The sequence below is a fragment of the Marmota monax genome, unplaced genomic scaffold (assembly GCF_021218885.2).
Source record: "Marmota monax isolate L192 unplaced genomic scaffold, Marmota_monax_Labrador192_F-V1.1 WCK01_AAM20220418_F8-fsc00055, whole genome shotgun sequence".
NCBI classification, from domain to species: domain Eukaryota; kingdom Metazoa; phylum Chordata; class Mammalia; order Rodentia; family Sciuridae; genus Marmota; species Marmota monax.
Window position 1 is genome coordinate 10,655,325 of NW_026695205.1, and position 70,466 is coordinate 10,725,790.

At 47.5% G+C, this 70,466-nt stretch overlaps 3 protein-coding genes and 1 long non-coding RNA gene across 4 annotated transcripts in view; 1 reads left to right on the top strand and 3 right to left on the bottom strand.

Moving 5' to 3' along the window:
* Positions 1–3,538: 3,538 nt before the first annotated feature.
* LOC124083481 (flavin-containing monooxygenase 5-like) lies at positions 3,539–19,211 on the bottom strand. Its single transcript, XM_046430182.1, has 8 exons — positions 19,077–19,211; positions 17,793–17,981; positions 17,174–17,336; positions 15,484–15,626; positions 15,208–15,407; positions 8,293–8,642; positions 5,336–5,408; positions 3,539–3,902 (listed from the first exon to the last, which is right to left on the bottom strand). The coding sequence occupies exons 1-8, from the start codon at positions 19,209–19,211 to the stop codon at positions 3,539–3,541; spliced, it is 1,617 nt and encodes a 538-aa protein (XP_046286138.1).
* A 2,767-nt stretch (positions 19,212–21,978) lies between these two features.
* On the top strand, positions 21,979–36,516 carry LOC131423643 (uncharacterized). The gene is made up of 2 exons (XR_009225472.1): positions 21,979–22,256; positions 36,346–36,516. It is a non-coding gene; the product is annotated as an uncharacterized LOC131423643 (long non-coding RNA).
* A 2,536-nt stretch (positions 36,517–39,052) lies between these two features.
* On the bottom strand, positions 39,053–44,830 carry LOC124083383 (flavin-containing monooxygenase 5-like). The gene is made up of 7 exons (XM_046429973.1): positions 44,696–44,830; positions 43,410–43,598; positions 42,791–42,953; positions 41,910–42,052; positions 41,634–41,833; positions 39,928–40,277; positions 39,053–39,129 (listed from the first exon to the last, which is right to left on the bottom strand). The coding sequence occupies exons 1-7, from the start codon at positions 44,828–44,830 to the stop codon at positions 39,053–39,055; spliced, it is 1,257 nt and encodes a 418-aa protein (XP_046285929.1).
* Positions 44,831–60,529: 15,699 nt separating this feature from the next.
* LOC124083547 (flavin-containing monooxygenase 5-like) overlaps positions 60,530–70,466 on the bottom strand; it is a 12,382-nt gene continuing 2,445 nt past the window's right edge. Inside the window, exons 3-8 of the mRNA XM_046430278.2 lie at positions 70,058–70,220; positions 68,419–68,561; positions 66,832–67,031; positions 63,780–64,132; positions 63,594–63,666; positions 60,530–61,253 (exon numbers count right to left, since the gene is read on the bottom strand). Of these exons, the coding sequence (XP_046286234.2) occupies positions 60,881–61,253; positions 63,594–63,666; positions 63,780–64,132; positions 66,832–67,031; positions 68,419–68,561; positions 70,058–70,220 (1,305 nt within the window). The 3' untranslated portion in view covers positions 60,530–60,880. The remainder of the gene's footprint in view (positions 61,254–63,593; positions 63,667–63,779; positions 64,133–66,831; positions 67,032–68,418; positions 68,562–70,057; positions 70,221–70,466) is intronic.

The window sequence follows — 70,466 nt, forward strand, 5'->3', positions numbered from 1 at the left end:
AGTACTGTCACCTGAAGGTGCAGGTGTGGGGAAACGCCCTCGGGCGGACGCTCGGGGCCGTGTGCCGGGCAGCCTGCCCATCTTCCTCTTTTAGAAAAGTTATACCAATGTTATGAGCTCCAGTTGCCTGAGGCCCAAGAGAATGAATTTTGATAGGTAATTTTCTCCAAAATAATGAGAGTTTTTAATATCATCAGAGAAAGAAAGAAGTCAGGGGCCAGCATTTTAATTTTGAAGTTCCAGGACATTTGCTCGTTTATGTGTTTTTCTGAAGAAATCAGGAAAGGTCTTGAAGAACATTTCTGAACTGTCAGAGAAAGTTGTAGAAAGGTGGCTGCTGAGAAATGGGCCCTGGGAGCTCGCGCGCACCCAGAGAGCTGCGCAGACACCGTGCGGGCGCAGGACGAGCCTGGGGCCGGGGCTGCGAAGGCTCTGCTCCACTTTCTTTTATGCTGTTACCATGGCAAGGTCACCAAGGTCACCAAGGGAAGGCACCGCTATTCTGAAGTGATTTCCGGGCTGTGTTTTCAGTCCTCGGTGAGGGAACCTGCCGCCTGGGTGGAGAAGAGCTCAGGGGAGAGCCCCTGGGGACTTTGTGTAAACCCGGGGAAGCGAATGGGAGGAGAGGGGGTGCTCCCCGCAGAAGCCAAACAGAAAGCTGAAGGGCTGGCCCTGGGGTGAAGCCTGAGCTCGACCTTCAGAGGAAGGAGCCAGGCCGCAGCCAGCAGGCAGTCCTGGAGGGAGCACGGGCAGCAGCCTTCTGGTACCTTCAGCAGTCCACACGGGGTCGGGGCCTGGCTTCCTGTGGGCAGCTGCCTTGCGTCTAGGGGAACTGCTGACCAGATTCTGTTGCTTCCTCATGCACCGGTGGTTTTGGGAACAGTGGACACTGCTGCTTCAGTGGGGCGAGAAAGGGTGACTCAGAGCTTGTGGTCTGGTCGCCCACTTGTAGACTTCTAGGGGAAACCTTGTACATGCATAGACTCTTGGCATTGATTTTTGGAGTGCACAGGAAGAATTAGTGGAATCCCACTTTTTGTCACCGGAATCCTAAGGACAGTGGAGTATTATGGAGGATCTTGCCTAGTAAACTTTACCGCTACCCTCCAGGGCAGGGTGCTGGCAGACTTCCTAGAAAAGTAAAATTAGGATTTGATGCTTCACATCAAGACAAACTAATGCCCATTTGGTAGTGAAGCGTCCCCTTTCTTCTCCTCCAAGGTTTGACGAAGGTGCTGTGGATGGTGTGAGGCTGGAGGGTCTCCTCTGGCATCATGGTTCCTCCTTTGGGACCTGACAGAGTTATCATCTCCCACCTGCTTTGTGTCGCAGTGCTGGCCCAATTCCACTCCTGTTCCTCCTGTTTCTTGGCCTCCATATTCCTCATGATAGCACGTTTTTGTGAAGTTTGAGTCATACTTGCCCACATCACATCCTTAGTTCCCTTCTGAAGTCAGAAACAATTCAGGGGTGGGATACTGGAGACAAGTATACGGCCCAGACAGGTCAGCTGAATAGTGATGAAGTGGAGGAGACTGGCTTTGACAGGCAGCTGCCCTGGGCCCCTTTGTAGGAAGGGAGAGCTTCGATTTCCACAGCGGGTGCTCCTACCCGCAGTGGCTGCCTCAGACCTGTGATCCCAAGGGGCGGAGAAAGTGAGAGGTTTCACATCTGACAGGTGAGCAAAGGATGGGCCCAGGGAAAGGGATGAAAAGATTGTTCACAAGACATTAGATCAGCTGTTCTAAACGTATGGTAGTAATAAAATTTGGTTAAAGATGGGGAAACAGAGCTGGAAACATGTACCAGGCAAGTGTTCCACCACTGGGCTGTGGCTCAGTGGTGGAACACTTGCCTGGTACATGTGAGGCCCTGAGTTCCATCCTCAGCACCCATAAAAATAAATAAATAAAATAAAGGCATTGTGTCCATCTACAACTACAAAATCATTAAAAAAAAAAAAAAGGATGGGGTAAAAATCGCAATGAAAGTTCTCATGCATATTGAGAGCCGTGCAGTCAGTCTTGGCCGGCCGGCTGGCCTGCCTGCTTGCCTTCCAGATCAGGGCTTGAACCCAGGGCACTTTGCCACTGATCTACACCCACAGCCCTTTTTCTTTTTGAGATAGGGTTTCACTAAAATGCCCAGACTTGCCATCCTCCTGCCTCAGCCTCCTGAGTGGCTGGGATTACAGGTACGTAACACCACTCCGGGTTAGGCTGTGTCTCTAGAAGTCATTTTGGTTAAACAATAGTCTCCTCATCTATAAGAATCCCAGTAGAGAACCCGTCTCATTTTAACACCTAATGTGGCTGTTCTTCTTCTTAGCAGTTGGTCTGCTTTTATTGCCTAAGCCCTATCATTGCTGACCTAAGCTTTCCTCCTTGGTTTGGTTACTAAAAGTTAAAGTGAAATTTGTGAGCTGCCTTTGGCACAGACTTAAATCATTACAGAGGAGAAATTCTTTCCTAAAATGTTTTATTTTCAACCTCTCAAATTTGCAAAAGAGCAGAAGTAATACAACAATGAACGTGCCTTGCCTTTTACCTGCCATCGCCAGCTGTTAGAACCTTGTCCCTTTTGTGGTCCGTCCTGTATGCCCCAGGCGAACCCCCACACACTTCTTTCTGTACCTTTTGCAGACGAGCTGTAGATCTCACAGTGCTTTATTCTGCCTAGTTCTATATACACCCTCTAGTGCAAGTTCGTTTCACTATATATGCATAAACCCTTGCTGTGCCAGATAATGCTATCAGTAACTCAGTCAGACCATCTACCCATGGTGTTAGATTAAACCACCAGTTTTCCAGAACATACGTTTGGCTATCAAGTCTCTTTAGTCTCCATTGAGGCAGGGAATTTTCCTAGTCTCTTTAGTTGACTTCTCAAGGACATTGACTTTCCTTGAGCACATGTAAGATGTCTTGTGCATGGAGCTCTTTCTTCATTTCTATCAGTGCTCCTCGTGATCTAGCTGAAGTTAAACATTTTTAGCAAAAACACCAGATAGGTGATGTTCTCACTGCATCCCATCTGCACTTGCAAAATTTCAGGTTGGTGTCCCATTGCTAGTGCTGTTCCATTAGCTGGTGACAGCGTTAGCCGTCACGTTTCCCACTGAAGAGATAGTCTCTGTGGAACTCTGGGGTATGTGTGAGGAGACGCTCTGAGACTAGGGTGCCATTTTGAACCCACACCTGGTTCGCTGTTTTCTGTACCCTTGTTTGTTCACTGACCCCACAGTTTATCACGCACTGCTGCCACATTGTGTGTAAGCTTGTCAGGCAAGTCAGATAGTTTCTGGAAAAGCAGAAATAAGCTATGCATTTTACAAATACCTCCTCTCAAGAGCACCTCGGGAAATCATTATTGGAATTATTTGGTTATGATTTAAATGTGCATATGTGATAAAACTCTTTCCCCATGTAACCAATTGGCCCAGTGTGTACATATAATCAATCTATTTTCTTTTGCTACAATTCAAATCTATATGACTTTGTTCTTCTCTGGTTCCAGGCCCATCTGTGTCCACGTGAGCTTAATGACCGATCATCTGCAAGATGATGACCATGGAAGCAGAGAGAAAGATGACAGCACAGACACTTCGGACCCAAAGCCACCCAGAGGGACGGGAGCCAGAGTGCTGGAGCACACGTGTTCTCAGGGGCTTGAGGATCCGGGCTCTCTGGGTGAGGATGGCTGCCCGGGCTCCGGTCCACTTGCCGGGCCCCTGTAGGCGGTACTGGTATGGGGTGCAGGGCCCATAGAAAACCTCCCTGGCTAGCTTGGCATCCCAGAGGAAGAGGGAGAGCAGGTTGGGTTTGACGCCTAGCTCAGAAGCAATCTCATCCATGTAGTCGATGTAGTACACTCGAGATGCATCTCTGGGGCTGTCCACAAACCTGGAATAAGAAGGACAATGTTGGAAGCCCTATGTCATATTTGAGTCCATATTGTCCCCCGAGTTTCCAGGGAACTTCTTTTCTACTTATTTCTTAAAACACTTTTCTTAAATTTCTTAATGCATGTTTCCATGTATTGATTCTGTACAGAAACTATATCCTTGAGCACTGAACAATTGCAAACTGTTTCAGACTTTGGACATTAAAAACTATGCTGGTAGCCAGGTGTGGTGGTGCATGCCTGTAATCCCAGCAGCTCAGGAGGCTGAGGCTGGAGGTCATGAGTTCAAAGCCAGCCCCAGCAATTTAGTGAGGCCCTAAGCAACTCAGTGAGACCCTGACTTCAAATAAAATCCAAAAAAAAAAAAAAAAAAAGGCTGGGGATAGGGCTCAGTGGTTAGGTGCCCCTGGGATCAATTCCTAGTAGCAAAAACCAAAAAACTATGCTGGTAAGGTATTCTTGGGGATATGTGATAAAAACTATTAAAGCCTATTTTAAAAGTACCAAAACTTTTCAAATTTTGGAGGATATTAATTTCTATTGAAGAAACAAATCATAAAAATGTGAATTAATTATCTAGTCAAATTTTTTTAGTCTATATATCAAATCTAAAAATACACAAATATCTATTATAACTGACAAAATAGTAAAAAATCAAGTTCTGATTACAAATGAATATACAGGAAGCTATAACCAAAATCCAGAAAGCAAATTCGTTTTTTCCAGCAATGAAAATATAAACAACCAACAATAGACTCAAGTAGACAAAAATGGCATTTACATGTCCTGTTTAGTTGTATGGCCTGTACTGTGGGTCTAGTTAGGTAATGGTAAGAAGGGCACCTGATCATCTCCAAAGTTCCCCGAGTGAGCATAGGTTTATTGCAAAGCACTCAGAGTAGGTCTTTACCACACTGAAGTAAGTACGCATGTTCCTGAGCTACTCTCTCTCTCTCTCTCTTTTAATATATTTAGTTGTCAATGAACCTTAATTTAATTCATTTATTTATATGTGGTGCTGAAAATCGAACCCAGTGCCTCATATGTGTCAGGCAAACGCCCTACCACTGAGCCACAACCCCAGCCCCGCTGAACTGCTCTTGATTGTGTCTTGAGGAGTGTGTTGTGTTTTCTGTATTCTGAACAGATTATTTCTCCTTTGATTTTCTGACTTGCTTCTGGCAGTGAGCACAGGCTGGTCTGCGTGTTCTGGTCTTCACCGTAGAGGCCTCTCACTGCAGGGACTGGACATCCTATGAGACTGGTGTTCTAGCCAGGCTTTCCACACCTGTCCCCATGTGCGTTGTCACCATAATGTCACAGAGCTAGAATCGTCTTAGGGGTCTTGTTAAGGTGCCTTGTTCAAAAACAAAGGTCAAATAGGACCTGCTGCACCTGTTTGGTATCCTTTAGCGGGGGATCGTGTGCTTACTCTTTGGCCATTCTCGTTTTCCTTCTGTTGATCTCAGCCAGCATGTCAGTCTCTGAGGGCAATTTTTTCAGTCCTAAGAAAAAGCAAGAGAGAAATGTAAGGAGGGCTTCGAGACGAGTAAACAAAGAGAGGTTTTCCAAGAGGAGAGTTGTCATAATCGGGTCATAGGGAACCCCTGTGAACTTCCCTCCTGGCATTCTCAGGAGCGGGATGGATGGAGTCAGCTTTCCCCAGGAGACGCAGGCTGTTGAGTGGTTCTCAGCTGCAATACACAGTGAAAGTTCTTGAATGCTAAGAATTCCCCCAAACATCTGGCTTGTGGTTGACACATGATGTTTGCACAGATTTATGAGCTAAAGTGTGAGGTTTGCACCCATGCGGGGTCCTCAATGCAGGGAAGTTAGGGTAAGCATCACCGTCATCTTTGTCATTTCTTTAAGGTGGGTACGTTGAAGATCCTCTCCACTACTTTGAGATTGACAGAGCATCTTGTCAACTGCAGTTGCCTGGCGTGCCACAGAACACCAGAGCTCCTTTCCTATCCCGGTGCAGCCCTTCACGGGCTCTCTGGTCTCCACCACTACTCATCTCCCAGCCTCTATGGGATCACCTCTGAGGTGCCTCTCATGAGAGAGCATTCCATGGGTGTCTTTCTGGGTCTGATTTATTTTGCTCAAGACTACTTCCTTATCCTGGTATTGTAAACAGAGCTGTGATAAACACAGGAGTGCAGGGGGTCTTTTTGACATGTTGATTTCATTTCCTTGAAGGATATATACCCAGTATGAGATTGCTGGGTCACTTTTATCTTCCAGAGATCCTCAAATTCTACTGTGACCAGCTTCTGAGGCAGGTCTGTCTGAAAAGATCCTTACCTTGGGCTCATGTCTTAAAAAAAAGTTTTCTGAGTCCCCAGAGGCATTGGAAAAATGTCACCTCTTATGTGTATTCACAAACATACACTGATGCAAAATCTCCCAGGACAAACAGTAGCTACTGCATTTTATAAGGAAACAAGTGGCTAAAGTGAAAGGTGGTGTGTGTGCGTGTATACGTGGGGGAGAGGAGGCGTGAGAAAGTGCAGGTCAGGTCAGGTCAGGAGGAGACAGGGAATCGGGACAGCACAGGAGAAGCAGGTGCGCTGACTTCTAAACTACATGCTTTGCGCCTTGTCAGGGTCACAGGGACAGCAGGTGAGGTTGCTGCTCAGGCACTGAAGGGAGCCACTAAAGCAAGCAGCTCAACCCAGGGCAGGCAGACCCAGGGACCTGTAGCCTCCTCCCACTCGCAGTCTGGGCTCTGTGCTCCCCCATCTCCTCTAAGGGAACCCTGCAGGCATTGGCCTGCAGTCACCCCATTCCTTCATATTCACTGCTGGGTCCCACCAACTCTAAAGACTGAGTCCTACTGTGCATCCGGTCTGCGGTGACCTGCACACAAAATACAGGCTTCCCTCCTCCGCCCTCTGCCAGGAAGTGTACGTGGTAAGTCTTTGAACATCTCTCAGAGGAACGAGGGGCCACCCAGGCCTGGTTGTCCTAGGTTCCAGACAGGTAACAACACTGGGTTCCCAGCACCAGAGCAGCATCAGGTGGTATAAACTGGATGCCAGTCGGGTTAGAGCCATGGGGTGTCTGCCATCATGTATGGGTGTCTTGTGTGTGCCTCCCTGCTCCCTGGGTGGACAGCTGGAGACCCAGGTCAAGAAGCATCCTGTGAAAGGCAGGTGGTAGGTACCACGGCCAGCTCCCATGCATGTCCAGGAAGAGCAAGGCTGCTAGCCACATGGTTCTGGAACCGCGTTTACCTGGGCTCTCTCCAAACACTCGGGTGCCATAGACGTAGCACAGAAGTGTGATCTCCTCATGAGTACCACGAAATGTCCTACAACACAGACTTTAGAGGATGCAGTGTATGCGCAGGAGCAGACTTGGGAAATGGACGGGCATCTCTCATTACATGTGCACAACTTGTGGAGCATCAGTTTTCCTCCTAGGTATGTCCCCAAGAGATGCACATGCTCAACTAATCACAGGTGTTAGGCTGTTGATGGCATCATTGTTTCTAGTCATCCTCAGTGGCCATCAGCATGGCATGGACAAGTTGTGAGTATATGTGTCCAGATCACACATCCGTGACTTCAGGAAATGAGGTTAGACAGAGAAGGATCACAGGCCACCTGGATGCACATTCCTGCCTCATGCAGTGAAAAGCAGGCACTAGATAGCTTCCTGACTCACCTAACTGGCAAGTGTATGGCTCAGAAGGCAGAGGATTCAGTGAGGGCAGCCACTCTGTATGCCCATGGTGACCCTTCAGGGAAGACATGTCCTGAGAAGATGGAACCCTGACTTCTCATTCTTTGGAGCATGGGGAAGATATCAGAGTTATTTGGGGATGTGAGGGAAGGGGACACATGTGATTCAGCCAGCTTCTCTGGCTCTCAGCAGCTGTCATGCCACTCTGCCCGTGGAACCTGGTTTCTGTCTGGCCCCAGGGTTGCTGGGTTCAGAGGCATCAACCTGGGTAAGGACTTGGGAAGTGAGCCAGAATATGAGCCACGTATTTGGAGTTTACCTGAAACGTAAAGTGACTTCCCTAACTTTCTGCATTCTGTTCACAGGTAGCTTCTCCCTTGCTGGCCTTCTGCCCTGGCCAATTTCTGCTTCCATAATGCTCTCCCTTAAATTAACTTTCTACTGAAAAGAACTAAGTGAATGGATACCCAGTACTCAATTGTAGCCTGATGACAGTTTTACATGTTTTCTATTGTTATTATTTGGTTACTTTCCTTTTAACAGAATTCTCTTAGAAAATCAAACTGAAACTTCCAGAGAGTCCAAAAGCCATGAATCTCTAATGGTGAAATCTTAGGTGCTTTGGTAAAAGGTAAATTGGACAGAAGAGCTCTGGGTGCCTTGCCATTCATGCATAATCACGTAGAAGAGCGGGCCTACCTTGGAACACGCGCACAGCCCATCGGCTCTGGAGTTCTGCTGTGGGGATGAGGGCCCCCACGGGCTGCAGGAGGCCGATGAAAGCCAGTGTTGGCTTCTCCAGCTGAGGAGGGAAGACAAACTTATACATGGAATGCTGGCTGTCCAGGATTGCTAAGTCATCCTCCAAGAAAGGGAAAGAGAAGGTGTATCCTGTGGCAAAGAGGACAGTGTCAACCTTCTCTTCAGTGCCATCCTCAAAGATGGCGGACGTCTCGGTGAACTCCTTCACGTTTGGTTTCATCCGCACTTTTCCAGTGATTATGCGATTTGGCAGGTCGTCACTGAAGGTAGACTGATGGCTGAGAAATCTGCATTATAGGGAATGTAATATGAAGAAGTGTGCATGAATTTTGTTTATAAAGAAGTTGTGGTAAATGATCTCAAATGCACCATAGTATCTGTTTTTTTTTTAAATTGATATCTCTAGAAAGGTAAGGAAATGTAGTTTCTTGGTTAAGAACTTGGTTTTAGACACAGAATTTTGCCTCTGCATTGATCGTGCCACTTACCAGCTGTGAAATCTTGGAAAAGGCAGGAAACATTTTATCTTTGGTTTCCTAATCTATAATTAGAATGATGGCTCAACAACCAGATGAGATTGTGCTAAGTATGTGATAATAAACATGAACTCTATTTATATGTTTATCAGGAATAAAATCCTTCAATTTTAACTTACTTGATACCAAGTAAGGATTTGCATGAATTCATCATTAATCTTTATCAGTGATCTACAAAGAGCTACTGAAGGACTTGAACAGGAATCTTTGAAAACAGAAAGATGGTGGAAGAGAGAGCCAACACTAGTTTGCTCCTCCATAGGATGGAAATAAAACCACAGCTGTTACTCTCCTGGAGGTGAGGGACTGTGTCTGAGCACTGAAGTTGATACCAGAGATTAAAAAACAAAACAAAACAAAAAACTTGGTGGATTCAGAGACTAGAGAGAGTAACGAAGCATCAGAAATAGAATGTGTTCGCTTGGGGCTCTGGCAGCTTGGTTTGGGGAAGAAGGTTCTTCTGAGGGGATGAAGGTGAAAGAGAAGGAGTCACAGCCTGGTGTAGAAGGTAGTAGAAGGCTGGTGTAGAAGGCTGTCCCGGGCAGACTAAAGACTTAAAGAAGCAGGTCTCCTGGAGTCTGAGAAACTGCAGCTTCAGGGCAGGACTCCTTGCATCTCTCAGCAAACCCTCAGAGGTTATAGCTGGGAACCACTGTGAGGTCCTATTGTTTGGGACTAAACTATTGTGGGAACCAGGAATCTTGGCATAATCACCTCTTCAGGTCCCGGGGGACACTTGGGTATGCTGACTCCGCAGGCTGCTGAGAGCCATAGCGGAGTCGGGATGACACATGACATTTTTGCCAGAACGAGTGGTTGAGAGGTGACGCCAGCAAGCCATTGAGATGATGATGGTTATGTTAAGCTGTGTATTCAATTGTATATTAGACCCCTGCTGTCTGCCTCGCCCTGCTACTTTGGAGTTCTCCCAGGGATTCCCGGAGAGTTCCCATTGGTTGGGGAAGTGCGGGAGGAGGGATTTCCGGAGGAGGGATTTCCGGTTGGTGTGTGGTGTGTCCTGGAAGAAGTCTGCGTGCGTGGCGTTCCTGGGAGTGCGGAGAAAAAAGGAGTTCCTGTTTTAAACCTACAAGGCTGTGTGGCGGCTCGGTTATTTTGTGCCCAGCCAGACTGCGGCAGCAGGCAGTGGCCCTAGAGACAGCCAGGGCTTGGGAAGTGCCTCTGACACAAGTTTGCTGAGGAGTTTATGCTGGGTGGGGAAGTGGCTTACAGTGGGAAGGGAGTGGAGGGGACAGAGGTTCAGTGATCCTGCCCTGTGACACAAAGTGACCTGTCACTTATTTTGTGTGGGAGGCAGGGTTCAAAGGTGCTGCGATGAAGGTTAGCAATCCCAGCACAAAACTAGGCGGTCCAGTTGCTCCTCCCCCCTCAGAGGTATTCTGGGATGTGCTGCACCTTGGACATTTGTCACACCCCTGGACATTCAGTCTACATTCTCTTGGGAGTGACTGTATCTCCTAGTGCTAGCCACGCTCCACCAAACCGCTCAGTGAGAGGGGCTTGCTGTGGCTCTGACTTGTGCCATGCCCCTAGTTACACAGTCTAAAGTCACTGGAGAGAACCTACTCTTGGCATGGTCAACATGCCCTTAATGTTTTCAGTGAGAAATGTACAATGCAGTCTGCTCTTTGTCCAACTTGTTTTGTGAGACCTGAGAGGAATTCTAGCAAGCAGCAGCTGTGACCCCCACTCCCTGTCCCTCCCTCACCTGTTGAATTCCAACCTTTGCCATCTGGAGACCATGTTTCCAACACCTCAGCTAGGAGGAACTGTTTACTTATTTTTTCCTCCATAAATGTCAGCAGATTTCTCAGTAGAAATTATAAAGGTAAGGAGGACGTCAAAGGGTGTTTCAAGAAAATAATTGCCAACTTAGATTACTACACTCAGCTAAGACATCCTCCAGAATAGAGGAAGTAATGAAGTCCTTAGAGAAGCTTGAGGTAAGGCAACTTGTGACCAGTCAACCAGCTTTACAGAAGGTACTTAAGGAAATCATACACCCTGAAGAGGAAGAACAGTAAACAATGATGAAGGCAGAGAAGAAAAGTAAAGTTCACTGAAAGAACAGATTAGCAAAGGAGAATTAGTAAAGAATCAAACAGTACTAATGCACAAAAACTTCAAGCTCCAAGAAGAATAAGAGATGAAGAAATGAACATAGGATATTTAAAACACCCAGAAGAAAAATAATCACACGATAGGAACAAATATATACCTTTCAAAAATAACCCTGGATGGGCTTGGGGTGTGGCTCAGTGTTAGAGCACTTGCCTAGCAGGTCTGAGGCTCTGGGCTCAATCCTCAGCACTACATAAAAATAAAGTCTATCTATAACTGAAAAAAAAAGACCTTCCTGAATATAAATGGTCTTAATTCTCCAATTAAAATATGCAGACTGTGTGATTAGATTAAAAAAGAAAAGCCTGTGTCTTCTTTCTGCAAGAAACTCACCTCATCAGCAAAAAAGTCACACCTTGAAAATAATGATGGAGAATGGTATTCCAAGAAAATGTACTCTAAAAGGAACCACCCTACTCATATCTGACAAAACAGGCTTTAAGCTACTACATATTGATAAGGGGAGCAGTTCATCAAGAAGATATAACAGTTATAAACATATGTTGGGGCTCCCAATCTTATCAAACAAAGACTATTAACAATAAAGGGAGAGAGACAGGGCCCAAGACAATAAGAACAGGGTGAATCCAACACCCCTGTCTCACCCACAGATCATCAAGACCAAATCAAACCAAAACAAAACCTCAACACCCCCCCCCAAAAAAAAAACAATACTGCAAATGAACATCTAAGTTATACTATAAATCAAATGGACTTAACAGACATCTACAGAAAATTCCATCGAACATCAGCAGAATATACATTTTTTTGTCAACACATGAAACTTTTTTCAAAACAGATTATATATTAGGCCATCGGAAAGTCTTATCCAAGCAAAGAATTGAAACAAATTTGCATACCTTATCAAATCATAATGTAATGAAACTAGAAATCAATGGCAAGAGAAACTGCAGAAATTATATAAACACACGGAGATGGAATAATATATTTTTGAACGAATAATGGATCACTAAAAAAATCATTTAAAATTCTTAGAACTGAATGAAAACACAACCCATAGCAGAAACTGTGGGAAACAGCGGAGCAGCACAAAGAGGAGGTTTGAGCCATGAGTGCCTGCATTAAAAAATACCTCCAATAGAAACCTAATGATGCATCTCAAGGTCTTAGAAAAAGTGCATACTAAATTCACAATCAGTAGAAGGAAACAAATCATAAAGATCATGGAAGAAATAAATAGAATAGGGACTAAAAGAACAACACAAAGGATCAATGAAACAAATAATTCTTTGAAAAGGTCAACAAAATTGACAAACCCTTAACTAGCCAGAGAGAAGAACTTCCAAAACAGAATTAGAGGTGAAAAGAGGACATTGCAACAGATAACTACTGAAATTCAAATGATACCAGGGAAAATATGAGTAATGATATGTCAATAAATTAGAAAATCTCAAAAAATGCACACATTTCTGGGCACATATGACCTTCCAAAATTGAACAAAGAGGATATAAAAACTCAAATGATCAATAAGAAGCATTGAGATTGAAGCAGTAATAAAAAGTCTTCTAACAAGCAAGCTGAGGACTGGAGGGACTCACTGTGAATTTCACCAAATTTTTAAAGAAGAACTAATGCAGTGCTCCTCAAAGTGTTCCTAAGACACAGAGGGAAGGACCTCTTCCAATTCTGCAAAGCAGGATCATCCTAGTGTGAAAAGCTGATAAAGATACAACAACAAAAAGAAAAAGAGAGCAAAGTATAAACCAGCATCCTTGTTGAGCTTAGATGAAAATATCCTCAATGAAACCCTGCAAAGTGAAGTCAGTGGCACGTCTAAAAGGTCTCCATCACAGTCAAGTTGGTTTCGTTCCAGGGATGCAAGGCTTGCTCTATATATACAAACTGAAAATGTAATAGGGAATCAAAGCAGAGTCAAAATAAAACTGAAGAATCTTCAGAATCAGGAAAAGCCTTGGATAAACTTGATATTCCTTTAGGATAAAGTCCTGAACAAATTAGGTATGGAGGATCCCACTGCAAAGTGACAGACCTTACATGACAAATGGGAAAAGTGGAAGCCTCTCATCTGAAGCCAGGAGCTACCCAAGGGTGTGCCTTCTCACCACTCTTATTCATCAGTACTTGAAATTCTAGCCTCTGAAACTAGGTAAGAGAAAGAGACTAAAGGTAAGCATGGGGAAGGGGGAAGCCACACTGTCCTGGTTGCAGATGATAGGATTACGCCCCCAGGAACCCCCGAGCCTCCTCCTCTAAGTGTCTTAGAACCAGAGCAGCAGGACACAGAAGCCACCTGTGAAATCCAGGAGCTTTTCTATATGTCAATAATGAGATCTCTAATGCCATTCACAACAGCCTCAAAAAAAAAAAATTCTAGAACCCAACCCAACAAAACGTAAAGACCTCTACAAAATGAATCAAACTGAAGAAAGAGGCTGAAGGAGATGGTAGAATGTGAAAAGGCCTCCCGTGTTCATGGAGTGAGACAATCTTGTTAAAGTGTCCCACCCCAAAATGATCTACAGATTCAGTGCAGTTCCCATCAAAATACCAGAGACGTTATTCACAGAACTAGAAAGAACATCCTAAATTCAAACCTAAGCACAAAAGACCCTGAACAGCCAAAATAGTCCTGAGTCAAAACATCCAAGCTGGACGCGTCACAACATCTTAGTTGAAAGTCCACTACAAGCTGAATACCAATGTCAACTGGCACTATTCAAACTAACCAAGTCATGGAATCAGCTTGGGAGCCTGGAGGTAGATAAATGGACCAAGAATATGCGGTCCATTTATATAATGGAGTATTACTCAGTCATGAGGAAGAATGAAATCATGTCATTGTCAGAAAATGGATGGCACAGAAGGACATCATGTTAAGCAAAAATATGCCAACAACAACAAAAAAACAACCCAAGAACTTTTTAATTTCATACACGTAAACTGGAAAAAAAAGGTGAGGGAAGGGAAAGGGAACCATGGGAAGGGGAGAGATGTAGGGTAAGATAGGGTGGGAGGGAGGGGAGCCGCAGTCAACGACAAGACGTGCCTGTGTGCAGATCACACAGAGAGATGCACGTCTGCAGGATTCCTGTGGGTTAAGGACAAGAAAGAAATGAGAATACAGATAAAAGAGTAAGCATATTTGTACATACTCTTTTATGTATATCCTTTCCTAAGACTTGCTGCCAAATGAACAAAAAAGAAAAAAAAAACAGAAAAACTGTGCGGCCCAAACCAAAAAACAGAGCTACTCAAACAGTGTGACCCTCGTGGGGAGAGTGGGGCTTAGAGACAGCCAACGCTTGGAGACTGCAACAGGAGGTTTGAGCTGCGAGTCCCTCTATTCCCAGGCGTCCTTTGCTGTCACTACCCGTCTTCTACATCCTGAAAAACCTGTGCTTTGCAAGAAGCTGGAGTCGCACACCCACCTCATGAGTCTAGTCCTGAGCTACATGATTTCTTCCTGCACATACTTGTGAGAACTGATTCTCTGCTGTCGCTGCCTGCTTGGCCTAGTTGAAGTCTTTACAATCTTTTATTTGACTATTTTTTTAAATTCAGGAACCTCTAGGGAAGGAGGGGAGAGGAGCAGGAATGGAGACAGGGACAACACCAAGCTCCTGGGTCAGGTGGGGGAGGGACCAAAGGCCCCAGAGGGGGAAGAGCCAGGCGAGTGTGGCCAGGAGGGAGGGCCGGTCCTGGTCAGAACTGCTGGGGTGAGAGGCCCCAAGCAAGAGGGGTCCTGGGACATCCAGGGGCACTGCCCGCCTGGGTGGTGAGTTCTAGGGTGGCCATGGTCATGGGTCCTAGAGGAGCAGGACAGAGGTCACAGCAGTGAGGAGGGCCAGGGGTGGCTGCGCCTGAGTGTGGGGCCTGTCCGTGTGGATGTTGGACCTGTCCTGATGGACGTCAGCCTGAGGGTCGCTGTGGATCTTGTTTAGAATTCAGAGAGTGAAGGGGCACGTGCTATGAAGGGTGGCATGGCAGGTGGCACAGGTCTCATGAGACCAGCGCTGAGTTCCCTGCGCCCCCCCCCCCCTTGGCTTTGCTGTGGCACCCCACAGGAAGGAGCAGGAATGACTAAAGGAGTAAAAAGTCCTGCCAGGTGTTAGCATGGGGCATGCCCTGCTCCTGTGCCTCTGGGGCCACCGACTCTGCTGAGCTGCCTGGCCGTCCCAGCCCAGGTGCACGTACCTGTGTGCAGCCTGCAGCCCGTAGTTGGCGTGGTTGAACCTTGCGTTCAGTTTCTTCTCTGCCCACCTGTTGATGAGGAACGAGGGCAGTAGTTTTTGGAGTGCCCTATTGTACCGGGTGAAGAGGGCGGTGTCCATGGGGTTGCCGTCATCCCACACCCGGTTCCAAATCCACGCGCCTCGTCTCGTGCTGAGGAAAACCTGCGAGAGAGGAGAAGCCGCCCAGTAACAACTCTGTCTTCTCACCTTGATGTCAGAATGAGTGTAAAATGCCAACCTGCTCAGCAACACGACTGATCTCGCCAGCCACATCTGCTCCAGAGTTCCCGATGCCAATCACAACCACTCTCTTCCCGGCAAAAGAGTCTGGCTGCTTGTACTCCCAGCTGTGCAGGTACCTGCCCCGGAACTTCTGGATGCCTGGGAGGAGAGGAGCAACCCACGTCAGCAGCACAGACGGGAACGGGGTCTGGCACAGTGTGCCTCCAAGCTGAGGCTGTGTCTCTTCCACCCGCTTTGCTGCTGTGGGTCAGGCACTGCCGGAATGACAGAACCAGGCTGTGCAAGGAACAAAAGGTTCAGAGGCAGTGTGGATACGGCTGAGACCAAAATCCAGCAGACGAATGTCCCTTAAAACCCAACCTGAAGTTTTTTCACTGTGCTCACTAGTGCTACCTTGGGATGTTCTTGTCTTTTTCTGATTCTCCACTGATATACGAGAAACTGCTCTTCACTTCTTGTAACACTGAGAAGGAATTATGCACAAAGGTCCTTAGCCAGGTGAGCGTGCAGAGTGCTGTCCAAGGAAGCTGACCGCGGCTTTAGAGGTTAGAGTGGTCAGCAGGATACTGTGTGGAAGTTTTAATGATATATTTATTTAACTAGCTTAATCTAACAGGCTAGTGTATAATCAGCCCACAGAGGTACTCTGAGGCTTTTACCCACGTTGCCATGTGTTTACAATGCATATATTGTAAACGAGCGTGTGTGTCACATTTCAGTAGCTCCAGAGACAGGCGCCCGTCAGCAGCTCTGTTGATTAGGACAAATGCGAATGAGTAGTCTCAGAGGTTCTTGACAATTTTGATTGTATTCCACAAATATCACAGACGTTGCTACAGGTGTATGTTTTACCCGTCTTCACTCAGCCCTCCCTCACTTCTCTTTGGGGACTGTCAAGATCTCCTCGTTATTCATGTGTCTGCTTTGGTCTTTCTCCCTGTCAAACCATCTTCCCACCACTTCAAGACAGACCTGTGTAAGTACAAATGCATCAGGTAGCAGTCCCTTCAAGGGCACACACAGGCACACAAACACATATGCACATACACATGCACAGACACACATATGCACACACATGCATACACACACATGCACACAGACACGAACACACACCCTTGCAGAATACACTCGCACACTAACAGACATTCACAAACATGCACACACACACATGCACACACACACTGACACACATGCACACATACTCACACATGTGTGCACACACTCATACACACAAGTGCACACTCACACTGACACACATGCACACACACACACACTTGCACACACTCACACACAAGTGCACACTCACACGCACACACATGCACACTCACACATCGCACACTCATACACACACATGCACATACACACTCTCACAGACTGCACTGGTTGCTCACTGACTCCCGCCTACCTCTCCTGCCCACACACCTGCTCCTCCCACAGCAAGGGTGTGTTCTCCTGGCCAGGCCACACTCCATTGCTCACTTGCTTCTTCTTCCTGGAAGGCCAGACCCCTGCCTTGGCTGCCTGGGGAAGGCTGGGCTTCCAGTTCCAGGGGTACCTCTATCATCTGAGTGCTCCTCTCTGCACCCCACTGTGCCAGGAAAACGCTTCTGTCGGTGCCCATGCTAGCGTGGGCACGGAGATTCTTGGATTCAAAGATCTGTCCCTCACACTCATCAGTTAAATACCTGCAAACTCCTGTAAGGGCAAATGCTTCTCAGTGTAATGGCCGCTGCAGATCATGACCCCGTCGAAGATGTAGGATTGCTGCTTCCCATCAGCTTCTACCACAACATCCCACTGGCCAGAGGATGAAAAATCGGGGCGCTTCCTCACACTGCACACCTTCGCCTGGGAAGCAAGGGCCAAGGCAGCCTTAGTGCTAGAGCACTGCTCATCTCCATTCCCCAGAGAACTCTGGGTTCACAATAAGGTGGGTGGTGGCTTCTCTCTCCATAGCTCCTGGGATTTTATAATTGTATGCACAACAACCTCCTAGAATTGTTTCTTCCCTAGGATTGAGGTACGTTGGGCAACATAATACATGAAATTCCATTCCTAAACCTGTATTCTACATCTAATATGATTAACTGAAGCCTCAGCTTTGGGACCAATGCAGAGACAGTGCACCTTGGAGGGGACCTAAGTTGGAAATGTCTTCACTAATGTAGAGAATGTGCCGAGACACCAGGTCTCTCTAGAACTGTGGTGGACATGCACACTGGACGGGCGCCTCTGCCTGCTCTGGCTTGTGAAGACTTTGCGAGGACCCACGTAGAGGTGCTGAGCAGGGTTTGCCTTCCTTACCAGGAACTCGATGTGTTGCATGAGACCAAAGTGCCTGGCGTACATCCTGAGGTACTCCATCATTTTGGAATTGTGCATGTAGTTGGGAAAATGGTCAGGGACGGGGTAGTCGCTGAAGGCTGTCATCTCCTTGGAGGTGTTGCAGGTCAAGGATTTGTATATCCCAGCTCGTCCAGTGTCGGGGGTCTCCTGTGGGAAGCAAACCGGCCGTGGCCTCCAGTGTTCAGGCACACAGTGGGGAACGAGAGGGGGCCATCAGCCTGTGGGTTTGGGACTAGTGGTCCTTGTGGGTCTCTGCAATGGAGCTGAGCAGTAAGGAGGTGCTGGAGTCAGCCCATGTGGAGATGAGATGAGTAGGATCCTCTTCATGATGATGGACCCTAAGTGTGCCCTGGTCGTCTCCCAACAGGAAAATGTCCAGACAGATCAGAAAACCCAGGAAGGACGGGGGGAGGAGGAGAAGAGGGAAAGGGATATACCAGGAATGAACTGGAGCAAATTATGAACTTTATACCTGTGGCTATGTCTCTATGAACCCACTATTATTTGTAAATATAACACCCTAATAAAAACATTAAAAGTAATCAAAACACAACACAAGAAACAAATTCTAAACCAACCCAAAAGGAAGAAACATAAAACCGAGTGGTGAAGAGAAGTTTCCCCAGGAGAAATTCAGCCTCGCAGCTGGAGGAACATGGATTAGGAGGAGGCCCTGGAAATAGGCACCACGTAACCCGGGAGGAAGCAGTCATGAACACGTGGTGTGTCAACTCACTAAGTGACACACCAGGTGAAATCAGGCAGGGCCACGAAGGGGGACACTGTGTGAAGACTGTGTGCCACGTGCTTAAAGTCTCGCTGTTGTTCAGAAGCGTGAGCTGCCTCTGTCCATCATGGAGGGTCCATGGTGAACACACTGCTTTCAACTGCATCCAACCCGCCCACAGAGCAGCGAGAAGGTGACCCGCGGTGTGCAGGGAAGGGCCAGGGTCTGCATGCAGGTGACCTCCGGCCTGTCCCCAAGTCTGCCAAGCAGAAGGGCATGTCAGTTTTATGTGCAGAAGCCCAAGTGCTCCTGGGGGCTGTCAGGGAAATGCAGGAAGGAGGGTCCTGCAAGCCTCGGGAGTTTCAGCTTCGTCTCAGTGTGGACATTGCCACTTATAAGGGACACCAAGGAGTGAAGGAGGAATTGCTCAGAGTGGACAGAGTTTGGTTCCTGTCAGAGAGGAAGCATCTCTTCACAGACACAGCTGGCACTTCACGGAAGGAGCACAGAATTACCTCGTATCTCCACAGTCCTCCAATGTCGCTGCCTTTTTCAAAACATGTGGGCTCCAGTCCCTCCTCCAGGCAGCTCTTAATGGCCCCTAATCCGCTGACCCCGGCGCCAATCACTGCAATTTTTTTTGCTGTCATGGTCTCTGAAATGAAGGAGAATTCTTTCAGTTCTGTTGTCCCAGAGGGAAGGCCCTCCAGGAGGGCCCGTCCTGTCTGGAGTGGCCCTGTGAGCAGCTGTGCTGCTGACTCCTGTCCTCACCCAGGTGTGGCCTTGGGTGCCAAGGCCTGTGCTCCGAAGCCAGTCCACCCTCCTTGCCGGCCAGCCGTCTCTGGGCTCCCAGGCGTCCTCCCACCTCCAGAGGAGCCTGGCCTCTGGTCTGCTCCCATCCCCGCCCTCTCTCAGCCTGGCCCCTTGTTCTGGGAGGCAGTTCTCGAGAGCTGCTCCAGAGGCCCACGTCCTGCTCTAGTGGGCAGTGAGATGCCGCAGCCCATTCCCACATGACTGCTGCTGTCCCTGTGCAGGAGGTCAGCCTCCGTTCCCCTGGGGCTCAAGCAAGGGGCAGCCCTCCAGCATCTCGTCAGAAAGACCCACAGAAAGAGCCGTCTCCGCTCTCATCCCCCAGTGGCATGTCCTCACCCCACGCGTTAGTTAGGCTCCTGCAGAGAGACCCAGCCAGCACCTAGCAGGAGGCACACAGAGGGATGCAGACGCATGGAGGGCGCTGCCTGGGGAAAGTGGCTCACGTGCTGCTGGAGGCCAGGACAGGCCGTCCTCAGGCTGAGACCCTGTGGTGCTGTTCGTGTGGCTCCGTCCAGGAATGGAGGCTGCAGACCTGGGCGGTGATGGGCACCTCTCTTGAGGCCACGGAAAGAGCTGCGGCGAGTCCTGGGGTCCTTGGGCCCAGCACCTGGCGTTCTGATGTCCAAGCCAAAGGGTGTCCCAGCTCTAGGGAGAGAGAGAAGGTGGGTCCCTCTCTGCCTTTTATTCTGTTCTTACCTCCCACCGTCGGATTGGGCCTGCCCACGTCCAGGGTGGGTCCCCCTTCTCAGTTCCCTGAGTACATGCTAATCTCTGGCCACACCTCAGACACACCTGCACACCTGGACAGCTTATCATTCTAATCAAATGCGAAGCCACCTGGGTTTTCCTCCTGCAGAAAAGGAATGGGCACAGTGTGTACCAGTCTTTGACGGTAATTAATGCTTCACTAGGTATCTGGGTCTTCATTCATCCTGTCAAGTTGACACCTAAAATTATCATAGTTTCACCCTTGTTAATGTGACACCATATATGTCTCCTTAAACCATGATTAATCTTAAAATAGAAGTCATAGAAAGGTTACTATCCCACCTCAGTTGAAGTCTCCTGCATACAACTTAAAGAACCCTGGTCCTTTACAAAAGAGGAGGAGAAGGCCTTGAGTGGTGTATTGCTCTCATGATATCTCAGACTCAACTGTCATGAAATGCAATGGAATGTTCCTGAACACTTCCATAAAATAAATAATCTTATTTTACATGATAAGTAAATAAAAAGTATGGAAGCAATTGTAATGTTTGTGTTATAAACATTACATGTGCACATCCACCAGGAATCGTCACAGCAACAACATATTTTTAAAATATTTTTTAGCCCATTTTACTTAAACATAATAGTGGGCTTATTTCTGACATATTTGTGAGTTCATGTGGCATCGTTGGCTCCATTTTAATTCCCCTGTTTGCCTCATTTCCTCTCCTTCTTGTCCCTTTCCTCTGCTCTGCTGACCTTCCATCATTCATTCATTCATTCTGATGAGTTAAACATGACAACAGAATGCACTTTAATTCTTTGAACACAAGTGGAGCCAACTTTTCCTTTCTTTGGTTGTACCAAGTGCGGAGTCACACCATTTGTGCAATTATACATCTACATCTAGCTAGGGTAATGATGTCCACTTCATTCCACCATCTTTCCTACCCGCATGCCCTGTCCTCTCCTCCTACTCCCCTCTGCCCAATTCAGAGTTCCTCCATTCTTCCCATTCTTCTCTCAATTATGGTTCAGCATCTGTATAAGGGAAAACATTTGGTCTTTGGGTTTCGAGGATTGACTTGTTTTGCTTAGCATCATCTCCAACTCCATCCATTTATCTACAGAGGCCATAATTTTATTCTTCTTTAAGGCTGAGTAATATTTCATTGTGTATCTATACAACCGTTTCTTTTTTCATTCATTTCTTGAAGGACACCCAGGTTGGTTCCATAGTTTAGCTATTGTGAATTGAGCTGCTATAAACATTGATGTGGCTGCATCACTGTAGTATGCTGATTTTAAGTTCCTTGGGTATAAACTGAGGAGAGGGATAGCTGGGTCAAATGGTGGTTCCATTCCAAACTTTCCAAGGAATCTCCATACTGCTTTCCAGAGTGTTTGCACCAACTTGTAGTCCCACCAGCAGTGTATAAGTGTGCTTTTTCCCCCACATCCTCACCAACACTTACGTTGTGTGTATTCTTGATAATTGGCATTCTAACTGGAGTATTTTAAACCTGTGCCTTGCAGTTCTATATTAAGTTGTGACGCACTGTGGTATATTCATCACAGCGTGAGCTGGTCAGCTTCATTGTGCAGTTCTTCCCCTTTCTCTTGGTCATTCCCCACTCTAACCCCTGTTTCTACTCTGTTGCTTTCCTTTCCCTTTTACTGAGATCCTCCTTTGTATTCCCTTTTTATCTCTAGCTTCCACACATGAGACAAAATAGTCAAACCTTGACTTTTCTGAGTCTGGATCATTCTGAAAAGGTTAAGAATGTAAGAATTAAGTTCTGTTTTCCTGGGACCTGAAACTCATGTAGAAGTTGAAAACAACTCCCGGAAATTCCCACTGATCATCTGGTTGCTCTACGAAAACAACCCCTCCCAGAAACCGTGCAATGATTGGCTATGCTGTATGTGAAGTCCCTGCCCTCTCCAAGGAAAGTATATAAGCTCTGCTTAAGCTGTTCCCCGGGCTCTCTCTCTCTGCTCTATTCAAGTGAGCTCTGAGCCCCAGCATGCTGGACCCCCAATAAACCCTTTGCTGTTGCATGAGACAGTCTCTTGGTGGTCTCTTCCTCCGACACTCGTCTGACCTTTACATCTGGATGTTCCACCGAGATCCGGCAGCGGTGGACGAAAGACCCCAACAGGCTCCTCTCGGGGTAAGTAAGGCGCCTCTTTCCGGTTTCAGGTTTCAGGTTAGGGCTTGGCAAAGTGGCTGTCGGTGAAGAGCGTGAGCTCTCTCCAACGGTGGTTGACAGACGTGTCACAGAGCCACAGGCCACATCCCTGGGAGACGCCCCAGAGGACTCGGGAAATCGAGGAACAATAATCTCCTCGACTCGGTGATATTTTGTTTCGGATTCAGTATTGCCAGCCCATCAGGTTTTGCCGGCTACTCAGTCCTGGTCTCAGTGTTGGGCGTCCATTGTCTGTCTTTATTGTCTTGTCTGTGTCGTGTGTCATTGCTTTCACTGTTTGTGTATCTTTCATTATGGGACAGAGCACTTCAACGCCTCTGTCCCTGACCCTTGATCACTGGACCGAAGTCCGCTTAAGGGCTCAGAATCTTTCTTTTTCAGTAAAATGCCGGACCTGGCAGACTCTCTGTGCCTCAGAATGGCCCACCTTTGGAGTCGGATGGCCCCCAGAAGGATCTTTCTACTTCCCACTAATTCGAAAAGTCAGAGATATTGTCTTTTGTCGCGACCCCTTGCCCGCAAGGAAGACGCAACTCGAGAATCTTCTTTCAACAGTTTTATTCAGGTCCCTGGATATTTCTTCTTCTTCCTCTCGGGTGCCCCTCCCAGCCTTAATAAAGCATCCCAAGCCCCAATGCAAAGCTGCCGCGTGGAACTTTCTCACAGGGTGGTGAAAAATCATGTGCCAACTTTCCCAGATAAGAAATTGTTTGTCACAGACCACAGCGGAGCCAGCGCCATCTTGTAATGGCGACCATAATCTGCAGAAACGGCAGAAGCGGCTCACCACAGTTCCCCCTTTTCTGTTTTATTAAAACAATACAGGCGAGAGTAGAGGTCCTATCCCACTGTGCAGAAGTGGCTGCATAGTATGGCTCAGTCCCAAGGAGGGCCCTTCCCCAGATCTGAGGCCATATCAGCCGACGCCTTTTTTCGTGGGGCGGGGCGTGGACGCGTCGAACCCGCATGCAATAGGACATGCTCTCCTTGAGGTCCACATCAAGGATCACTCAAGTGCAGTGCCTTGCCTCGCATCCTGTATCGTGACGATGGTGGACGAAGGGGGGTAGCTGAGGCTGAACTGCGACTGTTTATAATGACAAACAAGTTGACAGCACCCTGAAAGAAAGGCACGAACTTCAAGGCGATAGAAAAGTACTAGTGTGGAAACCCATCTGCGTGCAATGGCAGTAAGACCGGCAGAGTGCAAGGGCTTTCCAACACTAAGAGAATAACAAGGAAAGTCATGTCGATCCCAGTGCAATGTTATAATAACTTGGGGTGTAACGACCATGACAAAGGTTTACTGCTTAAGATGCGCAAGCCAGACTTGAGGCGAGTTGCCATTTTCTAAAGCTGCAAGAGCTTGTATGATCATAGCCTTTTCTTGTGCATGGCGAGTTTTAAGGCGACAGAGAAGCCACAAACAAAGTACAACACCGAAGCAACACATTGCACCAAAAATGCCTACTCCCACCCACTCTTTGAAGAAGGAAAAAGCAGAAGATATCCAATCGGTGAATTGACCCAAAGTCACGGGATCGACACGGGTACTGTTCAAGACAGCTATCTGGGTTAGTTGAGACTGGATCATGTTTTCTGCTTCCATGGACCAGGTTCCGGATGGATACTCCCCGATGATGTGGGAGGCATTTCTGGAATCATAAAATCTGACAGAGGTTATACATAAATGTGCACGTTGATCAACACAACCCAAATGTACTAGGTCAGACAATTCCTCAACTTGAGCTTGAAGCAGATCTATCCTTTGATTAGCAGCCAGAATCCCAGATAAAATGTGTTGATTAATTCTACTTTGAGATTCAAGTATGGTGGATGTTTGTTGAATAACCTGATTAATAGTGGCAGCAGTTTGTACCTGGCTGGCCATGGCTACTCCAGCTATAACTGCTGCAGCAGCAGATACCGCCACAGCTGTCACTATGGCTGCCGTAATTTCAAAATCTCTACGGGCTCTAATCAGTTCAACAATAGGAAATGACTCTGGATCTGCAGTAACCGGGATCGGGACAAAAGTTGGAATTTTCATAACCATTGCCGTAGTCCAGGAGCCATTCCAACACTCAGACAAATAACAGGTAATATTAGAACAATTAAGCATCCCCTGTAATGTAACATTAGCCAAAAGAAACAGGAACGGAGATTGGAGATGGACTGCTGCGGAGGGTAATGTAGCATTAGATAATTGTGAATTATTTGCAGAAATTTTAAGCCTCCTACCTCGCTCCGAGTCTTGGGTACTTCCAGAAACATTAAACAGCCAACTTTGGACTCCTAATATTTCCCTGGGGAAACACAAGCGCGGACTAGACTAGCCCAATCTGAGGGAGTCATGCAAAATCTAGTAAGTCCCTCCACCTGAGTGAGAGTGAAAGCGGCATCTATGCCATAAGTGCGGACAGATTCTGCCAAGGTTTTAATTATCTTAAAGTCTAAAGGCTCATGATATCTTCCCCTGTTATTGTCCTGAAATACAGGGTATGCAAGTCCCATATCTGTCTTAACTGTCCTCCAAACTTGTGCATGAAAAGATCTCCCGGAACCTTGGCTCCCCCCCACATACGGAGGTGGGGCAATCGGCACCATATCTTCTTCTAGATATTCTACCTCCTCCTCCTCAGAGTTTTGTTGACCGATGTTAACTCCCTTCCCCTTCTTACAGTAGGCCTGCGTGCCCTGTGTCTCCTTTTTCTTCTTTTTCATTTTTATCTTATGTAGTTGTTGTAACAATATATCAAGGTCCTCAGAACTCTCTGAGTCGCTTGTGTTCTCAGGCGTTTTTAATTCGGTCAAGTCTGGGTAGAGCCTTCTCCTATTTTTATCTTCAGGCTCTTTTGCCTTCTCACTACTGTTACTTTTAATACTCTCTGCCACTTCACTACATGATCCTTCAGATTTTTCCTCATGCAGTTGCTCAAGAATAGCTTGACCCTCACTCACAGCTTCCTGGCATTTACCATCTGTAAGGCAACCACGGACCATTTTCCAAAGGGGTATCACCCCACCCTCTAATATGCCCTGCTCAGAAGCAAAGTCAAGATCTTTGCCTAATTTATCCCAACTAGGCACAGTAAGGCTGCCCGAAAATGCAAACCACGGTGCAGCGATATCTATCTTCTGTAAAAATCTCTGTAAAGTACTATGTTTCACTTCCAGTCCCTTGGAACGTAACAGGCCATCTAGGGCCAGGAGAAGCGGACTTGAAGATGCGGCACCCATGACACAACAACAAAGAAAGCACAAAAAAAAGAAAGCGAAAGTAGGAGCGAAAGTACACAGTGCAGCTGCAATAAAATGTAATGCTCTCTCTTTCATTACAGAGGAGCTGTCCCGCTTTGGTCGCGGATCCCACTTACTAGGGACTAACCCCGCTTTGATCGCGGATCCCACTTACCTGGGACTAACCCCGCTTTGATCGCGGATCCCACTTACCTGGGACTAACCGGTGCACCACCCCTGACTGTTGAAAGTTCTGGTTCCCGGGTCTCGGCACCACTTGTCGCGACCCCTTGCCCGCAAGGAAGACGCAACTCGAGAATCTTCTTTCAACAGTTTTATTCAGGTCCCTGGATATTTCTTCTTCTTCCTCTCGGGTGCCCCTCCCAGCCTTAATAAAGCATCCCAAGCCCCAATGCAAAGCTGCCGCGTGGAACTTTCTCACAGGGTGGTGAAAAATCATGTGCCAACTTTCCCAGATAAGAAATTGTTTGTCACAGACCACAGCGGAGCCAGCGCCATCTTGTAATGGCGACCATAATCTGCAGAAACGGCAGAAGCGGCTCACCACAATTTATCCTCTCAACCTTCTTGCTTTCTCTCACACATGAGCCTTTGTAGGACACCTCACATCCAAACCATAACAACAACCGTTCCAGAAAGCAGTGTAGAGATTCCTCAAAACACTGGGAATGGAGCCACCATATGACCCACCTATATCAATCCTTGGTTTTTATCTGAAAGAGCTAAAACTAGCATACTATATAGCCTCATCAATGTTTATAGCAGCACAATTCACAGTAGAGAGATCACAGCCCAGATGCCCTCAATAGATGAGTGGATACAAAAACAAACATGCACACACACACACACACACACACACACCATGGAGTTTTACTCAGCCATAAAAAAGGAATAAAATTATGGCATTTGCCAGTAAAACGATAGAAATGGAGAACATCATGCTGAGTGAAATAAGCCAGATTCAGAAAACCAAGGGTCAAATGTTTTCTCTCATATATGAAAGTTAGAGCAAAATAAGGATGAAAAATAGGAGGGGGATTGGATATCATGAAGATACAGAAATCAGTGGAGTGGAAGAAGGAGGGAAGAGAAATGGGGAAGGGAGGAAATGCAGGATGAGTGTATCGAAATCATGCTATGTATGTAATATGTCCCAGGGGTTCCACCTTTCTGCATATGTAGAAAGCACCAATCCAAATAAATGAGCAAAGGGAGATCAGTAGAGGAGAGAAAGGAGAATAGGGGAAGGAAGAGGAGAGTAAAACAAGGTGGAACTGAAATGGAGGAAGTCAAATCCCATGCATGCATGAGTTCATCCAAATGAACCCACTGCTGTGTATAATGCTCTAAATAAAAATATCTTCAGTGAACCAGATGATCTCAGCATCATCTCCAGGCATCTCTTGGATTTGAAGATCCGGGTAAAATAAGTGAGGCTCAGAGCAGCCCAGGGGCATGACTGTCCCAGTATATTGGTGGTTGTCCTAAGAAAAAGCAGAGATGTTGGTTGGAAGTGTGCTGCACAGATGGAGCACATGAGTGCCTTGCTGTCTGCTGGGGTCCCAGCCAGGAGTCTGGACATGGGCACCACTGGGTGCTGAGGGTAGGGGGCATAGTTAACTGTTAAGTCTTGATCAGAATGCATTCTCTGATGGAAGATGTTTTAACATGAAGAGTTGGGATCTCTAGGGACTGGTGCATGGAATTATCAACCTTTATATGCCTTTTTAGTGGGTCTTATTCCAGAAATAGCCCCTGCTTACAGGAACATTGTCTGATGTTGGGGAGGCGTTGAGCTGGATTTTCTCCCCTCCTAATCTGGGTGGTTGAGTGAACTCTCTCAATGTCTGTGAGGACCAGGAACAAAAATGACCTTAGTAGGCCTGGAAAACACCATCTTCCAATGACTTTGATGTTGAATATTGGGTAATAGAGTCGTTGAGAAGTGGATCTATCCAGAGGATCCAGAGGCTTACCTGTGGCTTTACTTGTTCTAATCAATTGCTCAGCTTTTGCTCTGTTTGCCATCCTGGTGGGTCAAGAGTTGGAAACACTTCCCCTTCCAACAGCCTCTGAAGCATCTCTTCCATGGACGCGAGTCAGTGTGGGGGAACGAGCAGAAAGGGGACAGCCAGGAAGGGGCCCTGCTCCATGTGTTGCAGGTGAGACTTTTGAACTGTCCAGGCAGTGAGAGGCTGCCACCACCAACCCAGCCTTAATGCTCCCAGGGCGGGACTCCAGGAGGTGGCCTGAGAACAGGCAGAGTGACTGCAGGCACTCCTGGAGCCTGCTTTGTCCTCCATCCAGGTGCTCTGATTTCCCCTTGGACTCCAGAGCCACCAGGGGAGATGAGAGCCCTTGGGGGCTGAAGAGGGCTCCTGTGTTGCTCTAGCTGCAGTGAGCTCACAGCAGCCCTTCCTGAAGTGGCTGAGTGCTTTGATCAAAGAAGCACCCCTTTGACTTTGTGAGGTCGCTGCGCATCCCTTGGAGAGGATGGCAGTTGTCACCTGATGAATAGTTTGCTGGAGTGGTGAATCAAAGTCAGAGTGGTGTTTCTTCTTTGCCGACTTCTGAAGGGCTGTTGAGTTGGTGTGCCAGGTCAGAAAGGTCAGGGGATTATAGAGTGGCTCATTTGGGCCCGTCTTGTTTTGGTAGCTGGTTCACCTAACCAGTTCAAGGTGACATTAAAGAGAGAGACCTTGTGGGTGTCTTGGAAGTGTATGATTTCCATGCCTGAAAGCATTTGCAAACCTTTCAGAATAGTCAAGCATGGAGACTTCAGGATTTGAGCACCATTGGATTTTACTCCAATCAGCTACCTTAGGAAAAAATTGAGGCATTATCTGGAAAGGGGTCTGGGCTGGTTTCTGGGCCTGATTTAAATCCCCAAGTGTATGTTTATGAAAATGTCCCATAGGATTCCTCCATTTGACTTCAGAAATCCATTCATTTGCTCTGCTTTTGGTCACTAACATTTGAAAACATGAAGAAAATGAGAAAAACTTGGTTTGTAGGTATGTGTTACCATGGGACACCCTTTAGCATGACCTAGGGGTCTGTAACCACATCAGGAGATTTTTGGGGAAGGCCTTGGCACAGCCTTAGTCCAAGGAGTGAGCATGGTGGGAGGTTCTCCTGTGCTGTTAGCTGCCCAGCTTTGAAAGGTCCAGCAAGGATGGGGATGGGGTCAGGGATGTCTCTAGGTTGTCCTTAGTAATAATATTGGTTGGATTATGTTGAGAGCCACAGCTGAGTCGGAATGGCCCCTGGCATTTTTGCCAGAAGTAATGGTTGAGAGGCGAGCCATTAAGATGATGCTGGATTGATTCAATTGTATATAGACCCCTGCTGGCCTCCTCGGGCGCCCGCTTCTTTGGAGTTCTTGCAGGGATTTCCTGGGGAGTTTGCATTGGTTGGGGAAGTTCTGGTGGAGGGAGTTCTGGTTGGTGTGGTGTGCCAGAGAGGAGCCACATGGGTGGCGTTCGGGAGAGTTCCCGGGGCGTGTGCATGGAGTGCTGTTGGAGCTCAGACAATAAAGTTTCCTGTTTGAACATACAAGTGCTTTGTGGCGGCTTGGTGATTTGTGCCCAGCCAGACTGCGGCATTTGGTGGCCCAGACGGGGAACACCTGAAGCTTGGGGGTAAGTGAAATTGCTCGCCCCTGAGGGAAGGTGAGAGAATGGGTGACCATTTAAAAAAAATGTGTCCTTGTTTTGATTTGTTTTGTTTTTGTTTCACGCTGCCTGTCCATAGAACTTTCTAAGGCAAACTGGGAAAAATGGTTGGCTCAAGGTTTGAAGTTGTTTGGCCCTGAGGAAGAGATAGAGATAGACCATTTCAAGAAAATAGGAAAATTGATACAACGATTTTTTGTTCCGCTTTGCTTCAGTTTTGTTTTGAGTTATCTTGTTGAGTTGTGTTATCCTTGTAGCAGAAATATGGGTCAGAAATTAGCAAAAAACAAACTGAAAGAATGTTAAGTAATTTGTTAGAGGAAGGAGGCACCCCAGTAAAACCAAGAAGAGTCAGGACATACGTTGACCTTAGCATCATCTCTCGTCAAGAATGGCCAAAACATTGGCCATTACAACAAGCCACTCAAATGCTTCGAGGCCTAGGAGTGGCAACTAATCCCCATAGAAGTGCAATGGTATTAGATTGGAAGGATCTTGAAGGATGTGAAGGAACTATACAGCCATATGTATTGGATCATCTTCCTATAAATTTATGGGGACAAGATGTCCTAGATCAATTAGTTTGACATTAACAAATAACATCAATCCAAATGCACCCACTATTAGGGCTAGACAAGGTTTTAGGAAAGGAAAAAGATTAGGAGAAAAAGGACAAAGTATAGTGGCACCAATACAAATAGATCAAGGAACAGACAGACATGGATTGGGTTTTCAGGAGGGGTCACTGAGACAATAAAAATTACCTGGAAATCAGAAAGACCAGTATGGGTTCCTCAGTGGCCCCTGACTAAAGAAAAGATACAAGCAGCCCATGACCTGGTCAAACAATAATTAGCGGAAGGACATATACAACCTTCCGTATCTCCCCATGATACTCCCAATTTTGTCATTAAAAAGAAATCTGGTAAATGAAGATTATTGCAAGATTTAAGAGCCATTAATAATGAGATGGTTATTATGGGACCTGCTCAATCTGGGATTCCCCAATTGTCTGCTTTGCCAAAAACCTGGTATGTTTTAGCTATAGATATTAAAGATTGTTTTTTTTTTTCAATTCCAATTCATCCTGAGGATAGTCCACGTTTTGCATTTACTATCCCTGCACTGAATTATGAAGGTCCTGATCAAAGATATGAATGGAAAGTACTCCCTCAAGGGATGGCTAACATCCCAACTATGTGTCAAATTTATGTTATCAAAGCAATCCAGCTACTTAGAAATCAAAATCCTGAACTACAAATATTTCACTATATGGATGATGTATTATTAGCACACAAAGATAAAAACACATTGCTAGAATGTTATGCCACACTTACAAACTTATTAAAAAATTATAATCTAGAGATAGCAATAGATAAAGTACAATTAAATTTTCCAATTAATTATTTAGGAGTTCTATTATCCTCAACCATGGTCCGTCCACCAAAAATCAAAATACGAGTAGATCAACTCAAATCACTTAATGACTTTCAAAAGTTGTTAGGAGACATAAATTGGATAAGGCCTTATCTAGGCATACCAACCAGAGAGTTAGGACCTTTATTTGATATCCTAAAAGGTCCATCAGATCCAAGTTCACCCCGCATGTTAACGCCTGAAGCAAGAAAGGCATTAAAAATCATTGAAACATATATGGAAAATATGCATTTGGATAGAATTGATATAAGTTTGCCTTTATTATTTATTGTACTACCAACAAAAAAAATATTCCTACTGGAGTATTTTGGCAAGAAGTTCCATTATTGTGGATACATTTATCTTATTCTCCTAACACTATTCTTACTAGGTATCCTGAGGCTGTAGGACAATTAATACTCAAAGGAATAAAAGCAGCAAAGGGAGTGTTTGGAATTTCTCCCAATAAAATTATTACTCCATATACTATGGATCAAATTGATGAGTTAACTACTGAGTTAAATACTTGGGCAATAATCATGTGCAAATCTAATGTTTCATTTGATAATCACTTACCTCTAACCCTTTGTTGTCTTTTTGGTCTTCTCATCCTGTTGTTTTTCCGAAAATGACAAGAAAAACACCTATCATGAATGCTCCAAATATATTCACTGATGGGTCAAATAATGGTACAGCAGCAGTAGTTACCCCTGATCAAAATTTTACATTTTTAGTACCCAAACAATCAACTCAAAAGGTAGAGCTTAATGCAGTATTGCAAGCTTTTGTGATGTTTAAAGATTTTGTATTTAATTTATTTTCTGATAGTCAGTATATAGTTAATGCTATAGTATCCCTTGAAGATGCTGGTAGGATTTCCCCTTCCTCTACTGTTTTCTCTTTGTTTTCCACTATTCACATTCTAATCTGGGACAGAAAAGATTCATTCTTTATAGGACATATCAGGGCACATACAAGATTGCCTGGAGCCCTTAGTTTGGGCAATGATTTAGCAGATAAAACTACACATGACATACATATTTTTTCTACACTAGAAGAAGCTACAAATTTTCATAAAAGGTTCCATGTCAATGCCAATACTTTATAAAAGCATTTTAAAATAACTAAGGAACAAGCTAGACAAATAATAAAACAATGTCAAAAAGCGTTTTAAAATAACTAAGCAACAAGCTAGACAAATAATAAAACAATGTCAAAATTGTGTGACCTTTTTACCACAAGTTAATCTTGGAGTCAATCCTAGAGGACTGATACCTAACTATATTTGGCAGATGGACGTCATACACTTGCCAGAATTTGGAAAATTAAAATATTTGCATGTTACAGTTGATACTTCTTCTGGATTTTTGATGGGCTCCATTCATGTAAAGATATTATAGCTCATTGCTTACAAAATTTTGCTACTGTGGGCATTCCAAAACAGTTAAAAACAGATAATGGTCTTGGCTATACTTCTACCTCTTTTAAACAATTTTGCTCATCATTTGGCATTACTCATATAACAGGAATCCCATACAATCCACAGGGACAAGGCATAGTTGAAAGAGCTCATCAAACTATTAAAATGTAGTTATTAAAGCAAAAAGAGGGAATTGGGAAGGGGTATATATCCCCCAAGGATAAACTTAAAATAACCCTTTTTACTCTAAACTTTTTAAATTTGGATTCATCAGGGCTTAGTGCTGTGGAAAGGCATATATGTCCAAAAAATGTACATAAGCCCAAGGTACTTTGGAAGGATATTCTAACAGGACAATGGAAAGGTCCTGACCCAGTGATTGTCTGGAGTCGGGGGTCTGTTTATGTGTTTCCACAGGGATAACAGCAGCCGATTTGGATTCCAGAGAGACTAACTAAAGCGATTTCTACAGACCAAAAAGAAGATGACTTGGCTCAAATCCTTAACAGCTGATATCCTTACATATGCAACAGTGGTTCTCCCACACCTGGAGGCTAATGAATAATGAACACCATTAAAGCCTATTTCAAATGTAAAAAACCTTGGGGCTTGCTTGTGGGAATACCTTCAGACCCATTATGCAAGTTACAGGAAAAAGGATGGGATATCCAAAGAAGAGTCAAACCCAGGTGGTAACCAGGATGCTTTTTTCAATATCTATTTTATTATTGCCTTTTCCCACATGAAGTTCTATTTAATTTTTTGAGCTCATACAGACCTAGGTTAATGTTTTTCTGATCAGTTTTATTTTTTGACTGTGGAGTTTTAAACATTGCAATGGAAATTTCACCTGTGGAAAGCTACAAGGCCTTTACTATTATGTTATGTGTTGTATGTATTGTGTTATGTGTGCACACTTCTGTTTTGTGTTGTATGTCTGTATGTGCGTATGTCATATATCATATATGAGGAGCACTCATGAAAAAAATGGATCCAAATACTTTTTTTATTCACGTGATTTAAATGGTTTAATTTAAATTGGGTAAACAGCTGTTGAGGATTGTTTTAATATGTAAAAATATGTGAACAAAAAAGGAGGTTAACAGATTTGTTTGTTTACTTTCAACTTTCCTTTTCATTATATTTAATAATTCTGTTCAGGATAATGTAAATTGTTTAGAAAATTGCTTTCTTTTAGTGTCTGCTGGAATGTTACGTAAGTTTTTTTTTAGCCATCATTGCCAGAATTCCTATCTTCATCCCAGTGCCAGTGAAGACAAAGAGAAAACCAAACTACAGCTTCTACGATAGCTATTACAACAAACTGTATAAACTGATGCATCAATGAATAATAACTCAACAAGTAATGCTCAATCAAGGAGTCGATTTACTTTGGGAGGAAATGGACATATTAATGGATTCCTCTGCTTTGAACTGCTTGCAGAACTTGCCTGGACTATGTATCACTTGTATGCATTGTGAACTATCTGTTGGTGCAGCGAATTGTGGTAGTGCTGGGGTATCTTTGCTGATGGTGTCATAGGTGGTACAATTTTTCCAAAAGGAACCGTCATTTGGCTTGGTGTTGTGGCATTTTGCAGCCTCCTCCCTTCTGCTTGTGATGGTCTAAAATTTGGGGGCCAACAGAGGTGAGGCAAAGAACCTCACCCCCCCACTGATGCAAAGGCCAAATTTGGGGGCCAACAGAGGTGAGGCAAAGAACCTCACCCACCACTGGTGCAAAGGCCTATCCACAAGTATGGCTGTATGCTGGACCAGTAGTCAATGACGGGTGAGATCCAATTGCAATGGTACCAACCTAAGACAGGAGGCTGACACCTTGAGGTCAACTCATCTGATGATGGGTAAGGACCATATGTAGTATTGGACATCTTAAGACGGGCGCGGTCCCTAAGCCACATGCTTGTTGTTTAATTAAACAGAAGGGGGGAGATGTTGAGAGCCACAGCCAAGTCGGAATGGCCCCTGGCATTTTGCTAGAAGTAGTGGTTGAGAGGGGAGCCATTAAGATGATGCTGGATTGATTCAATTGTATATAGACCCCTGCTGTCTGCCTCAGGCGCCCGCTACTTTGGAGTTCTTGCAGGGATTTCCTGGGGAGTTCGCGTTGGGGAAGTTCTGGTGGAGGGAATTCTGGTTGGTGTGGTGTGCCGGAGAGGAGCCACATGGGTGGCGTTCGGGAGAGTTCCCAGGGAGTGTGCGTGGAGTGCTGTTGGAGCTCAGGCAATAAAGTTTCCTGTTTGAACATACAAGTGCTTTGTGGCGGCTCGGTGATTTGTGCCCAGCCAGACTGCGGCAGGATTAGGCTGTTGGGGTGGTTTGGTAGTGGAGTGGGAGATGGAGAGATGGTGGCCTCAGCGGGGCTTTGGGGGAAGGTGACATAGCTCTGACAGAGAGGGACACAGCATCAGTAGGCAGAGTAGGAGCCGGGCCAGGGGAGGGAGGGAAGGGACAGGGGCAGGCTTGGAGGCTCCAGGAGGGGCTGCTTCAGCCCAGCTTTTGACTGTCTTATAAACTGTGATGTCCCCCTAAGGTTGCTCACTTACATTGGGGCATATTTCACAGTTTGCCTTCGGAGGCTCAGCGGGAAGTTCAGAGAGGAATGCTCTTTAGAAACTTTGATGAGATAATTATTTTTCCGATTAAAATTCTTTTGGTCACACTAAATAGGGGCTTTGATCAGCCATTCACAGTGTAGAACAGATTCAAAATCATGTTTCAAAAATCCTTGGCCCCCAGAGTGGTTCCCCTTGGGTAAGGATCTCAGGCAATCAAAGTGGCTACCTACAAAGTATCTCTTCTCCAGACACTTTCTGAAAGTAAACTCTCAATATTCATCGTGATTTCTGTTGATGGAAATAATAATTAGCAGAGTCTCCGAGAAATAGTAGGCCAACTATTCGAAAACATATCACGGCAAAAATGCTTAGTTTATGATGGGGATGCTCCTGAACAATTCAGAGTCTGCACATACAGAGTACAGATGTCACAGATGATATTTCTATCACCAAGCAACGCCATGGCTTTTAAGAAGTCCATGGTGAAATCCCTCCTCCACTTAAATCCCTAACAGTGTTATGATGTGATCTTATCTAATTAGCTCGTTATTTGCTTTTCCACAGTTCCCTTTTTTGATTGGTTAATAAAAGGTTGAACTCAAATGTGTGGGCTATTGATGGCACATACATAAGTGATTTTAGACAATGAGTGTTTCTCTAAGGTTTTATGTTGAAGTTCCCAAATGTAAAGTGACACAGACAAGATTTGAAGAAGGAGTATGATGAGCACCTGAATCCCTTTTTCCTAGAAGACCCTGCTGTGGATATTTGATCCTTTTCACGCAACCCCTCTTTGTCACACTCACAGGCACACAGTTATTCTCGTGTCTTTTGCACATAAATTGTGGATATCATGGTACTTTATTCCTGCTTTTGTATGTACCTTCTGAAACTGAGCATGTCTTATTTCACAACCATAACACATTATGCCGCCAGCCAGCGGTGTCGTGACCATCTCCTGTGCAGTGCAGGCTGAGTTCCCTCTGCACTAAACCAGCAGTCAGTGCAGAGAGGGTCTTGTCATTCTGCCCCTCGAGTCTCCATTAACACAGTCGATTCTGCTTGTTGTTCTTTAAGTGTAGGTGGATGTAACATTGCAGTTATTAGACTGCAAGGAAAATATCTTGAGAACATTCTCTTTCTTCATTTCCGTTATTCCTCAATTGCACCTCAGTGGAAGAACGTTGGCCTCTGGACCAGAAGGTGGGCTGTCTCCTCGTTGTGGCAGGGTGGAACTGTGCAGTTCCGGGGAGCCTATCGACTCTTCTGTAACAGGGCTGCTGGGTCAGTTGGTGAAGGTGGAGACTGTCGGGTTTTTCTGTTGGCCAGAAGGTTTCCATGTGCAGCAGGAAGGGGGTTGGGGGAAGTTGGAGGCCGCAGGATGCACGTTTGGGGTTTCCTGCTGGCTTTGCTTTGTCTCTCCCCTTGGTTTCCAATGGAGCCCCACTTGTCATTTCGTTGTCCTCTGTTGGTAAACCTGTCAAACCTTCAAATTCCTACTGAAATGAAGGGGAGCAAAGCTGTGCATTTCACACCTCCCTTCATTTAGTGCACGTGGAAAACCATCATTGGGGCAATTTTGTTTCCTTTGAAATATCTGTGTGTGAGCTGGTCTGTCCAAGGATGTCTTTCCCCAGACCATTGACTGCTTCCCTTTGCTAGATTCAAATCTGAGTGACTTTGTTCTTCTCTGGTTCCAGGCCCATCTGTGTCCACGTGAGCTTAATGACCAATCTGCAAGATGATGACCATGGAAGCAGAGAGAAAGATGACAGCACAGACACTTCGGACCCAAAGCCACCCAGAGGAACGGGAGCCAGAGTGCTGGAGCACACGTGTTCTCAGGGGCTTGAGGATCCGGGCTCTCTGGGTGAGGATGGCTGCCCGGGCTCCGGTCCACTTGCCGGGCCCCTGTAGGCGGTACTGGTATGGGGTGCAGGGCCCATAGAAAACCTCCCTGGCTAGCTTGGCATCCCAGAGGAAGAGGGAGAGCAGGTTGGGTTTGACGCCTAGCTCAGAAGCAATCTCATCCATGTAGTCGATGTAGTACACTCGAGATGCATCTCTGGGGCTGTCCACAAACCTGGAATAGGAAGGACAATGTTGGAAGCGCTATGTCACATTTCCGTCAGCATCATCCCGAGTTTCCAAGGGACTTTATTTCTGCTTTTTTCTTGACTCCATTGTCTTCTGCTTATCAAACCATCTTGATGTCCTGCACATGACTTGGCCTACTTAGGATACTATGGTCTTAGCCCCATATGTAAATGCCTGAGGTGTGTAAACTTCCCCGAGTGCCCAGCGGAGGGGCATGCATGTAGGAAGGCTGAGGGAAGGGCGGGTGAAGCTGAGATGTCCATTTCCCTGGCAGACACAGCTCTACCCCAGAGCCCCCAGTCCCACCACACAGCTCTGACGAGCAAGGAGTGAGTGAGGGAAGAGTCACCTGCCCTGCTCACAGCACTCTTCCAGGCCATGTGAGCTGTCTCTGCATGTGTTCATTCTAGACATCAGTTCCTGGGACGTCTCAGACAATCATGATGCACTTTTTGCTTCCTACATAGGACTTCTTCTACCTACTTAGAAATTAAAATCACTCCAGGGCTGGGGTTGTGGCTCATTCGTAGAGAACTTGCCTAGTACGTGTGAGGCACTAAGTTTGATCTTCAGCACCACATAAAAATAAAATAAAGGTACAGTGTCCATCTACAACTAAAAAACCCCCAAAACCAAAATACAAAACAAAACAAACAAAAGCCACTCCAGTAAATCACTCTTGGGTCAAAGAGTAACAAGACTAGAATTTCTGACAATCTAAAAAAATATCTAAATTTTTCAGAATGTTGGGAAGAAATGTTAGAAGATTCTTAAGATTTGCAAAATTAAATGACAATGATAATTTCCTAAAAAAATTCATGGTTACATTTCACATGAAAACAGAGGAATAAACTTAGACCAATAATGCTGGAAACAATGGAAAAATGTAGCCCAAGAATGTTTTCTTAAGTAAGTGTTTAATGGAAACATTTACATTGATGATAAACATGTTATTCAATGATATGTACATATCATAGTATATGTGATATTTTCAAGTAGCATGAAGTCCTTATCCGATTGAAGTCTTAATCATTAGCTATGATTTAGCATATAAAAGCACTGTTCATTAATTTTGTTAGATTATAAGCCTCAAAACAACATAACAAAATTAGAAACAGGGTGAGTGAGGGAAGGACACTCTCAGACCATTCCCATCTATAAAAGTTCAAAAAATCACAAATGAACTTCTCTCCAACAGTTAACAGTGTTGGAATATAATCACACACAATGACCAATTAGTCTTTATCCCTAGAAATTAAGACATGTTTAATGTAGAAAATGTATTCCTATAATTCATGCTATCAATATGTCAATGGTGGAAATCCCTGTCATTTTAGAATTTGTTCAAATGGGTTTTGATAAAATCCAACATGCATTTCTTTTCTCTAGTTGTGTCCTAATCCAAGGACACATTCTTAAGTATAGTTGTCAATATCATCTTCAATAGTAAAACACTAATAATAGTTTAAATAAATCCATAAATAAAACAAGAACATCTGATTCTCCTGTATAAACTATGGTCATCTCCTAAGGTAGAGCCAAGGAAGAGATACCAGAAAGAAGATCCAGGTATAGGAAAGGAAGAGTGAAAATTAGAACCAACTTTATGGTCACTTACCCTCCTAAGATAACCAAGTAAAGAATCATTAAAATTAATAAAGGAGTAAAGTGTTCTGATTACCACATAATGGTACATGAAATAATAACTTTAACGAAGCCTAGAAATAATCAATTAGAAAACACAGGTGAAATCCATTTCCTTTAGCAACAAAGCTATAAACTACCAAGAGTAAACTGAAGTCGACATGAATGGCATTCACATATGCTGTTAATTTTATAGCCTATACTGAAAGCCTAGTTAGGAAATTGCAAGAAGGACACATCCTCCAAAGGTCGTATCCTCCAGAGTTCCCCGAGTGTGCTCGTGAGCATAGCTTTTCCTCAAAGCGCACAGAGTATGTGTTTACCACATTGAAGGAACACGCATCTCCCTAAGCTGCTCTCGATGTGCGTTGGTGCAGTGTGTGTTTTCTCTACTCTGAACTGAGCTGGTTTCCTCTTATGTTCTGGCTTTGGTTCTGGCATGTTCTCGTGTCCTCATTTTGAGGTCGCTCAGGGCAGGGACTGGACATCTTATGAGACTGGTGTTCTAGCCAGGCACTTTCCACACCTGTCCCCATGTGCGTAGTCACCATAATGTCACAGAGCTAGAATTGTCTTAGGGGTCTTGTTAAAGTGCCTTGTTCAAACACAAATGTCAAATAGGACCTGCTGAACGAGTTTGGTGTCCTTTAGCGGGGGATCGTGTGCTTACTCTTTGGCCATTCTCGTTTTCCTTCTGTTGATCTCAGCCAGCATGTCAGTCTCTGAGGGCAATTTTTTCAGTCCTAAGAAAAAGCAAGAGAGAAATGTAAGGAGGGCTGCGAGACGAGTAAACAAAAAAAAGAAGAAGTTTTGAATGAAAAGAGTTGTAATAATCATCATTTTATGGAACTCATAATTAAAGCACTTTGTATAAAATCCCAAGGAAGAGAATTTCCTATCAATTTCAGGAGTCAGGAGAGGAGTCAACTTCCCTTAAGAGAAATAGTGAGTTGTTCCTCACTTTAAACCCATAACAAAATCTGTGAATACCAAGAATTCTCCCAATGTGTTTTTTAATCTTTCAGTGATACTCAGACTATACTGATATGTCTCAAAATCTTCTCTCTAGACATTTTCTGGCTTGGAGCTCACATCTCAAATACAAGTCCTCAGGCTTCAGAGCAGGTGGGAAATCATTCTTCTCACTGTATCTTCAGGAGTTGTGCAGGGAGGGAAAACATCCCGAGACTGCACTGATGCTTTTGGTAAGAAGTAAAAATCCAAAGTGGCCTGGGTGTGAATGTGAGTGTTGGGGGCCGAGGGAACATGGCAGAATGAAGGTCTGAGTGTGAAAAGACACAGCAACATGAGGGACAGAACAAAGAGAAGTAGGCACAGAACTCTAAGCTGTTCCCCTGTTCTTTCCTTGGATGCTTTCATTTTCAACAGAATTCTTTTAGAAATGAAAAATCGACTTTCTAGAGAATACAAAAGTAATTTCTTATGGCAAAATCTCAGGTGCTGTGGTATAAGGTAAATTGGACAGAAGAGCTCTGGGTGCCTTGCCATTCATGCATAATCACGTAGAAGAGCGGGCCTACCTTGGAACACCCGCACAGCCCATCGGCTCTGGAGTTCTGTTGTGGGGATGAGGGCCCCCACGGGCTGCAGGAGGCCAATGAAAGCCAGTGTTGGCTTCTCCAGCTGAGGAGGGAAGACAAACTTATACATGGAATGCTGGCTGTCCAGGATTGCTAAGTCATCCTCCAAGAAAGGGAAAGAGAAGGTGTATCCTGTGGCAAAGAGGACAGTGTCAACCTTCTCTTCAGTGCCATCCTCAAAGATGGCGGACGTCTCGGTGAACTCCTTCACGTTTGGTTTCATCCGCACTCTTCCAGTGACTATGTGATTTGGCAGGTCGTCACTGACAACTGTTTGATATGAAAAAATTCTGCACGATAAGGAAGGAAATGTAAGGAAGTGAAAATAAAGTTCCTCTTCAAGAAACTGTGTTTGGAAATACTCAGGAAGCCACCACAGTATTTCAATAACGTTAATTATTTTATTGGTATTCTTATAAAGGTAGTATAGTTTATTGGATAAGAACTTGATTTTCAGAGTTAGAAGTCAGCTTCTGTATTGGTTCTACCTATTAGCCACTGAGACCTTGGTCAAATCCCAAAACACTTCAGCCTCAGTTTCTAAATTTGTGAAAACAAAATGATACAATAGCAAAATCAGATTGGGCCAATCAAGTGATAATACATACTAAATACTATTAGATAATACTTAAGTATTGTTTTGATTTTTAACATATTTATTTCATCTTAATAATATGTAAATTTTGATGTTAGTTGGTCATTAATATTTTTCAAGGATCTACAAGGTGAAATGGAATTTTTTCTTTCTTTCTTTCTTTTTTTTGGAAGTACTGGGGATCTGTTGCATTAAATACTCTTCAGTGCCTAGGAGAGCTTGCAGTGAGGCAAGATTCCAATTAACATAGTAATGAGGGAGATGTAGAGGGGAGCTGGCCACCTCTCTCATCTTTGTCCTTTGGAGGGGATCTGAAAGGGGTGACCTGGGTGGTAAAGTCATGGAAAGCACCCATAAACCATCAACCTCTGAAGGAAACCACCCGTGCAGTGGGCAGGTGACGAGTCCCATGGTTGCCCCTTGCTTGTGAGGGTGGCCCTTTATCGTGTCTCTGCCCACTGCCTGCGGAGCACTAAGTGATCAAATGTCCCAGCCTTCTCCACTGAGTCCTCCAAGTCCTCCCCTTGGGATCCAAAAACAGTGGGCTTGGGGCTTTGGCAGCCCTGGGGTTCAACAGGTCAAACACAGGGCTTGGTGTGTGCTAAGCAGGCACTCTGCCACTGACGACGGCCCCAGCCTTTTATGCTTTACTTTGAGAACTGGTCTTCCTAAGTGCCCAGGCAGTCCTCCTGCTTTATCCCCCTGACTAGCTGGGATCACCGGTATGGGCCACCAACCCCAGTGAAATCACAGTTTTGAATTCAAGAGCAAACAGAGTAGTTGACAGGTGATGGCAAACAGAGGAAGTAAGGCAGAGTCACATGGTCAGGACTCAAATAAGGCAGATGTTTGAGTCTCTGTCCCCCTGCCCCAACACAGATCAATTATACCTTAGTGGAATTCCAAGAACATTGGAAGGAAATAACTTGAATATTATCAATCAAAATGCATTCTAATCTCAGTTAGAATGGTCTCCTTTGATCCTGGTTCTTTGCAAATAACTTACAGACTCTGCTGAGCTGCCTGGCCGTCCCAGCCCAGGTGCACGTACCTGTGTGCAGCCTGCAGCCCGTAGTTGGCGTGGTTGAACCTTGCGTTCAGTTTCTTCTCTGCCCACCTGTTGATGAGGAACGAGGGCAGTAGTTTTTGGAGTGCCCTATTGTACCGGGTGAAGAGGGCGGTGTCCATGGGGTTGCCGTCATCCCACACCCGGTTCCAAATCCACGCGCCTCGTCTCGTGCTGAGGAAAACCTGCGAGAGAGGAGAAGCCGCCCAGTAACAACTCTGTCTTCTCACCTTGATGTCAGAATGAGTGTAAAATGCCAACCTGCTCAGCAACACGACTGATCTCGCCAGCCACATCTGCTCCAGAGTTCCCGATGCCAATCACAACCACTCTCTTCCCGGCAAAAGTGTCTGGCTGCTTGTACTCCCAGCTGTGCAGGTACCTGCCCCGGAACTTCTGGATGCCTGGGAGGAGAGGAGCAACCCACGTCAGCAGCACAGACGGGAACGGGGTCTGGCACAGTGTGCCTCCAAGCTGAGGCTGTGTCTCTTCCACCCGCTTTGCTGCTGTGGGTCAGGCACTGTGCACATGTGCACACTCACACATGCACACACACACACACACACGCACTCACACGCACACACACATGCACACTCACACACTTGCACACACTCACACACAATGCACACTCACACACACACATGCACACTCACACATGCACACACTCATACACACATGCACATACACACTCTCACACACTTCACTGGTTGCTCACTGACTCCCGCCTACCTCTTCTGCCCACACACACTGACACACATGCACACACACTTGCACACACTCACACACAAGTGCACACTCACACGCACACATGCACATACACACTCTCACAGACTGCACTGGTTGCTCACTGACTCCCACCTACCTCTCCTGCCCACACACCTGCTCCTCCCACAGCAAGGGTGTGTTCTCCTGGCCAGGCCACACTCCATTGCTCACTTGCTTCTTCTTCCTGGAAGGCCAGACCCCTGCCTTGGCTGCCTGGGGAAGGCTGGGCTTCCAGTTCCAGGGGTACCTCTATCATCTGAGTGCTCCTCTCTGCACCCCACTGTGCCAGGAAAACGCTTCTGTCGGTGCCCATGCTAGCGTGGGCACGGAGATTCTTGGATTCAAAGATCTGTCCCTCACACTCATCAGTTAAATACCTGCAAACTCCTGTAAGGGCAAATGCTTCTCAGTGTAATGGCCGCTGCAGATCATGACCCCGTCGAAGATGTAGGATTGCTGCTTCCCATCAGCTTCTACCACAACATCCCACTGGCCAGAGGATGAAAAATCGGGGCGCTTCCTCACACTGCACACCTTCGCCTGGGAAGCAAGGGCCAAGGCAGCCTTAGTGCTAGAGCACTGCTCATCTCCATTCCCCAGAGAACTCTGGGTTCACAATAAGGTGGGTGGTGGCTTCTCTCTCCATAGCTCCTGGGATTTTATAATTGTATGCACAACAACCTCCTAGAATTGTTTCTTCCCTAGGATTGAGGTACGTTGGGCAACGTAATACATGAAGTTGCATTCCTAAACCTGTATTCTACATCTAATATGATTAACTGAAGCCTCAGCTTTGGGACCAATGCAGAGACAGTGCACCTTGGAGGGGACCTAAGTTGGAAATGTCTTCACTAATGTAGAGAATGTGCTGAGACACCAGGTCTCTCTAGAACTGTGGTGGACATGCACACTGGACGGGCGCCTCTGCCTGCTCTGGCTTGTGAAGACTTTGCGAGGACCCACGTGGAGGTGCTGAGCAGGGTTTGCCTTCCTTACCAGGAACTCGATGTGTTGCATGAGACCAAAGTGCCTGGCGTACATCCTGAGGTACTCCATCATTTTGGAATTGTGCATGTAGTTGGGAAAATGGTCAGGGACGGGGTAGTCGCTGAAGGCTGTCATCTCCTTGGAGGTGTTGCAGGTCAAGGATTTGTATATCCCAGCTCGTCCAGTGTCGGGGGTCTCCTGTGGGAAGCAAACCGGCCGTGGCCTCCAGTGTTCAGGCACACAGTGGGGAACGAGAGGGGGCCGTCAGCCTGTGGGTTTGGGACTAGTGGTCCTTGTGGGTCTCTGCAATGGAGCTGAGCAGTAAGGAGGTGCTGGAGTCAGCCCATGTGGAGATGAGATGAGTAGGATCCTCCTCATGATGATGGACCCCAAGTGTGCCCTGGTCGTCTCCCAACAGGAAAATGTCCAGACAGATCAGAAAACCCAGGAAGGACGGGGGGGAGGAGGAGAAGAGGGAAAGGGATGTACCAGGAATGAACTGGAGCAAATTATGAACTTTATACCTGTGGCTATGTCTCTATGAACCCACTATTATTTGTAAATATAACACCCTAATAAAAACATTAAAAGTAATCAAAACACGACACAAGAAACAAATTCTAAACCAACCCAAAAGGAAGAAACATAAAACCGAGTGGTGAAGAGAAGTTTCCCCAGGAGAAATTCAGCCTCGCAGCTGGAGGAACATGGATTAGGAGGAGGCCCTGGAAATAGGCACCACGTAACCCGAGAGGAAGCAGTCATGAACACGTGGTGTGTCAACTCACTAAGTGACACACCAGGTGAAATCAGGCAGGGCCACGAAGGGGGACACTGTGTGAAGACTGTGTGCCACGTGCTTAAAGTCTCGCTGTTGTTCAGAAGCGTGAGCTGCCTCTGTCCATCATGGAGGGTCCATGGTGAACACACTGCTTTCAACTGCATCCAACCCGCCCACAGAGCAGCGAGAAGGTGACCCGCGGTGTGCAGGGAAGGGCCAGGGTCCGCATGCAGGTGACCTCCGGCCTGTCCCCAAGTCTGCCAAGCAGAAGGACGTGTCAGTTTTATGTGCAGAAGCCCAAGTGCTCCTGGGGGCTGTCAGGGAAATGCAGGAAGGAGGGTCCTGCAAGCCTCGGGAGTTTCAGCTTCGTCTCAGTGTGGACATTGCCACTTATAAGGGACACCAAGGAGTGAAGGAGGAATTGCTCAGAGTGGACAGAGTTCTGGCTCCTGTCAGAGAGGAAGCATCTCTTCACAGACACAGCTGGCACTTCACGGAAGGAGCACAGAATTACCTCGTATCTCCACAGTCCTCCAATGTCGCTGCCTTTTTCAAAACATGTGGGCTCCAGTCCCTCCTCCAGGCAGCTCTTAATGGCCCCTAATCCGCTGACCCCGGCGCCAATCACTGCAATTTTTTTTGCTTTCATGGCCTCTGAAATGAAGGAGAATTCTTTCAGTTTTGTTGTGATAAAGTGAAATTTTCTAGCCACATCAGAGGTCCCAACAGTTTAGGATTCCTTTATGGTGACAGAGTGTGGTTGCTTCTGCAGCATGTGTTATGTTAGACTGGAACACACCCTCCCACACACACATGCACAGACACAAGCACACACACACACACACACAAGCACACACACGCGCACACCCCAGCCCCGTATGACAGACTGTTGTGTGTGATATTCAAGCAAGTGTAGGGAGAAAACATCTTTTAAATTGTGAATCTGCAGGTCATAGAGGAACCTGCTTTCTAATCATCATTCCCAAAAAACATAGTTAAACCCCCAACATCATCCTTAGAGAGCATCAGGTATGACAAGTGATCTAGAGATGATCCACAGCACGTGGGAAGTCCTGGAGGTGTATGCCAGCATTGCTCCATTTTACAGAAGGAACTAGAACCTTCTGAGATGTTTGAGATCCTGGAACTGGCCCCCCAATTTCATGGGGTGATGTATATGTTGACCAGAATCTGGTCGCATTATTAGATCATGAAAGAGTGCCTCACTGAATCCAGAGTTTCATAGTTTCTGGCTGATTGACAACCCTTCTTAACAGAAATATTGTGGCTCTTCATCCTCTCTTAACCTCCGACGTGTTACTCATATGCCGCAGGTGGCTGTGCGATGGCTGGTGAGCTCAGGGCGTTCTGGGACGTGTGCAGGCAGCAGAAGTGGGCATGGCCGGGCAGAGCCCAGTCTCCAGGGCAAGACGGAAGGGGTGTGCGTAAGGCAGTGCTGCCTCTCTAACAGCAATTCAGTGGACAGTCCAGGAGGAAAAGTGCAAAAGCATGGGATCACAAGTTCCCTTGTCCTTCCTTGGGAGCACTGAGAAGTAACCCTGGAGGGCTGGCTTGGGGCTGAGGGAGCCCTCTGGACTCCCCTGGTTTCCTCGAACCTCCATTATCGGAGAGGGAATGCTGGCTCCATCCTGCTGGCTGCTCTGCTCTCCACAGGGCTTCCAGGGCTCCCGCTGGGTCAGGCTCACCTGCTCCTGGACCTTCTCCCTCTGACACCCTCTTCTGCAGGCCACCAGGACAGAGCACAGCACTGGGCCCCCTCCCAGTTCCTGTCTTTTGCTTGCTGCTGCTCTTGCCCAGGGGGTCTCTCCTTGCCGTGTGTACCCAGCTACACCTGTCCCTTAAGGCTCAGGCCCCACAGTCCACTGGGTGAGTCGGTGCTCAGACTGTGTCCCCTCCTGCAGCTCCTGACCATGGTAGTCTCCTCCTGCACAGCAGAGCTGGCAGTGCCCCGTGTGACTCTGCCCTCTGTGGTCCAGTGTTCTGCTCCTGCACGTGGCTCTGGCCCTGTCACACCCCTTCTTTATCTGGCTGCTAGAGCTGGAGGACAGGACAGCACCATGTCTTGTGTCCTCACTGCAGTGCCACAGGGCGGCAGGGGACTCAGAGACAGAGGGCGCTGGGACTCGTGGCCAGGCCCTTCTTGACTCCGTCTTGTTTGATGTGGACTCCTGCCTCCCTCCCACTCTGGGGACACTTCTGCAGTGTCCCTTCTGAGTTTCCCTGATCTGGACCTCATTCTCATCTCATGGTGGAGAGCAGTGTCGCAGTCCCTCCCACTCAGTCTCGTCTCTCCCCTGCAGGGCTCTGATGGGCACCCTGGTCGTCCCTGCCTCGGACATGATGGCTGTCTCTGGCCGTCACCCTCCCAGGCAGCTTCCTAACTCTTGCCTTGAGGGAGCGCAAAACCCACTCTCCAGCCTGCTTGAGTGGGAACGCCTGGCGTGTGCCCTGACGCCAGCGCTGGGTTCAGTGCCCATTTTCCTCAGTGTCTGTCCCTGTCTCGCTTAGAGCCACACAGAGAGGTTGTGGCTGGTGCCCACATGTGCACAAATGTTATGTGTGTTCCTCACTGTCTTTCATGCTTGGAATCTGGGTTGACTTCAGAAGGTCTCCACAGTGCACTTAATGTTGGAAAACGCAACTCTCATCCCGTCTTAAATCCACATCCCTTTAATGTCTAGAATACCTCCTGCTCACGTGCCCCTCTCACAGCTGCACACTGCTGCCTTGAGCCCTCTGATTTCTAACCCACGGTTGCTGCATGCTTGCTATTTTTAGGAATCACAAAGGCCAACCAAAGTACAATACACAATTGCATTTCCCCTAGGCAGAGCCTGCCCAGTATGTGCCGCCTCAGACGCTCTGGCTTCATGTTTGTATGCACACAGTTCCGCATGGGTGGAGGCTCTCCAGGAATATTTGTTAACCGAGTTCCTGAGTTTTAAAGGCTGTAGACTTTTCCATTCTATCATTTCCTGTTGCAGAATTTATTCTTCTCTTGGTTGCCTCTCCTACAGAGAGTCAAGAGTTTTCTCGCTGTTTAGAGCCATTTCTGAGGGCCACATTGTGCTCTAGTCCTTCATGTGACTGACTCTCCTAGGTAATTGTAGGTCATGAGAAGGCAGCCGTCCCCCTCATGTGCTGAGTCCCTGTGCCCACTCAGTAAATGGCAGCCAGTACTCTGGTGAGTAGGCTTCCTGTGGGCACCAACAGCCAGTGCCACCTGATCTGCTGGGCCAGATGCACTGTCCACTACGTCCTGTCGTGTTTTTCATGGGCTCCTGCTGGTTTTGGGGCTTTGAATTCCATTGTCCCTAGTTCCTGGCTCCTCTCAGTCTTGATTTTCACGTTCATATGAACTCTTAATCAAGAGATGAGTGTTAAATGGTAATAACATAAAGTAGCTGTTGGGCGGGGAGTAAGGACGAGGACTAGGTAGAGTCACCAAGGAACGTAGGTGCATTGGGAAGCTAAGCCCAGGGCCGAGGTGGATGTGTCACGTGGCAAAATGCACGTCTTAAGAGGTCAGTGCTGGTTCTCCTGATGGAGAATATCCTTTATTACTTCACATGGCAACACCAGACACACTATTTAAGATCAAGAAATGCAGCAATCCCCCAGGACAAGTTTACTGTTAGCAGGGTGTTTGGAAGCAGTGCAGTAGGAGTTAGGAGGGAGGCGGTGGCGCAGGCCGAGGAGCAGTGTCCCGCCTGGGTGACCGTGGCATTCTGTTGTCCCAGAGGGAAGGCCCTCCAGGAGGGCCCGTCCTGTCTGGAGTGGCCCTGTGAGCAGCTGTGCTGCTGACTCCTGTCCTCACCCAGGTGTGGCCTTGGGTGCCAAGGCCTGTGCTCCGAAGCCAGTCCACCCTCCTTGCCGGCCAGCCGTCTCTGGGCTCCCAGGCGTCCTCCCACCTCCAGAGGAGCCTGGCCTCTGGTCTGCTCCCATCCCCGCCCTCTCTCAGCCTGGCCCCTTGTTCTGGGAGGCAGTTCTCGAGAGCTGCTCCAGAGGCCCACGTCCTGCTCTAGTGGGCAGTGAGATGCCGCAGCCCATTCCCACATGACTGCTGCTGTCCCTGTGCAGGAGGTCAGCCTCCGTTCCCCTGGGGCTCAAGCAAGGGGCAGCCCTCCAGCATCTCGTCAGAAAGACCCACAGAAAGAGCCGTCTCCGCTCTCATCCCCCAGTGGCATGTCCTCACCCCACGCGTTAGTTAGGCTCCTGCAGAGAGACCCAGCCAGCACCTAGCAGGAGGCACACAGAGGGATGCAGACGCATGGAGGGTGCTGCCCGGGGAAAGTGGCTCACGTGCTGCTGGAGGCCAGGACAGGCCGTCCTCAGGCTGAGACCCTGTGGTGCTGGTTGTGTGGCTCCGTCCAGGAATGGAGGCTGCAGACCCGGGCGGTGATGGGCACCTCTCTTGAGGCCACGGAAAGAGCTGCGGCGAGTCCTGGAGTCCTTGGGCCCAGCACCTGGCGTTCTGATGTCCAAGCCAAAGGGTGTCCCAGCTCTAGGGAGAGAGAGAAGGTGGGTCCCTCTCTGCCTTTTATTCTGTTCTTACCTCCCACCGTCGGATTGGGCCTGCCCACGTAGAGGGTGGGTCTTCCTTTCCCTGTCACCTGAGTCTCAGGCCTGTGTCCTCTGGAAACACCTCACACACACACATGGCACACAGAAGCAACCCTATCTTTCCCATCAAATAGCAAACTATCTGTGTTTCCGTTTCAGGAAAAGATGAATACACAGTGCATACTGAACTTTGAGGATAATTACTTCTTCACCGGCTATCTCAATATCTCTTAATCCCATCCAGTTGCAGATCCAAAATTTGTGACCTTGGTGACCATCTGTCCCTGACTCTTCAGGTAAAAGAAAGACAATAAGGGGTCCCAGTGTGGGGCACTAGGGACCAAACGTGACTCAAGTTGGGGCCTGGAGGTATCCCAGACCCCTGAGGTTTCTCCAGGAGAAGGTGGCCCAGTGGTGAGAATGAAGCTGATCTGGGGACCTCAGCGAGCAGAGCTGACCTGTTCCCTGCCGAGGGATATTTGGGAAATGGGGGGGGGGGGAGTTGCTCAGAAGTGGCTTGTGAGGGAGCAGACTGTGGGGTTGGAGGGAAGCCTCTAGAAGCCAAACAGCTGTGTTAGTCACACTCCATATCTGCAATATTAACCCGAGGCCTTTACACAAGGTTCTCTTGGGCTCAGGGCTCTGGAAGTTCCAGTGCCACATGGAGTGACCTCTTTGTTTTGGACCTCTGACAAGGCTTTGGGCCTCTGGTGAGGGCAGCAGGACCTGGTGGAGCAAACCCCTCCCCTCATGAGCCAGGAAAGAAAGGGGAAAGAAAGAGCCTGTGGTCCCCGGCCCCCTTCCGGGGCATGCCCCTGTGGGCTGAGGACCTTCTACCAGGCCCACCTGGAAAGGATCTCACCACCTCCCAACTGCGCCACTCTGGGAACCAAGCCTGAGCACCTGGACTCCAGGGACAGACACCTACACAGACCACAGCAAAAAGCCTTCCTTCTGCCCAAGGGTCAGCACACTGTGGCCTCATCGTCTGTGCTGCTGGCCCTCCCGGGCAGTGAGTCGGCTCCTGGCCTCCCCTGCCTGGAGGAACCTGTTGGAAGTGAGCTCAGGCCATGGGGGCCAGCCCGGGACTGGAGGTCAGGTAACCCCACACCCTCTACCCAGGTCACAGCAAAATCACTGACTCTGGGAGGTGACAGGAGGGAGAGCAAGTGTGCGGCCGAGGCCGAGGGCCACTGTGAGCCACTGAAGGCCTGATGGCTGCGTCTGAGTGCCCTCCACACCTGCCGATGCTGAAGGGTTCACCTGGAACCAGGTGCTTCCCTGGGGGCCTGTGGTGGCCTGTCTGCTGGACACAGGCCAGTCAGGAGCTGGCTGGACCCGGCCTGCTGGGCACTTGCTGGTCAGGACAGAGTCCTTTCTCAGGGCCCAGTCATCCTCTGCACTGTGGGCTCATGTGACCTGCTGCCTTTGGGACAGGTGACCAAGGTGCCCTCAGCCCTGGGCTTGGGGCTACTGCTGTGTGGAGAGCCGCCCCCGGGGCTCTTGAGGTGATGCCAGCCTTGGCTTTTCTGAAGTGGTAACGTGTCTGGTGCCGCAGGCTGGGGCAGCACACAGGACTGGTGTAAGTCCTGCTCTCCCCACTGGAGGGCCTGAGTCTGCTGCCCACAGGAGAAGAGAGGATCCCACATCTAGAAGGGAAAGAGGAGATTCACCTCTGCTCTGCCCTTTGTTCTTTCCAGGCTCTCGGCCACATGGATGGATGGATGGTGCTGCCCACGGGGAGGGTGGGTCTCCCCACTGGGCCCACTGATTCACAGAAGAGTCTCCTCCACACACACCCTTACCAACATGCACAAGATATTCCTCTACCAGTGTTCTGAGTATTCCTTAATCCAGACAGAATGACACCTCAAACTCACTATCAGACCTCAGAAGGAGAATTCTGTAATTACGGATTCGCATAACCAACATGGACCACAAAAATCCTTATTGGTTCATAGTGCAGAGATGTGCTGTCGTGGGAAATACAGGGGACCGTCACTCTCTCCACCCTCCACTAATGGCACGTTGAACCACGGGGGAAAAGTCTTGTCTCCACAGGCTGAGTTTTCATGTCCTTGGTCCACACTATGTAAACTTATTTCTTTCCTTTTGAAATTTCTTACTATTTTAATTGGCATAGAATTGCACACATGTATGAGATAGGATGTGATATTTTGATATGTGTATGCAAGTAATGATCAAATCAGAGAAAATGTATCCATCATTTCAAAAGTTCACCATTTCTTTGTCTTGGGAACATGCATAATGTTTCTTCTAGCTATTTTGAAATGTACAGCAAGTCACTATTGACCGCGCTCTGGAGAAGTGGAACTTGTTCCTCTCAATGAGGAACTGTGTTTTTGTGTCCCACTCTCTGAAGCTTCCTGTCCCCCCCCCCCCATCATGCCCAGCCTCTGGCCACCACTGATCCTCTCTCCAGTTCTATGGCATCAAGTTTTAAACTTCCGCCTGCAAGTGAGAACAAGTGGCATTTGTCTTTCTGGGCCTGGGTTAGTTCACGTGACCTCATGTTCTCCAGTTCTACTCACATGGCCACAGATGACAGGATTATGTTCCTTTTATGGTCGACTGTTACTCCACAGTGTAGATACGCCACTTTTTTCTGTGTCCACTCTTCCACTGATGGGCACCTCGAGCGATTCCCTGCATTCACTGTTTACAAAAGGCGGGGAGCTGGGCATCCCTGATGGTGGATCTCGTTCCCTGAGGTGACCCGGGAGTGGGATGTGGCACCCGTGGCAGCTCTGACTGTCTTAGGCATGTCCATGCTGTTTTCCACAGGGTGGTACTAAACACCAGCAGTGTCTTGAAGTTCCCCTTACGCTTATTTATGATTTTTTGATTATAGCCATTTAAAATCATATCTCATGGCGGCTTTGATTTGCTCTCCATGATGATTAGTGATATAGAGCATCTTCCATATATTTAGTGGCCACTTGGACATCTTCTTTTCAGAAATACTTAAAATACTTTGTCCTATCTGCAGAGACATACGAAGTCTGCAGCCAAAGGTGCAGTGTTTGGATGAGTTACTTTCTTCATTATTCTTGGAGTCACCACCTATAGCTTTGTGTGGGTGAGGGCTTGTATGGCATTAGATCTCATCTGCATCATCTGAACTTTGACATTCACCCAGACATTTCCCGAAATGTCTCTTGTCGCAGACTCTTGTCCCCACTCTTTGCCGTATCCCCACTCCCTTAGAGTGAATGCATGGTCTACCCGTCTGTTCCAGGCTGGCATGGGGCGTGTCCAGAGAGGGGACTGCACTCGCTGTTGGAGGGACGGGGGCAAGAGGTAAGAGGCGGCCGTGGGGGGGCGCACCTGCAGAGGCTGGACGCTCTTCTCCTGGAGTCCTCTTGCGGTTTTGGCCTTTGGGGAGCTGCGTGTTTTCTCAGGGGCAGGTCTGGACAGTGCGTGTCTCGGGCGTCTCTAGGTTCTGCAGGGCGTGAAGCACCGGGACCTGAGGCCAGCGTGCCCACTTCACCTGGCAGCTCAGGGGCAGCAGCAATGCCCTCCCTCGGCCCTGCCCAGTGTGTGGTGAGGGGGACCCTGGCCAGAGCCAGCGTGGTGGGAACCTTCCAGCAGGTGTGCGTCCTCGGCGTCTGTGACTGGGGCTCGCTGCTGGCCTCTTCTCAGCCCTGTCCCTCTGCCCCGTCCCGTGGGGCAGCCCTTGACTCCCTTTCACTCCCACCCCTTGGAGACTTCCTGCACAAGTGTCAGTCACCTGAAGTTTCAGGCCTCGTGCTGAGGGCACCTCTTCAGGAACGTCCACAGCTGGACGGGGAGCAAGTCTGCTTCTGGGCGAACAGGCGATTTAAAGGTGATGCCAAGTGAAGCCAGTTCACCCAGGACTCTCTCAGCCCTACTGAGACCTGGATGCAGGGGTCTCAGGGAGGGGCTCCTGGACTCAGGCCCCTGGTGCTTTGTGGCTGTCATCCTTACAGACGTGTGCAGAGAGTCTGTGTGACTGGAGGCTCTGACTGTGGCAGTGTCACAGCTTGCCAGGCAGGGGTCACTCATAATCCCACGGGCCCCATTTAAGGAGCTCAGGATGCATTTTGGGAGAAGCTATGTCAAAGAGTCAGATGCTAGTAGGATGTAAGTTGACTTGTTTTCTTTTCTACTGCTGCTAACAAAGGACCAAGACTTCCACAGATGACAAATCCAGTCACAGTACCTACCAGCCCCCACTCCTAAAGATTCAGAGTTGGGAGGTGGGAAGTCTCAGGGGCCAGGGAGGCTGGTTGCCTGTGGGACTGCAGGATCAGAGCCATTTCCCCTGTGCAGCTCTGAAAGGTGGCCCAGGCTGGGGTGCAGCTCCGCAGCAGAGCCCTGCCCAGCCTGTGGGAGGCCCTGGTCCCAGCTCTAGCACTGAGGAAAACAAGGAGGAAAAACTCAGGGTGCTCAGCTGTGGCCCTGCATGTCCCCACTGCCTGCCCCTGTTGTCAGGACCCCCTTTCTCCACTTTGACTCCCTGCCTCGAATACCCTGCTGTTACCTTGGATCACACTTGACAATCCAAGCCTTCTCCCCACTCCCCAAAACTAATGTAGTTACAACCTGAAAGTTTCTTTTGCTGTGTAAAATATCATGTTCACAAATTTCAAGGGTTATGACCTGGACATTTTGGGGGGTCCTTATGCAGATTACCATAATTGCAAATGGGAGCAAATTGCCTGATGATAGAGATGGGTTTAACAAATGAAAAGCCGGATGACAACATCTTACCAGGCAGACAGCCATTGAGCCTGACATCTGAGGGTAGAGTTCATGATTATCTCTACAGTGCCGGGATCTTATGTCCCACTCATCCAGTGATTCAGGTCAAAAGCCAGCAGTGACTTCCCCTGGCAGTGGGCCTGGCTGCCTGCACTTGGCTCCCTAGACGTGTCTTGGAAGTTCCCATTCCCCATGCCACCTTTGTTTGCAGGCTCCATGAAGAGCAATCTGGATGATTTCAGATCCGCAGATGATACACGTGCCTGGAGCTTTCTAAAGTCTGTCTGTAGATGGATGGGCTCTTTAGTCCTCTGCCCAGTAGGAGCCAGACTCACCCACGTGGGCCTGCGAGGGGAGGGAAAGCGAGCGCTGTGCGTCAGCCTGGGCTTGGGGACCACTCTATCTCCAGGTGCCTGTTCCCTAAGGCTTGGGACAGAGGGAGCAGGAGCACTGCCAGCACACCCATGCTGGGCGCATCAGGGAATGACGCGCCACCCACGAAGGCCACCCCAGCCAGGAGAAAAAGTCCCTCGGGCACCAGTTTCCTCCTGGACTCCTGGAGCACTGCCGGAGTGCGTGAGACCCGCGCCTGTGCGCCAGGGCTCCTCCCACCCTCGGTCCGCCTTGCTCATTCCCCACCTGGGAATTCTACAGGTTTTCAGGCTTTCTGCCGCACTTGAGTTGGTGTGATTCATGAATGGCGTCGCTCCACTGGGCACTTCCCTCTATCGGGCTTTACTCTGGGAAGTTCTGATTCGAGGAGATTCCTGCCTCAGGAACTAAAGGGTGGAGAGGGAGATAAGGCATGCAAACAGCAGACTGCGAACAGCTTTACACCCGCCAGAGACCAGAGACCGGGGCCAGGCTCAGAAGTGGCACTGAGAGAAAGTGGTGAGCTCCTCTGAATGTGAGAGATCCAGGGCTCCATATCTGCAGAGTGTTTCAAAAGACCACCAGGAGGACAGAAAGAAGTCAGATCTCAGGAGGGTCCCCCGGCATGTGGCACCGCCCAGAGCCCGGAGCAGTGTGGATCTCAGGGCTGTGTGTGCGCTGGCTGCAGGGAGGAAGCCGGGGCCATCGCCAGAGCCTTATCAGGCACCTGGCCAGGGCTTCAGGGCGCCTCCTCCAGGGAAGAACTGAGGCAGGAGAAGGTGATCAGACAGAAAATATCAAGATAACTCTGTTTTCAGAGGAGAGGGAATAGCCAGAGTGGTGGGCTACTTCAAAAGTACACACACACACACACATGCACATCACACGCGCACACGCGCACGCACACATAAAAGAGCATTGTAGGTAGAATAAGGGAACAGATCTGACCAACGATTGGGAGGCACATTGGCAGGGTTACCGGCTCACTGGATGTAGAGGGAAGCTTAGGACAAGGGACAGTGTCCAGCATTACTCTGACAATTCTAAATAAATAACTGAGTCAATGTGCATTGCCAACACAAAGAGCGGAGAACGCAGAGGCCCTGGGACAAGGTTGGGTGTGACTGGGTTTAGATCATCTTGACACACAGAGGAAACACTTGGCCCGGCCAACACTCGGCCTCCCGCCCTGTCTCCTGGCCAGGTCCACGCCTTGGCTTTTCCCCCACAAAGTGGTTGTTCTTTGTTTTATTCAAAAGAGCATTATTTAATTTTAAAAAATCCCACTTTTTATCACCTACAACATGACTATGCCAGATGTTTAAACTGTTTCATAATTTGCTGTACTAAATTTAGGTCCCACTTTTAATTCTGGAGAAAAATGTATTACACATATTAATTTGCGCTTTCCTGAACAGTGGGATGATGGTTAGAAAATCTGGCAGGAAAAGAAAAAAAAAACAAAAACAAAAACAAAAAAACCAACCTCCTAAGAATTTCATATAAAACGCATGAAACTTAGCATTTTTTATTTTTAACCTCAACTCACTTCTTTAGTCTCAGATGTAGAATTATAAACATAAAGATTGTTTTTTCACTAACTGCCTTTACATTTTTTGTTCGATTTTTAAAAGTATTGTCTTCCCTGTGTTTTTAAAAGGAGCGAATGACTCTTGGAAACGGGAAAGCACGTGAAATTGTCTAGTGACAGAACCACTTAAAACCATCAGAAAGTCAGGAGCGCAGAATGAAGACACCCCAGGCTTTAAGACAGTGACATGCAGGCTGCAGTAGAGGGTGCAATAGTCTAGGGGTTAGGGCACTTGGGTCAACACTAATCAGGGTTTGGAAAAGCACCAATGCTTGGTCTAAATCCGTGTTGATCCGGGTTTGGAAAAGTACTGGTGCTGTTGGCCTTGAGCCCAACTACCATTCAAGGCTGCCCCGCTGATTTTTTCTTGCTGCCTGTGGCAATCCCAGCTTCCCAGGAGTTTGAGGAAGGCAGATTGAGGATGCTTGGGGATTTGGGGCTGTGGTTGTGTACGAGGCAGGTGTCTGCACCAGGCCTGGGCCAGGCCACCACCAGGTGACAGGTCCGTGAGCCCTGGCTGGCCTGGGCCCTGGCTCACCAGCCTCGGGCCCACTGTGGTGTGGCTGGCTTTGCACCGCTGAGGCCCATGCTTGCCACCGAATTCCAGCCCACCTGGGGCTGCTGATCCGTAGCTCTGGGACAGAGCCCAGCTTCATTCCTTGCTCTGAAAAAATGCATCTCACTGTAGTTAGGAGAAAGGGGTCAGGGCCACTCTGGCTACTTCAGCATGACAAGGGGTGTTGAAAGTGGAAAAGGTCCTTCCATAGGGACCCATTTAAGGGCCCCCAGGAGAAGGGGAGTTCGGTTTTGGAGCCCATCTGTGTGGCCATTGATAGTTTGGGCATCTCACACGTCAGGGCAGTCCAGAGGTCCATGTTGGCAGGTACCTGGACGAGGCATGCGTATGGCAGGGATCATGCTAAGACATCAGTGAACAAGACAGCAAAGCATTGCTTTCTAAAAGCAATTAGCACAGGAGCACTCAGTATTATCAGTCAGTCCCTGAAAACCATGAACAGGTAACTTACTCAAGCTTAGGTGGGGTGTAACATGGCACTAATGTGTGAGTGGAGGCCGTTTAAGACTTTGGAAACATTAGCAACGCTGTTAGGAACATACACATAATTTAGTTCTAGATTGTCTTTTAAGTATTCTCTTGAGCTGTAGTTAAGATAGCTAACGAGGTCTGATTTTTGTATAACGGCTTTTTCACTGGTGTTACCTCGTTGGTAGAGGGATCCCTTTAGTGTGTCTGGTAGCTGTGGACAGCAGGCTGTGTCCTGCTCCGAATCACTCTGTGATGTATAGAAGGGCACTTTTCAGGCTGTGCCTGCACCTGAGTTGCTGCATTGGGAAGGCAGTAGTTTGCCATGAGCCACTCCAGTTTTAGTACAAGCTCCAAGGTGGGATGACTTCATACCTTGTTTGTAAAAGTAAACAACCATTATCTGCCCAGCTCCACCACAAAGCACAAATCCATAAATAATTTATATGTGTCAACTTATCAATCAAAATCAAGGAATACCTAGATACATGGGCATTCCAAATCATGTCAAGAACAGCAGACACGGGAACTTGGCAAGCGTATCAGGTGAGAATTGAGACCATAAAATGGGGAGTTACCCAGACTGGAGGCAGTGCCCCTTGACTTCGCTCATCAGGAGCCTTGTCCAGGAGAATCTGCAACAAACCTCCAGTTACCTGTCCCCATTGAGAGTCAGCCACACGTGGTTCCTCCTGCCTGCGATGACCACACAAGGCCCACTCCAAGACGACACCTCAGGCTAACACTCTGAACCGAAACACATCTGTCCACCCCAACCCTCTGCTTTGACACCTTTGTGGAATGGTCGGTTAAAGTCCTTATCTGACCACCTATAGTGACTCTTGGACTCTTTGCCTTCATATCTCTGCCTGTGCTCCTGGCTCAGCATCCTGTGGTCCCGGGGCCACGCTAACCCTTTCTTGGTCTTTCTGTGACCTGCTTAAGTTTCATTGTGTAAAGTGTATGTGACTTGAATGTTACAGATATTAGAAATTAAGATAGGAGTAGAGAACTTGGTTTGCCCACCAGTGACTACCAGATGACCCACAAGTATTGAGTGAATGACCACTAATGAAAGTGGTGAAGCCTGTGAATTTGTTATTATTCAGTAAATTCTGGCGTTGTGGAAAGAAGGGCCCTCATGGCAAGGGCTCCTTGGAGAAGTTGGTTAGAGCTCCCATGTGTCACATTACATCTTTTACAGCGCTGAATAATACCAGTGAAGAACACAAGGAGGTAGGAAGATCTGTAGTCTCAGCTGACTTAGAACAAACTTGTGACTGAGGCGGAGCCTTTGGTGATGGTTCTCAGGCCTCCTGTGTCACAACCCTCCCGACTTACCTTTGAGAGAACTAACACAAGCATACATCTCAATTATATTAAAAGAGCCCTTTGTCTTCCTTATTGAGTGGGATTGCAATCCTTCTAGAAGGTCCAGAGCAAACTTGATCCTTCTGGATCCTTCCAGGTGGGAAGCTTAGCGGGTAGCTGGATCCTTCAGGAAGGTCTGGGAGGGAGTGGGGGGAGGCCGGTTCACCCCTCACTTTCTCAGCCCCCGAGGCTGCCTGCCTGTCTTGGTCCACCACGCCACACTTCTTCAAATTCACGATGGCATCTGCTCTCTGCTTCCTCAGTCACATCTCCTCTGACTCTCCTGCACCCTTTTGCCTTGTGAGAACCTCTGTGGCTACCCTGGGCCCCCTGGGAAAACCCAGGCACTTTCCTCATCCCAGGGTCCTTACCTCAACATCTACAAGGTCCCCTCTTTCCACAGGTCACATGCCCCAGGTTCTCATAGTTGGTCTTGTGGCATGTTTTAGTTGGATTTTTCGCTGCTGTGACTAAAGGACTCAACCAGAACAACTGTAAAGGAGGAAAGGTTTATTTAGGGCCTCACGGTTCCAGAGGGCTTAGTCCATGGAAGGCTGGCTCCATTTGTGGCTCCAGGTGGGGCTGAACATCATGGCGGAAGAGTGGGTGGTGGAGGGAAGCAGTTCACATAATGAACAGGAAGTGGGGGGGGAGGGAGAGAGAGACAGAGACAGAGACAGAGAAAGAGAGAGAGAGAGACACTGACTCTGCTGGTCAGATACAAATATGTATGTTAAAGCCACGCCCCCCAATGCCCACCTCCTCCAGCCACAGCCTGCCACTTCAGTGACCACTCAGTTAATCCCATCAGGGGATTGATTCACTGACTGGGTTAAGGCTGTCACAATGTGATCATTTCTCTTCCGAGCCGTCTTTGTCTCACATGCGGGCCTTTGGGGACACCTCACATCCACACCATCACAGGCAGTTGTCAGTGGTCCCCATCAGGTGCATTGGTGGTGCCCCTGGAGGTGGCCACGGGGGTCCTGTGGTTAGAGATGTCTCTGTGACATGGAAGTCATGGGGAGATGTGTGGATTTTTTTTTTTCTGAGCATAATAAACTTTCAGTTTTTCTTTAAGAGACTTTATTAAATGTTTACATTTCTTTGTGATGTTTTGAGGGTATCTACTGGTGTTTCTTCTCAATGCACACCCCTCAGTCTACTGTCTTCACTCCATGGTGGCCTGAACTTTAACAGGGAGGCAGGGAGAACCCTCCTTAGCAAAACAGCAGGGGGAGGGAGAGAAGGTGCTGCTGGCAGAGAACCTTCTGGTGCACCCCTCCTTCCAACAGTGAGGAAGCCAGCAGTCCTCGTAGGGAGAGGGCTGGTCGCCGAGGCTGGCAGGGTGACGAGAACAGCCCTGTGCAGCTGCCTTCATTACTGAGGTAGGGGAACAGCCCGGGGTTAGCATTCTGTAGTGATCCTTATTTCTAAAAATTGAAAATATAGAGTAAATTGTTCAAAGCCCTAAAATAGATGCACTTTTTCTTTGTTTCTTCAAAACAATTTTTTGCAAACAATTTTTAAAAAAGCATTTCTACTGTTTCTAATAAGTTGACACAAAATATTTTTAATTTTCTTTTACTGGAGCACTATAATTGTACATACTAGTTGCATGCATTCTGACATCATTACACCTGCGTGGAACCTGATTTAGTCCACTTTGGTCCCCAGAGCCCCCCTTCCCTCTCCTCTTCCTCTTCTAGTCTACTGGTCTACCTTGCACTCGTTATATACATTTTAATTGGTGTTTTACATGTATACGCAAGGTGGGATCCACTGTGGTGTGTTCATACATGTGCGTAGTGTGGTTTTGCCAGTTCATCTCTCTCTCCTCCCCTTTCCCGTCCCTCTTCCTTCCCCTCAGTTCCCTCTTCTGCCTTGCTGACCTCCCCTGTGTCTTTACAATATCACCTGCCACCCCTAGTCCCCTTTGCTTGGCTCTAGCTTTCCCATAAGAGAGAGAACTTTTGATTTTTGACTTTGAGTCTGGCTTCTTTCACTCAACATGATGTTCTCCATTTCCATCCATTTGCTGGCAAATGTCATGATTTCATTCTTCTTTATGGCTGAGGAAAACTCCATTGTATATATATATACAATATTTTCTTAAAATATTCATCCATCAATGGGCATCTGGGCTAGTTCATTACCTTGGCTAATGTGCATGTGCTGCTGTAAATGTTGATGTGGTTGTATTGCTATAGTATATAATTTTAGTTCTTTTGGACAAGTACGAAGGATGGGATAGCTGGGCCATATGGTAGCTCCATTCCATGTTTTTTGAGGAATCTCCACATTGATTTTTCAAAGTGGTTGTTCTGATTTTTCATTCCCACTAACAATGTATGAGTGCGCTCTTCCCTACATCCTTGCCAGCATTGATTATTGTCTGTATTCTTGATGATTGCCGTTCTGACTGGAGTGAGATCAAATCTCAGTGTAGTTTTGATTTGCATTTCCCTGATTGCTACGGATGTTGAACTTTTTTTTTTAAGTATTAACCATTTGTGTGAAACATAAAATATTTTAATTTGCCTTTTAAATTCTATCCTGTAAACTGAAGCTTTTATGCATAAATGAGAATTTGATAGAATTACTTGGAAAGAAGAAAGGATAATGTAGAAAATAAAAGATAATGTAGAAAATATAATCAGTGGAAAGCAAATTTTTATTTATAAATTCCTATGAGGATAATCTAGCATTGTCAAACCATTTGGGTGAACTTTATGTTGAAAAATATTCCTAAGGTTTAAACAGTTTTCATTTAAATGATAGGATTTTCTTGTGCATTGATAATATCTTGTAGGAGCAGTGATACCCATCTCAGGTTGTGTTCCCTAAGGGAATGTGCCTACTTGCAGAGCATATCTAAACATTTTCCATAGCAGTATGGTATCCCAAATAATATTTTCACATGTCACTGAGTAATGGAAGCTTTGTAATGATCCCAGATGAGCAGAAATACGTACTTCCCTGCTCAGTGTTCATTCCGCACTCTGCGTGCTGAATATGTACGTCAAGCCAGCAGCCAGCAACGCCAGGCCTAACGATGCCACTCTTACCAAGGAGAGCCCCGAGGAGGACGAGAGGCTGTTCTTGCTGGTGACTCGAGTCCTCAGGGGCTTGATGATGCGCTCTCTCTGGGTCAGGATGGCTCTCCGGGCCCCATCCCATTTCCCTGGCCCCTGGAGGCGGAACTGGTATGGAGTACAAGGGCCGAAGAAAACCTCCATGGCCAGCTTTGGATCTGAGAGAAGGAGGAGCAGCAGGCTGGGCTTGACCCCGGCCAGGGAGGCGATCTCATCCATGTACTCCACGTGGTCCACCTGGATGGTGTGGCGGGCCGTCTTCACATACCTGAAACACAGGGCGGAAGTGAGGCCGGCAGCCTCCAGGCAGGCAGAGGATGGATTCACATCATCCCAGAGCCAAGAGGTTAGTTCTACAGCTTTAAGATGCAGAAACAGCTAGAAAGCCAACACACCCCACACTTCTTGGTATTGAGGGGCAGTGGCAGGGACTGCGCAGCCCAGGACACCTGTTCCTAGTGTGGGTGGTGTGGATCTGATGTCTGCCGTGGCAGTGCACCTCCAGTGTTTGGAAATAGTGTGTCTTAAGGATGGAGTTCTTTTGTCTCCTTTGCACAAGAACTTGTTTTGTGGGCTGACAGGAGCCTATGTGCACTGGCTGTACAACAGGAGGCGAGGGCAGCGTGTCTTTCTGATGTGACCTTAGAGGTGTGGGAGCGGGCACCTCTGCTGCATGAGTTGAGCACTCCTTCCATGCCGTGGGACCTCCCCAGAGTGGGAGTCAGCAGCCTCCACCTGTGCATGGAAGGCTGTTTCAGGTACAGTGCCTACAAGAAACAGCACTGCTGCCACTTCACATGGCTCTCCTCTTGCCTTTTGCACAGGCGAACTGGAAATGCTTAGTAACATGGGGTTTTAGTGAGTGAACTAGACACTTTCCATCTCTCCTTCAGAATTTGTCAATGAACAGTTTTCTTTGTGCTACAAAATTTGTGAACCTGTAGTGTATGTGTGTATTTGTATGTGTCTCTGTGTGGGGGGTGAATTTGAATGAATTCCATTTCTTTTTATGGACACCACACACACACACACACACACACACACACACACCACAGTGTCTTTAGAATCTTGACAAAAATGTGCAAGGTGATTGCTGGGTTATGGATTTGCATGTTGCCCTCTTCTTCCTTCCCTGTGTGAAGACATGCATAAGCTTTTGGTTCCCTTATTGCAAACAGTTTTTGTTACAAGACCAAAGAAATGCCTGACGTGCAGGAGACTCCCTCTTGGCTTGTTTCCTTCAACTCTTGGCTCATGAAAGAGAATAAGATGCAAGTCTCTGAGGCACCAAAGGAGGAGAGGGAGGGATTTCAGTGTGGGGAAGTCTGGGATGAAAGTCCAGGAACCCAGGCAGACTTCATAGGGAAGCTGCGTGGAGGTGTGGGAGTCTGGACCCCTAGCCCACCTTCCCCAGAACCCACCCTCAGCAAAGAGTCCTGCACCCTACTCGAGACAGAGCAGCAGAAGCCTCCAGACTGTAAGTGTGGCTCCGACTTGGGCCCCGCGGATGTCAGCAAGCAGAGCCACCTGGGGCAGTCCCCCCACTGCCACGCAGCACACGAGCCTCCTGGATTGCAGTGAGTCTTCAAGAAACACCAGTTCCCACTGAGGCTGAGGGAGAGGATGATTCTGAATTTAATGTGAATTAAAAAGAACAAATAAAGGTATTTACTGAAGAACTGAAGTGGGATGTTTTGTGCTGCACAACAATGTAGTGTAGGAAATGGAGAAAAATGGGGTTGAGTAGAGGAGGCACGAGTCTAGAGTCCCCAGTGAGGAACTGTAGATCCTGCAGAGGTCTCTGAGTAGCTGTTCCTGATGCTTCTGAAGCCGAGTCCTTGCCCCAGAGCTGTGGAGCAGGGGCCTAGGCGGGCTGGAGCGCAGGCAGTGAGCAGGGGCACAGCCCTACAGAGCCCGTCAGCCAGAGCCGGCATGAGGCAGGGCCTGCTGACCGGCACGTCCAGGTAGCCCGCCCAGGGGAGATGCCCACTCTGCACAGCAGAACCCCCTAGCATCCAAGATCCAACAGCCTCAACCTCTTGCTTCCCCACAAGCAGTGGAAAAATGGAAGTAGGACAGACCTGAATGGAGGTTCAGAGTCAGGGATTAACTGTAGTGTTGGTGCTTTTCTAACCCTGATTAGCACAAACTTGGACCAATAGCTTGGCCCAAGCGCTCTGTACACCTTAGACTAGCACACTCCACCAGCAGCCCCTTCTGAGTCTCTTCCTGGCCTTAGAAGAGTTTTGTTTCTATTCACACTTGAATAGATTCTACTCTTTCACTCCTGTCTTTTTTGTCCTGTGAATTCCACTCCTTGGATTTGTGAGGCAAGAACCCAGGAAGAAGTTGGAGGTGCACTGCTGAAGTCCATTGTGACATTGGGGAACAGCCTGCCACACCGAGAGCTGCCACATGCCACCCTGTGGTAGTGGAGAGGAACCCAGCTTTGCTGGCTGCGCCCTGGGAGCTGACGCCGGGAGCTTGCCTGCTGTGGCCAGCTGCTAATGCTAGGAGGGGCTGTGGAGGGCTGCAGCTCACACAGACCCGCCCACCCACCAGGCAGAGGATCGAGTTTTGTCTCAAACTCTGGTTTTACTTGACTTACCTTTTCTCCATTGCCCTCTTCCTCTGGGCAATGTCTGCCATCATCTTCTTGGCAGAGGGTAGTCTGCTCAGCCCTGCCAGACAGAATGCAGAGTCTGTCAAGATCTCTAGCAAGACAACCAGGGCCAAGAGAAGCGAGGGCAGGCAGGGTGAGCTGCCAGTCTCGCTCTGGCCTCTCCTCATTCACCTTTGAACACCCGGGCAGCCCAGCGAGACTGGAGCTCTGCTATGGGCAGCACGATGCCCAGGGGCTGGACGAGGCCAATGACGGCCAGTGTGGGCTTCTCCAGGTTGGGAGGGAACATCAGCTTATACAGAGACACCTCATTATCAGCGACTTCGATCAGCCCATCCAGGAAAGGGAAAGAAAAGCTGTATCCTGTAGCGAAGACGACAGCGTCAATGTTGCCCTCCACGGTGCCATCATCAAAGATGGTGTCCGTCTCCGTGAATTCCCTCACGTTGGGCTTCACCTGGACCCTGCCAGAAATGATGTGGTTCGGCAGGTCATCGCTGACGGTTGGGTGCTGGCTCAGAGGTCTGGATGTAGAAACAAAATTCCCAAGTGAGCAAATATACAGAAAGAAAGCACTGCATCTGGAAAGGAATCAAAGCCAGTGGTAGGCTTCCCCCAACCCTGCGCTGGTCCCCCATCTGCCTCTAATGGCAGCGGTGAGGATTTTGTACCCTAAGTGTGGTCATCTCAGTTCTACATTTTCTCATATATTTTAGCTTGAACACGTTTATATCTTGCAGTCTGTGCCATATAGTCCTATTTGCTTTAGTATTAAGTTATTTACACCTCTTAAAATTAGGAAAGACGAGGTTTGACTACGACTCCTTTGGAATACAAGTCTTAGTCTATTATTAGCCTTCCTCCATCTCAATCTCTGCTAAATTATCACTTGTCGGCAAATCAGTCTCCAGGCTAGAGGTAGAAAACACTTGTAACAATAGGCCATAACACTATCTGACACAGTATTTGCTAAATGACTAAATTGTTCAAGTAAGTACCCCAAAGGATCCATGTTTCAAAGGGAAGAAAAAGAAATGGGTAGGGCAAGATGTGGGTTTGCTGTGTGTGACTCTTCTCCCAGGGAACCTTGGCCTTCCCAAAGCTCCATTCCACAGATATCCATTTACTCTCTTGGAGGAAAACCATGGCACCCAACCGCTCTGCCCAGACAGTCTCTGCTGGAGAAGAGAGAGCTATGTGCAGGATGGTGAGGTCTGGACTGAGGAGGAGAGGCAACACAGTCTTCCTGTAAGATAAACATGGAAAAACCCTGATTCCCAGCGGTCTCTAGCCATCCCAATACAGTACTTTCTCATGGGCGTGTACAGATGCTGGCATCGACGAGCCTCCTGCACTCTCAGTCAGTAAAAGCAGAGCATGTACAATGCCACAGTGCACATTCCTTGGTAATGATAATAGGTGACCATATTTTATGCATTTCCTCCACTAGACCTAGCCTTAGAGAGTGCTCCTGCTTAGAACAAAGTCCATGTCACCAACAAGTCTTGTCCCACCTGCACAGGCCCATGGACCTTGTGTTTGCTCTCTTTCTACTGTGTCTATGAACCATGCTGGTACCTGGCTTTCTGTCACACACTTTATGATGTATGCACAATGGCAGATCCCCTGAAGATGACTTTCTCAGAACATGCCCCTGTCATGAAGCCACCTATGTCTGCACATAGAAAACCAGTGGAGCCAAGGTTGGCTTTAAGAACTTTCCAGGAAAGAGTTTTGTTTTTGCTATTGTGATTTTGTTCTGAGTCCACAGCTTAGTAGACTATCATAAGTATTTTTAATCAATGAGTCAATAAATGCCACATGCCTTTGCCACATTTGATGAACATTTGAGGAATTTCTGTTTTAGAATTGTCTTTAGAGACAATTAATTACTCATATAAGGAACATGAAATATTTTTTCTTAGTCTCTTTTCCATTGTTATCATAATATCAGAGACTGTAATTTATAAAGAAATAAGGTGAGCTGGGGATGTGGCTCAAGTGGTAGCACGCTCGCCTGGCATGCGTGCGGCCCGGGTTCGATCCTCAGCACCACATACAAACAAAGATGTTGTGTCCACCGAAAACTAAAAAATAAATATTAAAATTCTCTCTCTCTTTCTCTCTCTCTCTCTCTCTCTCTCTCTCTCTCTCTCTCTCTCTATCTCTAAAAAAAAAAAAAGAAATAAGGTTTATTTATCAGCTCATAGCTCTGGAGGTTAATGTCAAGGAACCGCATCAGGCGAGAGCCTTGGAGCTGGTGGGGACACAGCAGAGTGCAGAGGTGGCTCAGGCAATATGTGCTGCGACAGAGCAAGCATGCTAACTTGGGTCCCCTTTCCTCCCCTTATAAGGCCACAGAGCCATCAGGGACCCCAGCTTCATGACATCACCCAGTCCCGATGACCTCCCAAAGGCCCCACCTCCAGACATCATTGACACGTGACTGGGGATTTCTGGTACATGAATTCTGGGGCACTTTGTTCTGTTAAGTGTATTTTTTCATTCTGCTCTTTCTCTTTTCTTAATTCAACCCAGTGTTGACCCCCACTTCTCTTTCACCTTCTCACTGGAAGCTGCAGGCGATTTCTGAAGCTAGAAACCCTGTGGGGTGGCCTGCAGTCACAGGGGTGTGCCCTCAGAGCTCCTCTTCCAGGTGCACTTTCCTGACAGTTTCAAACGACATCAGCCCCACTGACCACGTCCTGTTGGGCCTCAGTGCACACTGCCTGGTGGCCATCACCGCACCGGTGGGTCTCCTTGCTCTAACATGCTTTCAAGTCTTTCCGACCCCACTAAACTTGACACCCAGCTGAGAGGAGGGGCAATGTTATTCTGTGTGTGTGTGTGTGTGTGTGTGCGTGTGCACGCAGCACACTTAGCAATCAAATTTTAAATGATTGCTGAATAAATGAGAGTGTGTATGGGGCGGGGGGGAGGATACTGGGAAATGGAATCAACCAAATTATATTGTTCTATGGTGTGCATGTACAAGTGTGTAACAACGAATCCCATTACTATGTATAATTGTAATGCGCCAATAAAAACTTTAGAAATAAGTGCTCATGTTTATGCGCTATATTCGCATTACAAGGGCTTTATGTTAATGAAGTGTGAGATTAAATGACCAAATGCATGTTAATTGCAAGAACTGCAGTTGTCCCTAAAGCAATTTCCCTTTCACACCCACACATGGCTCCATGCCCTAAGTCCAGGGTGTCACCTGTGTTGTGGCTGCAGGCCATAGTGAGCATGATTGAATCTTGAGTTCAGTGTCTTCTCCAGGTAGTTATTTACTAATGCTGTAGTAAATATCTTCTGGATAAAACTATTGAATCGAGTGATAAATGAGCTGTCCATAGGGTATCCATTATCCCAAACACGGTGCAAGATCCATGATCCCCGTCTAGTGCTGAGGAATACCTGAGGAGGGAGACAGAAAGCAAACCCACAGAGGAGTCAGAAACGTGCAGGATATTATTTTAGTAATGCCTCGCCCATCTCCAATTTTAAAAGCTTGACTTCCGAGGGTGAGGAAGGCAGACACTGTGCAGTGGTCACCATGCTGTGCTCTGCCAGAGCTGTGTACTAGTTTCCAGAAAGAAGTTGCTCCTGTGACACCAAACTTGTGAATGAAAATCAGAATATTTACTCAGTGGTCTGTATGCCTCTGGATGTTGTCTGTAGACTTGGATGTTGACACAGCTGTGCTTCATGCATGAATAAGGATTTGGATTAGAAATTAGCTATCATATTAACTACCATATACTTCTATATTGCTTGCTCCAAAATAAAAATAGACATTAAAAATTTTAATGAATCAAATTATTCAGAACTAGTGTCCACTGAACTGAACATGACCAGAATCACTTTTCAAATCTTTCTGTAAAGTATTTGTACATGATTCTTCATTCTGATGCAATTAATATTGTAGATTATTGGTGCTTTTGCACACATCAGATCATGATGCTGAATCTCAGTACTTACTGGTCCAGTCTGTAAAGTACAAGAGAAATTAGATGGGTGCAAGAGGCCAAGTATTTACTTCTTTACATTCTTGTGAAAATATTATCTTAAAAAACTAAATGCTTTGTATATTTGTTATCAGCAGTTTCTCCTAAAATGATAACAAAAAAGAAAAGTAAAATAAGTAAAGATGGAATATTGGAACAGTCTAGTGGGCATTCCGTTAATTAAGACTATGAAATGTGCTCAACAATAACGAATGCAAAATTTCTCTCTTCCCTCTAAATTCCAAATATTATTAATTTTCTGACAGAAAAGAATGTTGAATGAACACACAAATGAAGCTCTAGGGGGTAACTTGCTTTTGTACCAAGTGAAACATGCAGCACTTGCTGTTTCCTTCCGTCTTTCTCCATCAATACTTTTAGCTAAAGACCATCATATGTTTACCGTCGTCCCCAGTTCTCCTCTGTTAATTCCACCCCCCAAATCTGCTGACCCTGGGCGGACTTCTTTCTTCTGGTCCTTCCTGCTGGTTGAAGCCTATCAGGACCAGGGTCTATGGTGGTAAGTGAGGAAGGTCAGGTTATTTACTCCACACCTCCCTTATCTGTGCTGCCATCACCCACTTAGCCCAGTCCTCAGTGTCCGTCTGCGTGCCTTCCCCATTGGGAAGAGGAGGGGTCTAATTTGTACCCACCCTCCGCTATGCATGAATTCCAAGCTGTTGAGGCCAGGGCCTGGACTCCCTGTCTGTGTGGGCCCTTCACAAACCTGACCTAATTCTGGATGCCACCCCCAAAACACAGGGTTCCAGTAGTGAAGCCATTGAAAGCAAACACACCTGTTCAGCTACTCGACTGAGCTCCACGGCGATATCCACAGCAGAATTCCCCATGCCAACCACAACGATCCTCTTTCCTGAGAAGTCCTCGGGACTTTTGTATTCCCGACTGTGGAAATAGCGTCCTTTAAACTTCTCAATGCCTGTGGAGGGAGGAGAGAATGTTTCAGCGTGAGGAGGAATTTCACAGCCTATTCAGCACGTAGAGGAAGTTATGTTATGAGTGATCAGAGTCTGGGTGGGTGGATTGCACACCACCCTTTCCACCCTTTGTCCTAAAAATGTTGTGTGTGTGTGTGTTTAAATCTCACATTGCTCAGGGAAAAGGGGAGTAACCTCAGATGTAGAACCTGTGGATTCTAAATTTTAACTAATAATATTATGCAGAGTTTACTAAATAGTAAATCTATTTATCTTGCATCTGCCCAAAATGAAAGTTTCCAGTTGCACTGTGCTCTAGCTTTCTTCGTTTGTACTTTATCCTATTTAATCTTAAGCCGAATGCTGAATCTGTTGCTCCTGTACGGCTCTAAGGGAACAGAGGGCACAGAGGCTCTGAGGGGACAGAGGGGACAGAGAGAACAGAGGGGACAGAGGGAACAGAGGGCACCGAGGCTCTGGGGGGACAGAGGCCCTCTCTTCATTGGATGTCTCCTCTGTTCCGAGTGCCTAGAGCCTGGCTGGGCGGAGGCTCTCACAGCGGTCCCACTCCCTGCCAGCATTCCCAGGCTGCGTCACTCTGCACACGTTTGTGTCTCACCCCTGAACTGTGCAAACATGCACACCCACGTGTCTCCCCATGGGTACTCTTTCTCAGCCAGGAAGCAAGTCAAAAGGAGGCTGATAAGTGTGATAGTCCACCATCATGCCGTGATTATGGAGGATTTCCAGAATACGTTGCATTTTAGCATTCAGAAGGCCAAGTACGTTTATATTGCAAATGTTTGTGGGGAGACATGGTAAGGTTTGGTATTTGTCAGCTGAACAACCAAAATCCACGTTCAAGTTCTCGACTGAACTTGAATTCCCCCGTCTACTTTTCTTCAGTCCTCAAAGAGTTTCTCCTGAACCCTGGGAAGGCACAGAGGGCAGATGTGTCCTGGCTGGGTCCTGACGGCAGTGGGGGGATAGAGGGTGCCGAGCAGGAAGGGGCGAGGAGGCTGGGGAGGGGAGCTGAAGTGGGGTCCTGGGAGGCACTGCCAGGCAGAGGGGCGGGAGAGGCCGGTGCCCGCTGGGTTTCAGTCCCCAGGAAGGTCCATGCCGAGAGCGTTGGTGGAGGCCCTCTGTGGGCTCAGGGTCTCCGGCCCCTGGCTGCGCTTGCCATTTATCCCTTTTTAAATAATCGATTTCACTTTCTCTTAGAGTGAAATCAAACAAATACACATGAAACTAAACCACTTCCATGTGGCCACTTTATGTCAACCACGAATCTGAAGCTGCAGGAGACCATAGGAGCCAAGAGTGGGAGCTGCCTGTCACCCATTTCCTGTCTCGGGAGCTCCCCTGTCCCCTAACAGAGCGCAGCGCAGCCGTGGCTGTGCCCTCCCAGGGAAAGTGCACTGAGACTGACCGAATCCGTCCCGCCCTTGTGCCCCTCGTTGACAGGGAAAGCACTTCCCACCCAGCCTCGGCCACGCACCTGGGAAGGCCTGCAGTGGCAGGTGGGGGTCCGTGTGGTGCCCACTGCAGACCAGGACCCCATGGAAGAGCAGCGACTCCCGCTGGCCCTCGGCCTCCACCACCACGTCCCACTGTCCGCTGACGGGGAAGTCCGGGCACTTGCGCACGCTCTGCACTCTGGTCTGAGAACAGGCACAGGGGGACTCGCTGTCACTCCAGCCCAGTCCCTGCCCAAGCCCCAGCTCTGAGCAGTCACCCCGCGGTGCATCGGCGGCACTCCTGCCCTCCCGGCCCCTCTCCACGTTTCTGCAGCACATTTTCAGGATATTCTGAGTATTTCTCTAAAACCTAGTTTTCCGAGGAACAGAAACAGAGGAGCCTGGCTGTGGATGGAGGGAGGGTGATGGAGACACAGTGGTTCCTCCTCC

What these genes read in the sequence shown, in the direction of transcription:
- LOC124083383 (XM_046429973.1), bottom strand. Translation starts at nt 44,830, where the DNA reads ATGAAAGCAAAAAAAATTGCAGTGATTGGCGCCGGGGTCAGCGGATTA. An exon ending in TCAGTCGTGTTGCTGAGCAG is followed by an intron (nt 41,834 to 41,909) that starts GTTGGCATTTTA and finishes CCTCTCTCGCAG; the next exon opens with GTTTTCCTCAGCACGAGACG. An exon ending in GGCTGTGCGGGTGTTCCAAG is followed by an intron (nt 39,130 to 39,927) that starts GTAGGCCCGCTC and finishes GCTTTTTCTTAG; the next exon opens with GACTGAAAAAATTGCCCTCA.
- LOC124083481 (XM_046430182.1), bottom strand. Translation starts at nt 19,211, where the DNA reads ATGACAGCAAAAAAAATTGCAGTGATTGGCGCCGGGGTCAGCGGATTA. An exon ending in GGGCTGCAGGCTGCACACAG is followed by an intron (nt 8,643 to 15,207) that starts GTACGTGCACCT and finishes CCTATAATGCAG; the next exon opens with ATTTCTCAGCCATCAGTCTA. An exon ending in AAAACGAGAATGGCCAAAGA is followed by an intron (nt 3,903 to 5,335) that starts GTAAGCACACGA and finishes TTCTTATTCCAG; the next exon opens with GTTTGTGGACAGCCCCAGAG.